The sequence below is a fragment of the Miscanthus floridulus genome, chromosome 16 (genome assembly GCF_019320115.1).
Source record: "Miscanthus floridulus cultivar M001 chromosome 16, ASM1932011v1, whole genome shotgun sequence".
In the NCBI taxonomy this organism is placed as follows: Eukaryota; Viridiplantae; Streptophyta; class Magnoliopsida; order Poales; family Poaceae; genus Miscanthus; species Miscanthus floridulus.
The window spans coordinates 14,264,870-14,336,958 of NC_089595.1; the positions used below are offsets into that span (position 1 = coordinate 14,264,870).

General features: G+C 43.2%; 3 protein-coding genes and 1 pseudogene across 3 annotated transcripts; 2 read left to right on the plus strand and 2 right to left on the minus strand.

The window, feature by feature from the left end:
• The first annotated feature begins 9,097 nt into the window (after positions 1 to 9,097).
• LOC136510312 (uncharacterized) lies at positions 9,098 to 12,506 on the plus strand (annotated as a pseudogene).
• A 23,714-nt stretch (positions 12,507 to 36,220) lies between these two features.
• LOC136514339 (zinc finger protein ZAT12-like) lies at positions 36,221 to 37,257 on the minus strand. The gene has a single exon (XM_066508318.1). It carries the CDS (start codon positions 37,172 to 37,174, stop codon positions 36,581 to 36,583), a length of 594 nt encoding a protein of 197 aa, XP_066364415.1. The 5' UTR covers positions 37,175 to 37,257; the 3' UTR covers positions 36,221 to 36,580.
• A 12,205-nt stretch (positions 37,258 to 49,462) lies between these two features.
• On the minus strand, positions 49,463 to 53,624 carry LOC136512519 (phragmoplastin interacting protein 1-like). The gene is made up of 6 exons (XM_066506484.1): positions 53,079 to 53,624; positions 52,646 to 52,720; positions 52,439 to 52,510; positions 51,566 to 51,728; positions 51,138 to 51,184; positions 49,463 to 51,061 (listed from the first exon to the last, which is right to left on the minus strand). The coding sequence occupies exons 1-6, from the start codon at positions 53,495 to 53,497 to the stop codon at positions 49,849 to 49,851; spliced, it is 1,989 nt and encodes a 662-aa protein (XP_066362581.1). The 5' UTR covers positions 53,498 to 53,624; the 3' UTR covers positions 49,463 to 49,848.
• Positions 53,625 to 53,677: 53 nt separating this feature from the next.
• Positions 53,678 to 56,221, plus strand: LOC136512521 (uncharacterized). Its single transcript, XM_066506485.1, has 3 exons — positions 53,678 to 54,034; positions 54,135 to 54,192; positions 55,876 to 56,221. The coding sequence occupies exons 1-3, from the start codon at positions 53,760 to 53,762 to the stop codon at positions 55,924 to 55,926; spliced, it is 384 nt and encodes a 127-aa protein (XP_066362582.1). The 5' UTR covers positions 53,678 to 53,759; the 3' UTR covers positions 55,927 to 56,221.
• The last annotated feature ends 15,868 nt before the right edge of the window (positions 56,222 to 72,089 follow it).

Below are 72,089 nucleotides of genomic sequence, written 5' to 3' on the forward strand. Positions count from 1 at the left end.
TGTTTATTTAGTTTAGTTGCATTTGCCTTTGGAGTTTGCTGTGTTTGGTAGCTGCACTCTCTCTCTCTCTCTGTGTCTTTTTCTCTGTATGTGTGTATGGGTGTGGGTTTTTTCCATGTCTTCCATGTCCATGTGAGCCATGCTGTTATTAAGAGCTCTAGTTGAACCACCCATGATGTTCCCCTGTTCGTTGTGGTGGAATAAACAATATATAAGTTGCTCTGCTTCAAGTAGAATTTGTCATTTCTTAGTTGACTTTCATTTGCATTCTCAGACTCTGAGGATGGTTATCCTGATTTTGGGCAATGTGCTGTGTATCTGGTCTTTTGTATGACTGAATCTATGTGTTTTTATTATTGTAGTGACTTTGTCCTTTTATCACATCAGTTGGGAATCCAGTGAGGTTTACAGCTGACCAACTGTTCCATTTAGCTTCAGCCTGTCGATGATCACTTTATAGACTGCTATATGAATCATGATTTTGCTTACATGTGTCTTTCGCATCATTATTCAGTTAAATTCATTTGACCCTTGTGTGGTTCTTCTGGACTAATATCCATATATGTTGTTCCCTCCATAGGAAGCTCCTGCTATGATTCAGTCATACTACAACAAAAGGATTGTTGGTTGCCCTGGTGGTGAAGGAAGTACACTACTGCTCTGCTAAATATACCTCCTAGTCTTTTCCAGAATTTGAATCCTTGCATGTATCTTTTGAAGAAAAACATATTCATTTCGTAAAAGCTATCTAACTTGTCCCATTGGCTTTCCTAGAAGATGAACATGATGTGGTGTGGTTTTGGTTGGAGAAAAGCAAGCCACATGAATGCCCCGTCTGTACTCAATATTTAATTTATCTTTGTTTTTTTGGCCTTTTTGAGTGCCTCAAACCAATTTTTTTTTGGATCTCCACTGATGCTTAGAGTTGATTTGTTAAGTTTTAGATTCGTTGATTTGTTTTTTTCTTTTTCTTTTGCCTTTAGCTGTAAATTTTAGAGTTTTGTTTTGTATATTTTAGTTGAGCTTTCTTTATATTTGTAGCTGCTCTTTGTTTTTTTTATATTTGATTATTTTTAGTTTTTCTGTTCAGAGGTTTTTTTGCTACCTTTGCTTTATTTGCTAGCTGCACTCTCTCTCTTTCTCTTTCTGTGTGTGTGTCTTTTGTGCTTTTTTTTTGTTTTTCACTGTTTTTTTTCAAAGTTGCTTTTGTTGTTTGTTTTTATTTTTTTTTGTTTTTAACTGGTTTTTATTTTTCAAAGTTACTTTTGTTGTTTGTGTTGAATATTTTTGGTTTTCTTTTGTTTTTCACTGGTTTTTACATTTGTTTTGTAGCTTTGGTTTGTTTGTGTGTCGTTGTTTCTGTGTGTTTTTAGGTGTTTGTGTGTGTGTCAGCGCGTGTGTCTCTCTGTTGTCGGCACGCGCGTAATACAGGCCCCGTTCGCTGGTCTGAAACTTGGCTGAAAACACTGTTCTGGTTGGATTGTTGTGAGAGAAAAATACTGTTTCGGCTAAAAAAATAAGCCGAACAAATCGAATATGGGGTAAGGCCGAACGGGCCTAATCCATGACGGTGGCATCAATGAAGCGTTTCCCCGTAATTGCATTGTTTGATGCATGGGTTTGTCCGTCACTTCAAAACTACCCCGATCCTAAGAATATGCACCGCCAGCTAGCTAGCCCGGCCAGCACACATTAAAAACTGTATGCTGCTGGCTTGGCGGCAGGCAGAGGTACAGTGTCATTTGCCAGCAGAGCAGAGCAGAGCAGGCCACCACCATCCACCAACCCGCCATAGGTGAGCTCGAGTTCACAGTGGTCGTGCCCTGCTGGCAACAGTCGCTAGTGCTTGCAGCTGCGGTCGTAGCGGCTGCTCAGCAGCGGCGATGGGGCTGGGGACTTGCAGGACCCAGTGCGGGGACGTGAGCGTGCCCTTCCCGTTCGGCCGCCGCGGCTGCTCCTCGGCAACGGCACCCTCGAGGTGACTGGCATCTCCCTCGACGACTCCCAGCCTGTTCGCTTGCTCGTAAACGATCATAAATTTCTAGTTAGGAACAGTGTTTTTCTCTCACATCAAACCAGCCAGCAGTAAATAATCCACGATACGATACGGTCTCCCGAACAGGCTATCCACCGTGCGCGTCCTGGGCCCGGACATGCCGCAAGGTAATACTATGCACGGTTTACGTCAGCTTCGGCTTCATCTATTTTACGTAAATCGAGGCACTATAGCGTGAAGCCGTTTTGTAAGCCCGGGTTAAAATGAACTAAAAGCCGAAAAAGCCAGTTTTTCTGGCTTCACCGGCTTTGGCTTCACCGGTGAAGCCGTTTTAGATGAGTCGTGCCAAAGAGGACTTAATACAGACATACAGTACGCGCGAAAGCATGTCTTCTTCTTTAATTTATATATGCATGCATTAGTATTGAAATTCTTGGAGAGCATTCTTCTTTTATATATATATATATATATATATATATATATATATATATATATATATATATATATATAGGGAGAGGCTATTCAGTAGCCGGCTACAAAATAAGTTATTCTGTAGCCACCTCCATTTACTATAATTTTATATACTAATTTACCATAATGTTAATACATATTTACGTTAGTTGGGTTACTATAACACATGGGGATATTTACCATAACGTTATATTAAACCACTTAGTAAGGAGTTACTATAATCTCGTAAATTAACATAGTAATTATCATAACTCAAAGTGGCTACAGAATAAGTTATTCTGTAGCCAGCTACAGGATAGTAGTTCTATATATAGGGAGAGGCTATTCAGTAGCCGGCTACAAAATAAGTTATTCCGTAGCCACCTCCATTTACTATAATTTTATATACTAATTTACGATAATGTCAATACATATTTACGATAGTTGGGTTACTATAACACATGGGGATATTTACCATAACGTTATATTAAACAACTTAGTAAGGAGTTACTATAATCTCGTAAATTAACATAGTAATTATCGTAACTCAAAGTGGCTACAAAATAAGTTATTCTGCAGCCAGCTACATGGTAGTAGTTCTATATATATATATATATATATATATATATATATATATATATATATATATATATATATATATATATATATATATATATAGAACTACTACCATGTAGCTGGCTATAAAATAACTTATTTTGTAGCCATTTTGAGTTATGATAATTACTTTGTTAATTTACGAGATTATAGTAACTCCTCGCTAAGTGGTTTACTATAACGTTATGGTAAATATTCCCATGTGTTATAGAAACCCAACTATCGTAAATACGTATTGACATTATCGTAAATTAGTATATAAAATTATCGTAAATGGAGGTGGCTACAGAATAACTTATTTTATAGCTGGCTACTGAATATACTCTCCATATATATATATATTGTTTTGCCATAATACATCTGGGTACATTCTGTATATAGAATGCACCCAGGCCGACGGGCGCACCAACTTGGAGCAACCAGCGCGGCCCAAGCGAATACATGCATGTATGGAATTTTTTGTTGGTTCAAATCTTTGAAACAAATTTTCTTCTAAACCGTAACCCTGAGTGACAAACCGTTTGTTGCATCTGACTCAATAAAATATTCTGAGCAAAACAAGATCTAATATGGATATATTTTTATCCTTTAAACTGAGTTGCATGTCAATGTACTACCGATTGCAACTCTGTCTACCACCTAGTTGCAACTAGTTATAACTCTGTGTATTATATGCATCTAGTCACTATAATCACGCCAAGTTGCAATTTTGAATTGCAATCATATCTGAGTAGCAACTGTATTTGAAAAAAAAACTTCAACAAATACAACCTTCATTGCAACCAGTGCTAAATATGTTACAGCTAAGTTGCAATTGTATTGTAGAAGTGCTTGCAACTCATAGTACAATATATTGCAATTACGTATTTGAAAAAAAAACTTTATCAAATACAGCCTTCATTGCAACTAGTGCTAAATACGCTACAGCAAAGTTGTAATTGTGTTGTAGAAGTGCTTGCAACTCATAGGACAACAATTGCAATTACGTATTTAAAAAAAAACTTCATCAAATACAGCCTTCATTGCAACCGGTGCTAAATACGCTACAGCCAAGTTGCAATTGTGTTGTAGAAGTGCTTACAACTAATAGTACGTACAACATATTGCAATTACGTATTTGAAAAAAAAAACTTCATCAAATACAGCCTTCATTACAACCAGTGCTAAATACGCTATAGCCAAGTTGCAATTATGTTGTAGAAGTGCTTGCAACTCATAGTACAACATATTGCAATTACGTATTTGAAAAAAAACTTCATCAAATACAGCCTTCATGGATCTCGTTTTGTTAAGCATATTTTTTCAACAACCTACTTCAAACAGAACTAAAATCAGATATATGATTTAGAAGATATCACATTTTTATGTTTTGAATCAACAAAAGATTCTCTGTATGCATGATTCCTTGTGGGTGGGTTGAGCAGTTAGGTGGCATCACGTAGTTGGTTGTCTCCATTTAGTTTTGCATGCAAGAGCGTGGACTTACCTCGCGCCGCGCTCCGCGCGTCTCGCTTCACAGAATACACCCAGGTGTATTTTAGCCTTATATATATATATATATATATATATATATACTTTTATTCTTACTAGATATCGATGAACGTGCACTTCAGGATAAGTGCTATGGTCGTTGTATTAATTTGCCTGGCACGTACATATGTTCATGCCCACCTGGAACCCGTGGTGATCCAACCATACCAAGGCCCTGTTCGGCTCGCAGAATTTTAGCTGAAACTAGCTAAAAAATACTATTTTAACTGAATTGTTGTGAGAGAAAAATATTATTCCGGCTGAAAAAAGAAGCTAAAAAAGCTAAATATGGGGTAAGCCGAATGGAGCCCAAATGGTTGTGCAAAATTACATACGGGTAATCCTAGCTAATTACTTGCTCTCTATATCCAATGAATTTATGCTCAAATCTCTTGTGCAAAACAACATTGCTAGAATCTGGTACACCTAGGCCTTGTTTAGTTGGCGAATTTTTTGGCGAAATGGTACTGTAGCACTTTCGTTGTTATTTGACAATTAGTGTCAAATCATAGTCTAATTAGGCTTAAAAGATTCGTCTCGTGAATTTCGTCTAAACTGTGTAATTAGTTTTATTTTTTTATTTATATTTAATGCTTCATGCATGCGTCCAAAGATTCGATGTGACGGGGAATCTTGAAAATTTTTGCAAAATGGAAGGGAACTAAACGGTACCCTAGTTATGCACGACAACTCTTAGATCTTTGAAAGAATATTGCGAGTATGACACATGCATGCTTGCACCTTATTAAGAATGATGTGGTCGAATAACGTGGAAACCCTAGATTGATAATGTTAAAGCAATCATGACAAGAGATTAGAATTTTAGCGAAGCCGGCCACAATTCTATAAGCATAACTCCAAAATAGTACAAGTAATTATCGCTCTCACAACCTTGCTTGATCCTCTAGGACCCTATGATTCTTGCTCTTTACAAGAATATAGTGCAACAGAACTTCTAGTCTAATCCTCTTGAGCACTCCTAATTGTTCGTTACAAGCCTTGGATGAGGCCCTTGTGTTGTCTTGGTTGATACCTATGGCCTCTACCGCCTTGTTTATATAGTCCTCTCTAAGACCCCCGTACATGCAAGTAGGAGTTTAGGAGAATTCTACACTCAAATCCTAACAGAACTAGAAGTCATAATAGCACACCTCTATTGAATCCTATTACAAGTATGATTTGAGTCACCATATAACAATCTCCACCTTGACTCTAGTCCTTTGAAGTCATCATTCTCCTTCAAGAATTCGCTCCAAATCGGTTCCTTTTTTTATTTATACTCCCACCTTGAGAGTACCTCCACCACATGGGCTCATGCACGCCACCACAATGTGTGTGTTAGAGTCTAGGCTGGAATACATGAACCTTACACCTAAGAGCTTCTTTGTTGTGTAGTTTCGTTAACCACACCACCTTCTCCTATGACCCTCCATACCATAGGTTTGTACTGCCTTCGAACTCCACCTGCTTGCTGGTGGTACTGCGTGGTTGGTCCTACAATGTCTTCCTTCTTCCAATAGCTTGCAGCTTTGCCTCTACAACCGTTAGATTTTGCAACCGTCTTTGCAACCTTACATTTGACTGCAATTGAGATTTGAGTACCCGTCGTTGACGAGACGACTTCCTTCTCCAGATCATGATTTTTACCAAATCTCCCCATGGTTAAGACAATCACCATTTGTCTATAAAGCTTCAGTTGACGCAACCCACACAAGTCAGTCATAGTCACTCTATGAGATCCAAAGACACAAAATTTTGTAATACTATAACCAAGATCTTTTATTGTGCTTTTATTTTCGTGTTTCTAAAGTTGACAATTCTTCTTGTATACATATTCTCAGGCCTAAGTATTGCCTTAGGAGTTGGCAGTGGTGCATTACTTCTCATTCTAGTCATAGGGATCATGTTTCTATTGCGTAAAATCAAGAAGCAAAGAAAGAGAAAAATAAGAGAAAGATTCTTCAAGCAAAATCATGGGCAGTTACTACAACAATTGGTATGCCAAAGGTCTGATATAGCTGAAAGAATGATTATTCCTTTGAAAGAGCTAGAAAAGGCTACTAACAACTTTGATAGTGCTCGTGTGCTTGGTGGAGGAGACCATGGCATAGTATACAAGGGAATTCTATCAAGTCTACAGTTGTGGCGATTAAGAAGTCAAAGATTGTGGTACAAAGAGAAATTGATGCATTCATAAATGAGGTTGCTATCCTTTCTCAAATAAATCATAGAAATATAGTGAAACTACTTGGATGTTGTCTTGAGACAGAAGTTCCACTACTTGTTTATGAGCTCATTACTAATGGCACCCTCTATGATCATCTTCATGTTGAATATCAAGCATCATCACTAACATGGAGAGATAGATTGAGGATTGCGGTTGAAACTACTAGGGCGCTAGCATATCTTCACTCACTGGTCTCAATGCCAATAATTCATAGGGATATCAAATCTCCTAATATACTTCTTGATGACAACTTAATTGTGAAATTGTCGGACTTTGGAGCTTCTAGACACATTCCAATTGAATAAACAGGGGTGGATACAGTTGTGCAAGGAACATTTGGATACTTGGACCCTATGTATTTTAGCATGGGGCATCTTACTGAAAAATAGTGATGTCTACAGTTTCAGTGTGATTCTTATAGAGTTGCTTACAAGAAAAAAGTCTGTTTCCTATAGATCTACTCAAGGTTATGGTCTTGTAAAGCATTTTGTGACTCTCATCTCTAAAAGCAACTTACTTCATATAATAGATCCGCAAGTCACTCGACAGGGAGGCAGTGAGGTTGTTGATGTCGCTCTATTGGCAGCAATATGTGTGAAGTCTAACGCCGAGGAACGACCGACAATGAGACAAGTGGAAATGACACTCGAAGCAATTCATGCAGCAAAAGAATATGTTGTGAGCCAGGCGACAGATAGTGAATCCGAGGACTGGACTTGGAATAATGACGGTTTCTCTCTTGGGCGAACAAACATTCATGAGACTTAAAAATCCTGAAATATTAGGAAAATCCAAGAAAAAAGAATAGTTCTGGAAATGATTTACATAATGTCTTCGCGTTAATTGGTGGTACTGAAGTTTGTTTAAAGGAGAGCTTGAGGAACATGAGCTTGTTGGCATCAATAATTTGGTGGTAGCTATGTTTTTAGTCTTTATGCCTACACTTTATGTTAGCCAAAGCTCAGGTCTTAGATTAGTAGAGTCTTCCTTTGAGTTTATTCTCGGTGTTTTGGATTTTCTTCTCTCATGTGGTTCCTGGTTAGTGCATCTTTAGTTTTTTTCATTCGCCGAAGGCTTGTAATTTGTGTCTATACTTTTTTTCCTACTCCTGCTAATATATTTTGGTAAAGCTTTTGCCGACCCTTCAAAAAAGATTATGCCACACTCCATAGTACTTCATCTATCCCTAAATAACTGTCATTCTCGCTCCAAAGAAATAACTTCGACTAATTTTATATAAAAATATTAATATTTATGGTACATAATTAATATCGTTAGATAGATCATTGAATCTATTTTTATAATAAATTTATTTGGAGATACAAATGTTGCATGTATTTTCTACAAATCTAGTCAAACTTACGGCACAGAAACAAAAAAAATAGTTATTTAGAGATGGAGGGAGTATCTCATATTCTTATACAAGTGCTGCTAGTGGGCTTTAAGAATGGACAGGCATACGCAGCACCAGCTGACAGTCATGCAGGAAAAGGAGTAAACACAACATCGTCTTCATATGCTATTTCATGCTATATGCACCATGCATGCTGTAATGAAAAAAGTGGGGATGCCGGGATGGGCAATTTGCTAGTTGGCCATGACAAAAGGAAAGAGGACGGGAGACAGGGGTAGCCTGCATAGAATTGGACCTGATGTTAACCAGAAACAATTTTTATTTCCAAGTTCTATTATCATCTAATAGATTTCTAGATGGATGTGTTCTATTAGATAAGATATTCATAAGGTGGATAGAAATCTAGTATTAGATGATAAGTATTTATCTACTCCTTCATCCTCTTTATATTTTTATATTATAGATAAGATATATAAAGATAGACAGAAGAGGGACCCATGCTTTGGCCAAACAAGCCGCAGCCACCAACTCACTGCGCCCTTTTCCCCTTGACGCCACTGCTGCCTAGCCCCCCTCTTCCTTCGTCTCTAACGAGTCCGTCGGTGGCAAGAAGAAGAGGGGACATATTTCTCATTTACAGTAGTTCTTTAGACCTTAGTTTGCTTAGGTTTTATCCAAATAAATCTACATTAGATTTCAGATGATTTATGGTCAGGATCTTATTACTTGTGAGGATTTCAATGGTTGCCATGAACAACGACGGAGCTTCCCTAGGGGCGGGGTGGGGCGGCCGCCCCAGCTACCGGCGCCGTAGCATCAGACCACCGGACCCCCTCTTCTGCGTTCTTCTCCATCTCCGACGTCCGGCGACCGGCTGTCGAGGACGCGAGGCAGAGCGGCGACGTACGACGCGAGGAGAGCGGCGATGAACGACGCGTTTCGGCTGCTTGCTTCCTTGCTGGGCCTTGTTTTTGGCAGTATAGGTAAGTTGTTTAGCCCACTAAGGGCCCAAATTTACTCCCCAATTCCCCAATCCCATTCTCCAGTTGGTGTTCTGCATCCACATCGAGCGAGCGCGGCCGCTGCACGCTGCACTTCCTCTCCGCCAGCCGCCCGCCGCACTTCTCTCCACCCGCCGCCTAGGCCAGCGCTAGGTGCACCCGCTGCCCGCCGAGGCTCCGAGCAGGAGCTGGCTGCGCCCGGCGATGGAGGGAGGAGGAGAGGAGGAGCAGGAGCTGGCGCCTGGGACTGGGGCCGGCCATGGCCGTAGATAGGTTAGCGGAGCAAGGGCAGCAGCTCCACCTCCACCAATATCTAGATTCGACCGAGGTCGAGGTTCAAGCAGAGGCCGAGGTTCAAGCATCGGCAAGAACAACAAGAAAAATGGTATTGTTTTATGATTTTTCAGTTCACGAATCATTACTTCATTAGCATCTTAAATTATTAGCAAGACAGTAATAGAGTATGCTAATTTGACAAGTAATTTTTGTGCAGACTTGAAGAATTATTTTACAACTTTGAGTGTTGGTTCAAGTTCAACTGGCAGCCGCCCAAGCACTAATGAAAGTGCCAACGCCACTACTTCAACGGCGGGAGAAGTTGTTCAAGAAAATGAAGCTATGCAGTTTGTAGCAACGGATTTAGCACACGTTGATATTGGTGTTGATGATGCACAACCACCAGAACCACAACAACGGCCACAGGAAGAAGAACAACAAGAAGATGAAGGTATCAGCCTTATCATAGAATTTGACCCGCATGTTCATATTGTAGCTGATCCAAATCCAGCTCTTAGAATGCCAATTGAAAGATTTCATCCTAATGTTCAATCAGATGTTAGAAGGGCTTATTTATTGAGAGGTCCGACACAACCCATTGGACATAATTTTCCTCGCAAGCGTGTTGGTAATGATTGGAGACAATTTCTCCCAAAATGGTTTAAGGAACATGATTGGCTAGAGTATAGTGTGTCCAAGGATGCATCATTTTGCTTCTATTGTTATCTTTTTAGGCAAGAAGCCGACCATGAGAAATTTGGTCATGTGGTTTTCACAAAGACATGGTTTAATGATTTTAAACATGGATATAGAGGATTTCCAGGTCATGTTGGAGGAGTTTCTAGTTGCCACAATAAAGCTAGATTATGTGCCGAAGATTTTAAGAATCAAAGAGCAAGTATTACCCATAAGATTGATGCTAATACCAAAACAGCAGAAATGCTCAATGAAGTTCGCTTGACTGCTGCTCTAGATGTTGCAAGCTTTCTCATTGCACAGGGTCATGCTTTTCGTGGCAATGACGAATCTGGCACCTCTCTAAACAAGGGCAATTTCCTAGAAATGATTGATTGGTACAAAAACAGAAATGATGATGTGAGGGTTGCATATGATGAGTTATGTCAAAATAATGCCCGCATGACTTCTCCTCAGATTCAGCAAGATATTACATGGAGTTATGATGAAGAGGTCACTGAAGTAATAAAAGAAGAAATTGGGGATGGCTATTTCTCGGTTCTAATTGATGAATTCCGTGATATCTCAATAGCAGAACAAATGGCTATGCTTGTGAGGTTAGTAATTTTTTTTGAAGTGCTTTATGTTTCTGGGTGACTTGTGAGGTTAGTAATTATTTTTTAAATGCATTATGCAGATTTGTGAACAAAAAGGGAATGGTTGTGGAAAGATTTTTGGGTCTGCAGCATGTCAAAGATACAACATCAAGTTCCCTAAAGAAAGCTTTGACTGAGATTCTTGCTACCCATGGTTTACCTATTTCTAGACTAAGAGGCCAAGGATATGATGGTGCTTCAAACATGAGAGGTGAATTCAATGGTTTGCAAAAACAGATCCGTGATGAGAACCCTTATGCATTCTTTGTTCATTGCTTTGCTCATCAATTACAGTTGGTTATTGTTTCCGTTGCAAGTTGTTGCTCCTCTTTTGATGATTTCTTCAACTATGTGGGTTTAATTGTCACCAGTACTAGTGCATCTTGTAAGAGGAAGGATAAATTACAAGCACAACATCGTGAAACCATTATAGCAAAGTTAGAGAGTGGTGAGATTCTAAGAGGGAGGGGAAGGAATCAAATGACAAACTTGCATAGACCAGGAGATACAAGATGGGGTTCTCATTATATAACATTACTTCATATTGAGTCAATGTGGGATTCTATAGTCAAGGTGTTAGCCATGATTCATGAAGATGAACGTAATCCTAGCTGAGCCAGTGGTTTGGTGCACAAAATGGAAAGCTTTTCCTTTGTTTTAAATATGAAGTTGATGTTGAAAGTGTTCCGTATTACAAATGAGTTGTCTCTTCTTTTTCAAAGAAAAGACCAAAACATTGTTGAGGCCATGTCATTGCTTATTGATGTGAAAGCACGCTTGATCAGTTTAAGAAATGAAGGCTGGGAGCAATTATTGGAAGAGGTCAAATCATTTTGTGTTGCAAAAGAAATTCCAATACCAAATATGGAAGAGGCAATACCAAGATGGGGCAGATCAAGGCGTGATGGCAACTTAATCACTCAAGAGCATCATTACCGTGTTGATACTTTCCTTGCTGCACTTGATGCTATAATCATGGAGATGGATCATCGCTTCAATGAGGTATCATCTGAGTTGCTTGTTTCATTTGCTTGTCTTGATCCAAGAGAGAACTTTGCTAGGTTTGATGTTGAAAAGATTGCTCGGATAACTGAGATCTATGATCAAGATTTCTCTATTCGTGATCGTGATAATATAAGGGAAGAACTTGAGACATTCCTTGTTCATGTGAGTAGAGTTGATGATTTCAAATCTTGTCATGACCTTGGAAGCTTGGCTACAACAATGATTGCAAATAAGAAACATATCCTTTTTCCATTGGTCTATCGCATCATTGAGTTAGCATTGATCCTACCTATGGCAACATCTTCAGTTGAAAGAGACTTCTCAGCTATGCACTTCATCAAGACAGCTTTGCGGAACAAGATGGGTGATGAATGGCTCAATAACTTGTTAGTGTGCTACATTGAGAAAGGGATCTTCAAGGAACTTGGTATTGATAAAGTTAAGAAGAGGTTTCAATCTATGAAAACTCGAAGAGTGAGCTTGCCAAAGAGCCCTCGACGTCATCAACATTCTTAGTCCTTCACCACTAGTAAGTATTTTCTCATGATGTCCATTATTGATTGAGGGCTACCATTATTTTATTGTTACTCGCTAAGACGCTAATTGATATTCATTCAATCTACAGGTTCATCCATTCTTAGTTATTTCACTTATTTGTAATTTGCAATGTATGGATCAACATCAACTAATCAAGAACTAGTTTATTCTTCAAATTTGAGGTAACATCTTTTGTTTCTCGTCTACTTTTCGTCGTCATGTGTGATCGTAGCGTTTTTGCCATGATTTGTGTGATTATAGTATGTGAATATGGTACATTGTGAATACGATATATTTTTGGTTCATTTTCTGGTTGAAATTCGCCCCACCTATAATTTTTTCCTGGCTCCGTCATTGGCCATGAACAAGGTCACCGCTGAAGGTGTCAATTTCATCAGCAGACAATCAATTTGTGGTCATTATATCTGCATGGGGAGCGATGCTAGGTCATCAATCTCGTCAATATAGTTGCGAAGAGAAAATCCAGGATTAGAGGTGATGAATCTGCAATCTATGTTATACCCAACTTATGCAATTGTTGATATTGTTTCGTCGATGCAGATGCATTTTGGACTGGTTCTAGAACGTTGTATCTTGCGACATGTCTTTTGGGTTGACAATGGATATATTCAACATAAGAGTTGCACTTTGACTTCAACAAGGCTCTGCTCATCTAGATCATCGACTGCATCGAGTAAAGCCTAGGAAAGAAGATAATGGAAGATTCTGGATATAATATTGTATTTTTTTTATTTTTGATTTTACTCATATATAATTTGGAGATGTACTTTACCAAATTTTAGTATAATACCTTCTTCACTTAAAAAAAGATGGAGAAAATGGATGGACAATCCGGTCTCCACATCTCCGTTGGGCCTCTTGTCACACTGTGGGCCGTCGGTTTTGCGCTGTGTTTTTGTATGTGGCGTGGACTCTGGTGGCCCACTTTGCAGTCCGTGCTGTTGAGGATGTAATAACCGCCTGTGGCTGGCTGCTGTTGTCTGGCCAGCCAACAAATTAGTGAAAGAAACGCCGTGCCACTCAGCTCGATCGAGCATCTCCATTGAGCAGTGAATTTTTTTTCTCTAGCTAGAACGAGCCATCACACCGAAAAAGTTTAGAACACAGCCCAGACCCTATAATTGGCTGTTAACAATATGCATGCTTGTTATGCTAGCTCTCTAGGGTATTTCTTACTTACTGTTTTTAACAGTAATATCAATCTTTTTTGCCAAATCTTAAAATGAGTCACCTAACTCTCAATTGACGATTTTTTCCCATTGATCAGTTCAATTAGGAAGATAGTTCGTTTCCTTGGATATCACACTGCAGAGTAGTTTCCACAAGCCTCTTTGTAGGGTGAAGAGTGTAGCACAAGCCAAAGCATCATCAAGAAGAATTCCCACTTTTCATAACCACACGTACGTAACGTCAGCAAAGAACGGCGACTGGAAACCAGCATATATCATATATGACCTTCGTCTGCTTCTGCTACATTTGCCTATATATGATTGTCACATATTATATACTTGAGAGGTTTCTCACGCAATTCAACCTCACACAAAAGTCCGAGAGCTAGCATTAATAAGGTATTGTGGATCCTCTTCAGTTGTGTCAAGCAACCAAAAAGACAAAAGTTCACACACGGCCACCGAAAAACTACTTAATTCATAGTTAATAAATAAATTAAATACCTCATCCGAAACCTCAGTTCCAAGAACACCGATTTATTACAACAATGATTTGCACCCTCAGCCTGAAGTGTCCCTCCGTCTCTGAATATAAATCAACTCCTAGCTAGAGTTGTGAAGTTAAACTGTTTTTTAAGTTTGACTGAATTAATTAAAAAATGTTTGACTTAAGATACATTTTTATAACGTGCTCATTTGATGCAATAACATTTATGCTCTTTTGTATAAATCCAGTCAAACGTACAATATTTGACTTAAGATAACTATAGACATTGGTTTATTTAGAGACGGAAGCAATATTTAGTTTTGTTGGTGTTCAAGTTTCATTCCATCGAGTCTTTAGTTGTACTGTGCCTTTTGTACATGTATCTGCTCCCTTTTAATTAATATAATAAGCCAGATCTCTTTCGAAAAACAAACTGCAACTTGGGGTTTCTCTGCACTCGTAGCAATGCGCCGGTATGATGGCTTCAGCAAACCAAGAACACATCACGCATGGATTAAACAGAGTTTGTGTCTCTCTGCTCGCTGATCGATGACTTGGCAAAGCAAAAAGAAAACAGCTGCAGTTCTCCGCATAATACATACGCACGTGGAGGCAGAAACGCGAAGACTAAGTAGCATCGCTTTGATGGTTCAAATATTACATAGTTTATCATAATATTACACAGTTTGTGTCTGGAAAAAGAGTAATCATTCAATGTGTGTAACTGCTGATCTAAGGTAAGTAGACAGGCACATTAAATCTGCAACTATATGAACATGCATCACCCAGACATGGTTGTAACCGGTCTCGATCTAGAGCCAATTACAGGCACCCTGGTATGAAAGAGAAGGGCATAAATAATCTGAGAATCAGATCTTGAGGTTTGGAAAGACTGTAGGATGTAATTATATAAAACCAAATAAATGTTGGAGTAAATGGTTTACAGGGAGTAGGAGAATTGACTTACGTCAAGAGTTAAATGGGAGTGAGCATGATGTATATATACCTGATCATTTAGAATCTGTTGGAGCTGAGATGATCTGACTTAAATAGGTAGGGATGGCCTATTTAGATGACATCATACCTCTAATGAAGAGAACCATGTGTTGAGCTGATGGATTGTGTGATTAGCCTGCAAAAAGCAGTCAAGCGATTAATATTTTTAAGATAAACGCGACAATTCAGAACAGGAATCAATATACAGTGTTAACTGGTTACAAGACGAGAAGTGAATACAGATGAAATTTTATATAATAGGGGAGCCTTATAATATTCTTAAACCATGGATGAAAAAAGAGTGGTCATTCAAACTGCCTAACTACTGTTATTACGTAAGCAGACAGCCAAATGAAATCTGCAAGTAAATGAACACGCATCACACACACATGGTTGTACCTGGTGGGTATAAAAGAAATACCTGTCAGGTTAAAAGTTTGCATGGAAAGCTGAATCGTTTAGCATGTATACATAACATGTACAGAATATACATTTATAGGATCCTTGATCTGTACATGTAGATAGTTCCATGTAAACACAGAGATAGAAGATAGATCTACGGGAAGCCAAAACCATGGAAACTGAGAGACGGGCAAGTCGCAAGAAGTGCAGCAAAAGCCAAAGCAAAATTGATCAAGAGCACTCCAATTTCAATTTGAAAATGCATTATATCACCATTCATGAGAGGCTGCTTGCACTCCCTGGCACATTTCGATTAGGAAAGGCCTCAGAATAAGTTCTTTTAACCGCAGAGCCCTATACGTAACAAAAAGACGATGCTTGTGCACAACTATTATGGAAACATGAAATTATCTTTATTTATAAAGAAGAAATTGTTAATTGTATAGTGTTCTTCACTCAACCTAATGCTATAATAAGTCTGTAAGGAAGGCATGTCTATTATTAGTTATAAAAATTACAGAATCAAAACTACTAAAATGGCAAGAGTAGAGCATGTAACTCATTAATCTGTTTGCACCGGGAATTTTGAAGCCCGATAAAATAGATTCAACTACAATTTTAAATAGTAGAGTATGTAAATGTAGCACTAACTTTACATGATCCTATCAAGTTTATCGTTTACTGCAAGCGGAAAAAGTTTTAGTAAACAACCATATCCAGTTTATAGACAGAGGCTGTGGGGGTATTAACCCCTATACCCTTACGACTAAGCTTGGGCCGGCCCGGATCGGTGAGTCCGGTCCACCAAAAGACGACGCGCGGCCCGGCCAACCTGTTCGGAGTCCCGCGCAAGGAGTCAAGGCAGATTTGACGATCAGGCAAGATCCTGGTCGGTTAGAATAGGAATCCTTATCCGGCCACATATGGCAATTGTAACTAGCTAGGATTAGTTTCCAGATCTGTAACCCTGCCCCCCGGACTATATAAGGCGGGCAGGGGACCCCTCTAGAAAATATCTCTCATTGACATACAACAATACAAATCAGACGCAGGACGTAGGTATTACGCCTTCTTGGCGGCCGAACCTGGATAAAACCTCGTGTCTGTCTTGCGTCACCGTCTTGTTTGTGGCTTGCGCATCTGTCTGCCGACAATCTACTACCTTGGGCATACCCCTCGGTAGACTGCCGACCATATTTCGTCGATAGTGGCGCGCCAGGTAGGGGGTGTGCGTACTGCTCTCCAAGCAAACAAGATGGTCATCATCTCCGGCTCCATGGCTACGCCGAACGGCCTCACGTTCACCGTTGGCCAGATCACCTGGACCACCGGCTCCGACGGCTTCATCGCCATGACCCCGGAGAAGGAGTGGATTCAGTCCGCGCCGACCACTGCTTCACCTGCATCGGCTACGGCTCCGACCACGGCAGAAACGGCTCCGACCACGGTGGATACGGCTCCGACCACGACGGATATGGCTCCGACCACGGTACATCTGGCTCTGACCACGCCTGCATCATTTTCAGCCACGCCAACAACTCGTCATCCGCTTCCCCGCTACAAAGGGAAACAGATCGACAACACCGACCTGCTCGACTCCATCAATCGGGTCGGCACTAAACTCGCTGAAACCCTAGCTCTGGTAAGTACGATTCAAAGTCAACCTAATGAGCAGGTAACCGCTCCCCACAACAGATCTACCCGACCAGCTCGGACCAGTCGCCCTGCATGACTTGGTATAAATCTCGTGGTCATATCTACTCCTGAAGGGCGCTCCGCTCGTCGTCGACCAGCCTCCGCGACGGGTATCCGGCTCTCCGAGTACGAAGCCTCGATGGAGAACCACCAGGTCCATCCCTACGGCCTGCGAAACGCTGCCTCCAGCTACGCGTATAACCTACAACGCCGTTTGGATCTGTGTTTTATGCACCAACCTCGGCCGAAGCCACGCAACTTCGTCAACATGATCCGGATTGAAGATTATCAAGAAGGATCCGTCCACACAGTCCAAGAGGGCGACTCCAGCTCCTCGTCTGGCATCGCATCTAATGCATCTGTCCACACTGAGCTTCAGCATCATGAAGATGAAGGCGTCAAGTACGATCTGGATATCCCAGACCACGCCCTGGGGTACTCACAATTCCCGTCTTTCCTGCCAAGACGAGGGGATTTGATCCATGTTGTCAGCAATGATGAACCGCCAGCGGTTGGCGAAACAGAACAAGAAAGGACTGCATGCGAAGCACGCAATATTGACCGGTTTAATCGCCGACAAATCAAAGCCAAAGCAGACCAGGAGGCACGGCGCATAAGGGTCCAGCCACGTGACCTCAACGATGCTTTCGACAGGGTGGGGGACAAACAGGTCTTCAGGACTCCAAGCGCCAACGTAGCCGTCGCCATGGCGATAATGCAACGGCTACCCAACACCCCGGAAACCCAAGCAGTTCATGATGAAATACAAGCCTATCTGACAGCTGCTATGGCCTAGACCGCAGAGATTGTAAACCAAGCCTAGGCTCCATCCATCTCAGTCGAGTCAAGCCACAGCCGCCAGCACCCAAGTCGCTCACAGCCACTCAACCAGCGTGGCTCACGCAACAACGACCCATCAGACAACCGTCAAGGCGGAAACGGTGGCCATGATGGTGGCTAGGATGACAACCGCCGTCGGGACGACAACCGCCGCGACGTCCGGGATGATAACCGCTGAGACAACCGCGACAATCGCCGTGATAACCACGGTCACAGGGCTAATCCAGATGGCAATCGAGATCGCCACGATGGCAATAACGATCTCCGCTATTACCTCGATGGACACGATCTATGCGCTCGCATCAACCAAAGAGCCGACGATCGAGCATCCCACGAAAGTTATCATCGTATGGAATATGACACTGCCCATGGCCCGCCGGGTTTGAAGCAGTTTACTCCACACCTTCGCCAAGTCATATGGCCCAAGAATTTCAAGCTCGAGAAACTTTAGAAGTACGACGGCAAGGAAAACCCCAAATTATGGGTCATGCTCTACGAGACTACGTGCAGATCAGCCATGGCTGACGAGCATGTCATGTCTAACTATTTCCCAGTCGCTGTTGGCCATGCAGGTCACCAATGGCTGGTTAGCTTGTCGGCGAACTACTTTGACTCTTGGCAGGAGCTCAAGCAAGCCTTCATCGACAACTTCATTGCAACTTGTGAACAACCGGGCAACAAATACGATCTGCAACGAATTCGAGATCGAAAAGATGAGCCACTGCACGAGTACGTTCGGCGTTTCTCGAAGATGCGCATCAAGGTCCCATCAATCTCCGACAATGAGGCAATCGAGGCTTTCATCACTGGCCTCCGCTTCCATGACGCCCTAAGGGACAAGCTCCTCCACAAGAGACCTAAATCGGTCACAGCGCTCCTAGCCACCGCTAAGAAATATGCGGACGCCGACGACGCTAAAAAGATAATTATTGAAGAAGCAGCAAGGGTTCCACGCTCCGACCACCCCCACACCGCGATGACTACCGCGGCAACCGTGGTCAGAACGACAATTTTGACCGCCGCAACCAGTGCAACGACTCCCGCGACCACCATGACTAACGTAATCAGCGACGTAACCGCCGTGACGATTATAGGAGCAAGCGTGCTTGGGAAGACGACGGCGAGGTCAACACCGTTAAAAAGGGTGGCAGACGTTGTAACTACGAAGGTGACTACGCCAAAGCATTGAAAGGGCCCTGCCAGCTCCATCCTAAGTCAAACCATACCATGGAGAATTGCCGCGTTCTCAAGTCTATCTACACGCGTCAACAGGCTCCGGATACGTCCGACAAGCCTAACGACGTAGGGGAACAGCGCAATGAGGATAACGATGACGACGATGCAGACCCTCGTCACAAGTACGTCAAGCCAACCGATCGCATACACACCATCATCGGAGGCAAAGTGTCCATCGAGACCAAACGAGAACGCAAGCTGCTCGCCCGTGCTTGCTTGAACGTTGCCAACACCGACAACCTCCTCACCGATCCACAGCTCCCTCTGTGGTCTCACCGCGAAATCTCCTTCAATAGAAAGGACCAGTGGGCTGTAATACCTGAGCCAGGGCATTTTCCCCTAGTCCTCGATCCTTGTATTAACAAGGTTCAGTTCGACAGAGTACTGATCGACGGCGGCAGCTCCATCGATATACTGTTCAAGAACAGTCTGCCCGCCCTAAAGATAGCTCATGCAGACCTTAAGCCATATGAGGCACAGTTCTGGGGTGTTCTCCCCGGACAGAGCTCTACACCTCTCGGGCAGATCACGCTACCTGTACAGTTTGGGACCCTGGACCACTTTCGCATCGACTACGTCAATTTCGTGGTCGTTGACTTCGACGGCACCCACCATGCTATTCTTGGTCGACCGTCGCTCACCAAGTTCATGGCCATACCTCATTACAGGTATCTGATGCTAAAGATGCCTACCGAGAAAGGAGTTCTAACCCTTCGAGGCAACGTGTACGCGGCTTATACCTGCGAAGACGATAGTTTCAAAATAGCAGAGGCTCACGACCTCTCTATTCGCATAGCCGAGACCATGCTCGATGCCAAGAAGACCTCGACCGACCACCTGGAGATCCTGGAGCTCGAGGCTCCATGCAAGAACATCAAGTCCAAGGAGCACAAGGTGATCCAGCTGGTCGACGGTGATCCCAGCAAAATAGCCCTTATCGGGGCCAACCTGGATCCCAAATAGGAAGACGCGCTCGTCGGGTTCTTGAGGAGCAACGTGGATGTGTTCGCATGGAAACCTGCTGACATGTCTGGTGTACCTCGGAACTTGATTGAGCACTCCTTGAATGTCAACGGCAAGGCCAAACCTATCAAGCAGAAGCTACAACAGTTCGCTCGGGCACAAAAAGGAGGCGATTAGGGTAGAAGTTACATGGCTTTTGGCAGCTGGATTTATCAAAGAGGTGTATCATCCAGAGTGGTTAGACAACCCAGTTCTTATATGCAAAAAGAATAATGAATGGAGAATGTGCGTTGATTACACTGATCTCAACAAACACTGCCCTAAGGACCCCTTCGGCTTACCTCGCATAAACGAGGTCGTAGATTCAACCGCCGGTTGCGAGCTGCTTTCCTTTCTCGATTGCTACTCTGGTTATCACTAGATCGCTCTCAAAAAGGACGACCAGATCAAGACATCTTTTATCACGCCCTTCGGCGCCTACTTCTACACGACTATGTCGTTCGGGCTCAAAAATGCCGGGGCTACCTACCAACGCGCTATACAAGCTTGCCTCAAAGACGACCTCGTCGAGGCTTATGTTGATGATATAGTTGTCAAAACCAAGAAAGCACATACCCTTGTTGACAACTTGGAATGCACCTTTGCAGCCCTTAACACATTCCAGTGGAAGTTAAACCCAAAGAAGTGCATCTTTGGTGTTCCTTCTGGCATACTACTCGGCAACGTCGTCAGTCATGACGGCATACACCCTAATCTGGAGAAAGTCAAAGCTATCTTGGATATAAAGCCGCCCAAAAAGGTGAAGGATGTTCAGAAGCTTACCGAATGCATGACCGCCCTCAACCGATTCATATCAAGATTAGGTGAAAAAGGATTACCGTTCTTTAAACTACTTAAAGCATCCAAAAAGTTTGAGTGGTCTGAGGAAGCAGACGCTTCCTTCACACAGCTGAAACAATACCTTACATCACCTCCAGTCCTCATTGCTCCCAGAGAAGACAAAACACTCCTGCTTTACATTGCGGCTACTAATCGAGTGGTCTCCACGGCTATGGTGGTCGAGTGAGACGAGCCCGGCCACGTCTACAAGGTACAGTGCCCAATCTATTTCATCAGTGAGGTACTTAATGAGTCCAAGACCAGGTGCCCACAGATTTAGAAGTTGATCTACGCCATACTGATAACATCCCGAAAGTTGAAACATTACTTCAACGGATACCGTGTGGTGGTCATAATTGAGTACCCTCAACGAGATATCATTAGCAACAAGGATGTGAATGGGCGCATCGTTAAATGGGCAATGGAGCTATGCCCCTTCTCCTTGGAATTTGCAAGCCATACTATAATCAAGTCTCAGGCACTCATCGATTTCATCGTCGAGTGGACAGACTTAAGCACGCCTGCCTCTCCGGGATCCGACGAGTATTGGACGATTTACTTCGATGGCTCTCTCAACATTGACAGTGTGGGAGCAGGAGTCCTTTTCATGTCACCATCTAAGGAGCAGCTCTAGTACGTCCTCAGGATTTATTTCCCAGCATCTAATAATGCCGCCGAGTACGAAGCATGCCTACATGGTTTGCGCATTGCGGTTGAGCTTGGCATCAAACGTCTCTACGTCTATGGAGACTCTGCTCTGGTCATCAACCAACTCAATAAGGACTGGGACACGACCAGCAAAAAGATGGATGCATACTGCAAATCAATCAGAAAGCTGGAAGGCATGTTCTATGGCATCGAGTACATACACGTGGTCCGGGATAAGAATCAAGCAGTGGATGCACTATCAAAGTTAGGATCATCCCGAGCCAAAATCCCACACGGCGTATTCGTCCAAGACCTGCTCACGCCTTCCATCGAAGAGGAAGATTCCACGGCAGACAAGCCTCCAGACCAGCAGTTGGTGGCTATGGTTCCAGCGTCAAGCACCGCCGAGCCTCCTCCGACCACTCATGAGCCCGACTGGAGAATACCTTTCGTCAAGTACCTAACAGATGACAGCGGTTACACTGATCGGACAGAAAATGAGCGCCTAATGCGTCGCAGTAAGCAGTACCTGCTAGTCGATGGCAAGCTATGGCGCAAAAACGCAAAGGAGGAAATCTTGATGAAGTGTATAACCCAGGAGGATGGCAAACATCTCCTGGACCAAATCCACTCTGGCTCCTGCGATAACCACGCGGCCTCAAGAACGCTGGTCGGTAAGGCTTTCCGAGCAGGGTTCTATTGGCCGTCAGCAGTAGCCGACACAGAGAAGCTAGTCCGCCACTGTGAGGGTTGTCAGTTCTTCACCAAGAGAATCCACATACCAGCACATGAGATCCAGACAATACCAGCCTCTTGGCCCTTTGCATGCTGGGGACTAGATACGATCGGGCCCTTCAAACTGGCTCCAGGGAAATTTACATGTGTCTTTGTGCTAATCGATAAATTTTCTAAGTGGATAGAATACATGCCTCTGGTATAGGCATCCTCAAAAAAGGCTGTCACATTCCTCGACCAGGTCATCCACCATTTTGACATACCCAACAGCATCATCACTGATCTGGGTACTCAGTTCACCAGGAACGCTTTTTGGGACTTCTGCGATGAAAGGAGCATAGTAGTAAAATACGTCTCGGTGGCGCACCCTAGAGCTAATGGACAAGTCGAGCGGGCCAATGGCATGATCTTAGACGCATTGAAGAAGAGGATGTACAGAGAAAATGACAAAGCTCCTAGAAGATGGCTCAAAGAGTTACCAACCGTGGTCTGGGGCCTCAGAACTCAGCCCAGTCGTAACACCGGCGTCTCACCGTACTTTATGGTTTATGGCGCTGAGGCAATCCTTCCAGCAGATATAGCTTTCAAATTAGCACGGGTAGAGAACTTTGATGAAGGAAGGGTCAATGAAGTACGGGAACTAGAAGTGAATAGCATAGATTAGAAGTGGCTCGATTCTTGTGTACGTACGGCCAAATACCTTGCTATTTTGCGTAGGTACTACAACAAGAACATTAAAGAGCGGTTCTTCATGGTCGAGGACCTGGTCCTGAAGTGGAAGACGAACCAGGCTAGTGTCCATAAACTTGCAACCCCATCGGAGGGTCCCTTCATGATCAAGGAAGTCACACGACCAATGTCTTACAGGTTAGCTCACCTAGACGGTACTGACGTACCAAACTCATGGCACATCGACAAGCTTAGACGTTTCTATGCTTAACTACTGAGATATGTACTCCTCTTGTACCTTCGATTTACTTCAATAAAGCTATTATGATTTCTCCGACCACTCTAAAGTGTCACTTCGAATTTTATGGTTATTGTAACTTAGCCAGTAAAAGCCGACCACCACTCCTTCTACGATTTTCAGAGCAGGCCCTGTCTCTGGTTCCTCCCAACACGTGCATGGGATCTGCTCTCTACGTTACGGGTGATCGACAGGTCCCCCTTGGTTTGACTTGTCCGCGTCTACGTGTGCATAGGTCACACACCTCACACTCCGACCACATGGCAAACTAGGGCCGCACAAACTTTTCGGGATGATGTGTCGAGCAAAATAGTACAACTAAACAGAACGTTAACATGTTCTCACTTAGTTACACCAACATAAGTTTCAAGCTTAAAAACATTTTATACAAAGCAAACAAGCTTATAATGATATATAGTTACGTTATTACAAGCTTGCCTGAAGAGGCCCAAGTTTACAATAACACAACTATGCCCTCCTTCTATAGCTCTAAGCCTATTACATTGGCTGGTCGGGGCGTGCGGCACCTACTGCTCGCTGCTTCTGATATCCTACTTGGGTCTCAAAGACTCTTGTGCTAGTCGAGCTGAAGGGGATGGCCCCGCCGATGCCTGGCTGGTCGAGACCGCAGGCTTCGTCGGTTGGCTTGCAACTGATGGCGTTTCCAGCTGACTTGTCGATGGCATCCCCTGTACAGGTGCTGTCCCACCTCCACATAGGTTAATGTCGCCAATTATCTTTGATGATAGGTCCAGCTGGGCCATCCGAAGCTCCTCCGCCTTGTCTGGGTCTACCTCATTCGGGTATCCAGCCTCCAGGCGCTTGAGATCGATCAGGGGGTAGTGGGCACGCACCATGCTTAGCACATGGGCACCCGTGTACTCACCCGCCTCCTTCACGAACTCTTGGAACCATCCCCATGCTTGTCTGCATCTTTCAACCAGTCCGAGCTAGGGCGTCCTTGGCTCTTCCTCTATGAGCGCCGGGTCGATAAGGTCGAGGACAGGTAAAATGCCAGTTGCCACTTCCTGGCACTGGTTCTTCCATGTGTCCCGATCCTCAGTGGCCTCGAGGCATCGTGCTTTCCAGCCGTCACACTCTTTGATCACAGCTTCTAGATGCCTCTTGGCATTGACTTTTAAAACTGCACACCGTACAAGACATCAAATGTAATGGCACGATAAGATAAGGCGAGCAACAGAATGAGAAAAGTGGTATGGAATACTTACTTTTTGGTTCCTCCTTCATTTTTGTGGTGTGGTCCTAGAGTTGAGACTAGTTGCGCGCCAGTTTCTCATTGTCCTCCTTCAGACGACCACACTCTGCGGTCACGCGGCTATTCTCCTCTTAGAGGTGGGTTACTTCAGCTTCTAAGCCTGCATTACAGCTGTCACTACCAACAACGCAACAAAATGTGTCATACACTTGCTGTGATAAAATGACAACTTACTTGTTTTTCCCACTCTTTGTTATTGAGTTGGTCGACTAGGTTCTGGTTCTATGCCTCTCACTCTATCCTCTCCTGGTCGGCGGCTTTAAGTTGGCGACGCAAGCGTTCCACCTCGGCCGCTAGTTCTTTATTGTTCGCCGTGATTCCCTCAATCTGGTCGAAGCACCTCTTTCAGTACTTTGCGGTCTTCATCAAGTCCTGCATATAAACAAGCTAAGTCAGACAGTTCGACTACATAACAGGGTCAAGTGGTCAAGCCAAACATACCTGGACTTCTGTCACCAGACGCTTTGCTGCTCGTTCAACTTTTAGGGTCTCTTCGACCTCTAGGATTTCTTTGTGCATAACCCACTTGTCATTCCACCAGCACGACACATATACATGTTGTCGTTTATCTTGGGGACGGCCTAGGATTTCTTCTACTTCATCCTCTTCGGCCTCTTGTTCAGGAGGCGGCGCTGGTCTGGAGTCTACAGTGTCTGTGACCACTATGGCTTTCCCATGAGCCGTAGCATCGGCAAGCGTGCTCTATGCCAACTCCGGTTGCTGCTCCTCGGCTTGGTCTGGTTCCCTTGGCGCCAAGGTATCTGCTTCAGTAGGGTTAGTGCTCGGAGCACTTGTACTTTGCTTGGCTGTCTTCTCGACCAGCTGCTCGAGGACTGACGTCTGGCCGCTCGTCTGCTGAGGTTCCAGTGGAATTTCTTCTACAGGTTCCTCCACAACTGGCTGCTGAGTAGTTCTTTCTGCCAGTACTGGTGAAGCCGTGCCACACCCGGCTAGCTAGTCGGGATTTTCGGTGGACACCGACCTGATATACCAGAGAAAAGTTTAGAAGACAATAGTATTCAATACAAATTATAAGCTTACATCAAAGTTACAGATACCTATAGCTTGGAAGCACGGAATGACGTGGCGAAGGAGCGTCTCTTCGATCACCCCTGCTCCACATGCTCGGCGGGATACACTGGGTCTTTTTCCATGACCGGTACTGGCGCCGGGGTTTGGTGCTCGACACTTCCCTCGCTTGTCCTTTGTGTTGCAGTGGTCGGTGATGCGATCACTGCTGGCACAGAGGAGCCACCCTGCTCCATCGACCCCATTTGTCTCCTCCTCTTTCAAGGGATGAGTTGAAAGATGTCCACATCCTCTGTTTTGTCGTTTGAAAGGGGGAAGATGGCCTTGCGACATTTGTTGGCAGCCGACCGCTTGCTAGTAGCTCTGGTCGATGCATCCTCCCCAACCCCGAGTACCGCCAGTCGACGTCTTCGGTCCTGGCACTGGTCTGGGCGGTTGGGATGGCAATTTGCGGCCAATCCACACCAGGGGGCGGAGACACGAACACTGCTGCCCGGTCACGACCATTACTCTAGGAAACATAAAGGAGACAATAGTCAATTTCTTGTTACAACATAATTCTACAGGTACAAGGAAGCATCATTTACCTTTGGGGGAGGTCGGGCCAGCTTGAAGGCGTGCTCTATGTCATTTAACCTAACATAATTGGGATCGGCTAGGTTGAATAGCTCCCTAATCCTGGCCTTTACTTCTATCTTATCGAGCGCCTCTTTTCTGGTCCTCGTCGGATCTGCACTCCCCTGGTACTCGAAGCCAGGATGTACCCTCTTCTGGCAGGGCTGGATCCTTCGGCTGATGAAGTTCCCGACCATGCTTGGACCATCTAGCTTTCCCCACAGGATCATCCCGAGCAGTTCTGCGATCTGCTCCAAGTGCTCGGGCTTCTCTGACTAGCTGTTCTTCTTCTCTGGAATCAACCCCACGTCGCACAGGGTGATTGTGTTTGGCTCTTCGCAGATGTAGAACCACTTCTTGTACCATTCATCCAGCGAGGTGTTCTAGGGGCAGTGCAAGTACTGGGCATTCATACCGTCACGCAGATTGAGGTAGACGCCTCCGGCTATCTTTGAGCCGCCGCTCCCTTTCTTCTGCAGACAAAATAGATGGCGAAAGAGGTCGAAATGGGGCTGGAAGCCACCATAGGCCTCGCAAAGATGGATGAAGGTGGAGACAAGAAGAATCGAGTTGGGATGTAGATTGCAAATCCCAATCTTGTAATATAAGCAGAGACCCTAAAGGAAAGGGTGCACTGAAACCCCAAAAGACCCTGAAGGAAAGGGTGCACTAGAACCCCAAAACCCCGCTTGAAGAAATCCTCGAAAACCATAATCTCACCTGGTTGTGGATCGGGGAAGCTTTCTCCATCCGGCGTACGCCATCCTGTGAGTGCCTTGTTGTGGAGCACTCCTATGGCGACGAGGTCTTCGATGGTCTGCTCATTGCTCCTTGACTTCCACCACTCCTTCGCCATGACTTCGCCTTTCTTCTGGGCGTCTCTCTTCGCCATTAATCTGTCCTTACTAAGGGGATGGATGCGGTGGGGGGGGATTGGTGATGATTTTCGAAGGAATAGGGTTCGGCAAGAGGAAGAAGAAGGTTGTGGCGGCGAATGACAATGGGGATCGGTAAAAAGTAACTTACCAGTTCTATATTATAAATAACCAAGAGCTATGTCATTTTGTCCGCCCGAGATTCTTGGGAGACGTGCGCACACGGCGCAGACGGTTGTTTTCACAACCTCGAGATCTATGCCAATAAACGCGCCCCTTCGTTACCAGTGTACGCGCCTCTTCGTTGATAATGTGAGAGGGCCCACACTGACGCACCTTCATACAGGTGCCAAGTGACTGTTTGCTAGAAAGAGCAAGAAGGCAGAGTGACGTGTTATATCCGTCTGCTTTTTTGACCAGACGTGGCAGATTGGACTTGATAGAGTAAGGAGATAAATAAATACACCAAATAATAATACAAGCGGTGTTCTTTTTTCTTTCGCTGCATGTCTTGTGCTCAATGATGGACCAGACCATTGCCCTACTCGGGGACTGCCTAGACCACTGCCCTGCTCGGAGACTGCCCAGACCACTACCATGCTCAGGGACTGCCCAGACCACTATCGTGCTCGGGGACCGCCCAGACCACTGCCGTGCTCGGGGACTGCTCCGACCGCTGCCGTGTTCGGGGACTGTCCTGACCACTGCTCGGAGATTGCTTTCCTCGGCTACATGTGATTTGTACTCACATACAGTTGAGAGACATTTATTTAGACCTTGCTACAAGGCACATACTTCACCTTCCAGCAAGCTCGGGGACTACATCGGTACGATGCACCTGCCGGTGCATCTCGTATTGCTTGTACGACAATTGGGTTCTCAACTTAACTAGGAATTCTTTTTAGACCCTGGCACCACGTGCCTACGTCACCTACTACCAGGCTCGGGGACTAAGTGGGCACACTTCACCTTGCGGTGAATGTGTTTATTTAATCGACCCTTATGCTTTGACTGATTGTAAGGATTACTATCGTGCTCGGGGACTGTCCCGACCACTGCTCGGAGATTGCTTTCCTCGGCTACATGTGATTTGTACTCACATACAGTTGAGATACATTTATTTAGACCTTGCTACAAGGCACATACTTCACCTTCCAGCAAGCTCGGGGACTACATCGGTACGATGCACCTGCCGGTGCATCTCGTATTGCTTGTACGACAATTGGGTTCTCAACTTAACTAGAAATTCTTTTTAGACCCTGGCACCACGTGCCTACGTCACCTACTACCAGGCTCGGAGACTAAGTGGGCACACTTCACCTTGCGGTGAATGTGTTTATTTAATCGACCCTTATGCTTTGACTGATTGTAAGGATTACTATCGTGCTCGGGGACTGTCCCGACCACTGCTCGGAGATTGCTTTCCTCGGCTACATGTGATTTGTACTCACATACAGTTGAGATACATTTATTTAGACCTTGCTACAAGGCTCATACTTCGCCTTCTAGCAAGCTCGGGGACTACATCGGTACGATGCACCTGCCGGTGCATCTCGTATTGCTTGTACGACAATTGGGTTCTCAACTTAACTAGGAATTCTTTTTAGACCCTAGCACCACGTGCCTACGTCACCTACTACCAGGCTCGGGGACTAAGTGGGCACACTTCACCTTGCGGTAAATGTGTTTGTTTTTTGACCCCTACGCCTCTGATGATCAAGGACGCTACGCTTCAAGACGCACTTACATTTCTGTTCAGAAATACAAGTGGGCACACTTCCCAGGACGGAAATCTTTTTCTTTTTTCTTAAGAGCACCATACATTCTTCGGACAACCTACTTCTCCGACGACAACGGTGGTCAGAGATGTCAAGGACTCAAGCCTTACTTGTCGGAGAAGGTTAAAATGGTGTGTCGTAGCATAATACATGGTGCTCGGGGACTAGCTGTGGGGGTATTAACCCCTATACCCTTACGGCTAAGCTTGGGCCGGCCCGGATCGGTGAGTCCAGTCCACCAAAAGACGACACGCGGCCGGGCCAACCTGTTCGGAGTCCCGCGCAAGGAGTCAAGGCAGATTTGGCGATCAGGCAAGATCCTGGTCGGTTAGAATAGGAATCCTTATCCGGCCACATATGGCAATTGTAACTGGCTAGGATTAGTTTTCAGATCTGTAACCCTGCCCCTGGACTATATAAGGCGGGCAGGGGACCCCTCTAGAAAACATCTCTCATTGACATACAGCAATACAAATCAGACGTAGGACGTAGGTATTACGCCTTCTTGGTGGCCGAACCTGGATAAAACCTCGTGTCTGTCTTGCGTCACCGTCTTGTTTGTGGCTTGCGCATCTGTCTGCCGACAATCTACTACCTTGGGCATACCCCTAGGTAGACTGCCGACCGTATTTTGTCGACAGAGGCTGATTTTTTTTGTCACACCACAGATACGTGGAATAGGTTAGCAAAGCACATTTAGGTTGACAACAACAGAATCCAGAGAATATATTCATGAATTGACATCTAGCGGACCTTGAGAAGCACCTACATTTGCTATGACTCCTAAATACTCACCAACAGAAGAAGATGTCCAGCAAGGCCAACCGGTTGCTTAGACACTGGCAGATAAAAATGAAGAGGTAGATGGCGAACTCACGCGAGGCTAGATGTCTATGTCTGTTAGGTACGAATTACAAATGAGAATTTGTAATGAGAAGGGAAACGAAGGCCATGCCATGCTATGCTCATAACCAACATGAGTACAAAGAAAGAAAAGTAGCATTAGCTGGCAAACAAATAATTTCGCAGGGAGGCAAGGCAACATCAGTTTGAAAAATAAAATAAACAACCATCTAACAAAGTACCTGAACACTTAAAATAGTACCAGTTTCATTACCATTCTGAAAATGATTTGGAATAATAACTAAGAATATTTGTAGAAACCCAAAAAAGCAACATACACAAAGAGAAGGGGGCCCCTTTATTCACATGAATTTGTACATATTGAGAACCATGGCCAGCTCATACATCCTCAGTGAAAAAGGGAACACCTAAATGAATTGGCAAACCATCTAGGCATCCAACAAAGGTCCTGAACATTTAAAATAGTACCAGTTTCATTACCCACTGCAACTTTCAGTAAGCAGTACTATTTATGGGTGTGGAGCATGAACCTTCAACAACAAATCTGTTCTACCATCGGCTAACTATCCTGCAAAAACATGGGCCCAAAAGTTTGAGCACTCGTACATCGTGTACATAATGTTGGTGTCTTCAGCAATGACAATAAAGGGTGTACCTAGCGCAAAGAGCTCCGGCTCTGTGCGGGGTTCTAGGAAAGGGTGATATATAAAATATATTGGTAAGTAAGGCTAGCAATTACCTACAGGCTTCAGTGGGAAAATGAATCATACATTTGATGGCTCAATCAACACTGCAGAGTATAATAATATGGGATGGCTGGTTCATATTACTTGAAAGTGTAGAAAAGCAATTCATCAGTAGTTGTGAGTTTTAAACATTTGGTACTAAACCAATGCATTGCTAACTCAGAAGACGTGATGATTATATATGGATTTGAAATAGAATTTGCAGTTAGGGAAAATATACCGGACCAATGCGTGGTAAGGGCAAGCTGCCTTCGTCAATATCCTGACTTTGATACGTAGTGCCATTCCTGCAAAAACATTTGTTACCTTCACTCCAAAATTATGAATCTTGAATTTGTGAGGATTCAGAGGCAGACCATGAAGCCCTTATTTATTTGATAGAGGTAGAAAAATGAAGTTAGCCTGAGGGTACTGGAGCGCAGGATAAGCACATATTTAATATACCCAGTCAAAATTGAATAGGTATGAAATTGAACCTGGACCCACTAATACAAAATACAAATTCACAGTTCGAACCATAAACTGACGATTTCGCAGGATCAGTACATTTCGAAATCGAACCTGAAGCCACCAAAATAAAATACGAACTCACAGATCAAACGATGAACTAACCGAATTGATCAACAATTAAATGAACCAATTAAATGAGCGCATCAATACATACCTGGTCAAAGTTATCATCCACCAACGCCGCACGTATCGCAGAATCAGTACATATCGAATACATCTAGGCACAATTGCACGGGTATGAAATAAGGTCTGAACCTAGGTAAACAGAATACAAACTCATAGAACAAACAATAAACTAATCAAATTGATCAACAATTGAACCGGTAGAATGAACGCATCAGTACACACCTGCTCGAAAACAGGCAGCTAAGGGTTTCCGGTAGCACCTGTAGCACACGAGCAGACGGAGCAGAGGGAGAAGGTGTTGACGAGCTCCGCGCGTAGGATGTGGGAGAGGGAGGGGGCAGCCGCCGCCTCGCAGCAACCGCCAGCTCGGGAGGGAAGGGGAGAGAGAGAGGAAGGGGAGGGAGAGACGGAGGTGAGAGGCAGGCGAGGGAGGGTTGGGGAGGAGGAGGAGGATGGTGGGCGCCACCGCCGCGGACACTCGCGCCCGCCGTCACCCCCTGCCCACGTCGGAGGGGGACAGCGAGAGAGAGCGAACACGAGAGAGAGGAGGAGGAGGAGGAGGAGGAGGGGAAGAGAAGCTTCGTCCTGTTCGCTTGGCTTATAAGTCGTATTTTTTCAGCCAACGAACAGTATTTTTCTCTCATAACAAATCAGCCAACAATAGTTTTAGCCATGGCTTATCAGCCAAGCGAACAGGGCAAACAAGCTGAGAAGCGGGAGAAGCGAGAAAGAAGCTGAGAAGAAGCCGGAGAAGTAAGGTGAAGCAGGAGAATCAGATTCCGGTAAAATCCGATCCAAGAGATCTAGGCCGTCGGTTGAGGAGATCGAATGGTCAAAGTAATTTTAGGTGATGTGGCATGTGTTTCCTTGCGAGGAGCCGACGATGAATATAGAGTTAATTTTTGTGTCGAGCCAATGGGAGGCTAACACGTAGAATGGCACACACTTAGTGAGCGGTGGATAAATCTGAAGCGTTAAAAGCAGATCAAATGATGTAAATTGTTTTTGCTAACGTGGAGGGGCTCAGTGGCTTGATAAGAGGAGATTAATAAAAGATGCATGCATGCATATTCTACACCTTCAACTACAAGAGTTGCACTGGGATTTTGCTTCCCTATATACTAGTTGTTTTATTTTAGCAAGAGGCGATAGCACACGGCATGATAACCACCATCTAAGCTATAGTACTCCAACAGGCCTCAAGATTCGCTGTAGTAGCGCGCGATGACACGGAGAGAGCTACACATGCATGAGTGAGGAATCTCTTTCTCAACTAGTGTAATTAAGTTTGTTTGAATTGACAAAAGCTGAAAGCTCTGAACTCACACTACTGTTGTATGTATTAGAAAACTAGCTAGGGATGCTTTGCATCTGTCAACAGATGTGCTCATCTTTACCTCACCAACACCTAGCGTAACAGTTACATGTAGCGTTTTCAACCATTTCACAGCGAATAAAAAATTGACGATGGTAACAAGAACCAAATCAATGCAAGGTTCAACCCTACTTTAAAAAAAAATTGCGAGCAGTAGTACTGTCAACTTTCGTAGGCAGCAGCATATAATATGATTATCCAAATTAGAGATTTTTTTTCTCGAATACGTAAAAGATTTGAGTATCATTGTAATTAAGAAGAAGAGTTTAATCATACAAACGACGCGTTTCTGACGAATGCCCTCAGAGGTCTTACGGCCGTAGACTGGACCGTCCTAGCAAACAACTCCAAGCTTCGATATTATATAAAAGGTCTACGACCGAGCTAAGAGCAGCACTGCAACCTACAAAGCTGGGCACCTCCGCTGTTGGTTGCGCGATCCTACTCTGGCGTTCGAGAAGAGCTTTTCTACCTGCCCTAGTGTTGATCGCTGGAAATAACTCGTCCGGAGTTTCAACTTGGCTCGACGTCAAGTTCCCAGTGAAAATAGCGTCGTATGCTCCCTTAGACGCGGAAGAAACCGGTGCCGCCGGCGGCGCGATGCCCATCCTTTTCATGAGTAGTACCTCGCCCCGCTTATAGGTCGGTACGTGCGACAACGGCTGAGCGGCAATCCGCCTGCTCCTGATTGGTAGGGAATACTTTGTTACTGCCTTCTGCCTTGGAGGACTGGCGATCAATGGCGACTTTCTCTTGCACTGCACCTCCTCGATGAACCTTGCAAGACACCGGACAGCCTCACATGGCGTGGGCGTCGCGTCGTTGGGGGTGCGCGTGGCCACCGTGATCTCATCCTCGATGTCGAGTTGTCCCACCCGAGACGGCGTGAGCTGCGGCAGCTCCTGCATAGGATTTATTATTTGGTCATATGTATATTTCTAGTGTGATAGCATTGTTTATTAGTATGTTTTCCTTTTTCCAGTATGTAGAAAACCAATTTAATGAAAGATAAACAAAATCTGAAGAGACGGACTAATAATACGTTATGTTGCTCAACGAAGAAGAGGAAAACCCACTCATTAAACCAGAAATTAACTGCAAATTAGGAGTAGAATATAATTAATATGATTCGCCATGTCGACATTGACACATTGTATTGCATTGCTGAATGCCGTCAGCTAAGCTAGCAGTTGCGTACGTGACCTGTCGGATACTCATCAGGTGAACTGTGAATCTCAATGCATTTTTTTATATACATAAGGAATGCATGCATTAAGGGTTAATTACAAGCTGCGTGGGCTGTGGGCAGTAGGGCACCATGCATGCTACAGCCACTACCGGACTCAGTGGCTTTGCCGGCAAAGCCCAATTTGTACTCGGCAAAGGCTTTGCCGAGTGCTGCACTCGGCAAAGGACACTCGGTAAAAAATGGGTCGGCAAAGATGTCTTTGCCGAGTGTTTTTTGTCAGGCACTCGGCAAAGCCTTTGCCGAGTACCCGACACTCGGCAAAGTTGGAACCGAAAAAAAAACCTGAAAAAAATGGAAAAAGAATGGAAAAAATGGGAATTTTTTTTAATCGGTGGAGGCCCCCACCGGCCAGCGCCCGCCCATATCTGGTATTTTTCGCGTAAATTTCAAAGCAACGCGGCCGACGGGATTCAAACCCGCGACCTCCCCTACGCGCGAACCTCCTCTACCACTACACTACACTATCACTTGTGTCTGGATTCCGTTTTAGTTCCCAATATATTATACTAAACCGAGTGTAAATTGCTTGTTTGAGGCCCTAAACGAATTCAAATAAAAAAGTTGTAAACTATAAAGTTTCACAACTTTTCGAGATCTACACTTTTAGTTTAGGAAGTTTTTCCATCTGAGGTCGTTTACAAAATTTGAATTTCAAAATTTTGAAATTCAAACGCAGTTTTGCATGATAAGATGATTTCAAATCAAAAAGTTGCCAACTACAACGTTTCATAACTTTTCGAGATCTACAGAGTTTATTTTGGTTGTTTTTCCATCCGAGGTTGTTTGAAAAGTTCGAATTATAAATTTTTGAAATTCAAACACAGTTTTGCATGACAAGATGATTTCAAATCAAAAAGTTGCCAACTACAATGTTTCATAACTTTTCGAGATCTATAGAGTTTATTTTGGTTGTTTTCCAGCCGAGGTCGTTTAAAAAGTTTGAATTTTAAAATTTTGAAATTCAAACACAGTTTTGCATGACAAGACGATTTCAAATTAAAAAGTTGCCAATTACAAAGTTTCATAACTTTTCGAGATATACAAAGTTTTTTTGGTTGTTTAGTCATCTGTTCATCCGACATGGTCGTTCTAACATTATTCACAAATCTTATATATCTCTCTTGTAGTTTCATAAACTACAAGAGAGATATGTTAGATTTGTGAACAAATTTACTTTCACTTTGTCATATGAAGAAAAGACCAAAACAAACATTGTACATCTTGATGAGTTATACAACTTTGTAGTTGAAAACTTTTTCATTTGAATTAATTTACTGCTTCAAAATGTGCTTTGAAATTTTCTTTGCCAAGTGTAAAAAAAACACTTGGCAAAGAGCTTCTTTGCCGAGTGTAAAAAAACACTCGGCAAAGAAGCTTCTTTGCCGAGTGTCAAAAAAAACACTCGGCAAAGAAGCTCTTTACCGAGTGTCAAAAAAACACTCGGCAAAGAGCTTCTTTGCCGAGTGTAAAAAAAAAACACTCGGCAAAGACGTCTTTGCCGAGTACCCGAAAAACAACACTCGGCAAACCACTTGACACTCGGCAAAGAGCCGGTCTCCGGTAGTGAGCTCTGTATCACACTACGTACTGCTAGCTGCTGCAAACTAAAGTGACAACCTTGAGTTTATATGAGATCACCCAAATTAAACCTCAAATGGTGATAATTAATAAAGAACTAGACCACAAATACAGCCTGCTTCCTTCAATCTTCTTGCAATGCCCTATGCATGCATAACTAGTGAGATGCATGGTTCTTGTTAGGCAACGTGCCCGGCCCTATCTTTCATTGCTGAGTCTTAATTATTCCCTCCATCCCAAAATATAAGTAGTTTTAGTTTTGTCTAACTTCTCTAACTTTAACCAATCTTATACGAAAAAAATACACCAATATTAAAAACTCGTATACTCCGACACCAGCTGGTTGCTCAAATGTAGAGCCTGGAGAAAATGCATCTCTTGGTTTGAAGAGTTCACTCTGAATATCCTTCTCGATCTTTTTTACTACCGTGAAAAAAAATATTCAGGATTTCAGGATAAAACTATACTTGAATATGTTAACTATATATATAGATAAGATATAAGAGGAACACTCATAGTCATAGATGTCACTCTGGGGCAGGTATACACTATCTAGAAGCAATATACTAATATAGTCGTTTTTTTCCTAACAGTGTATATATACAGAGTTCAGTCTCTTTCTGGAGAAACTAATCAGATCAACTTTCTTAACGATAATAATCACATTATAATATGCAGAGAAAATACTAGCCTCACAGATAAAAGCAAATTAAACAGAAGACCTTTGATCGATTTCGACGTCAAGTATCGCAGATTCAACTCATGTGTTATGTCAGCTAAGATACTAAAATTGGCAACTTGACATATATACAGGGTCAGGATTACCAACTGAAGAAAGCCACAAGCTTTATATATATTTATCTTACTCACATTAAATAATTACATCGATCAAAGGCATTTGACCAAAGGGTTTTTATCCATAATAACATGAAACCCAAGGTAGTAAATCAGCTAGCTTTGGTGGCAATTAGTCCTCCAAATTATCCACCAAGCAGCTCAAAGACACCCCAAAACCTTCATGCACATCATCCATGCATGCATTAGGCACCTTCATTCTACTACTGCTACAAAATGTGGATTTCTCCCCTCCACGCAGAAGCAAATGAAGAAGAAGATTCCAGCAAAGAAAAGAAAAGAAAAAAGAGGCCGGTGCACCAGTAGTACGTGGCAGGGAGAAGAATCATGGAGCTTGGTGGTATCTAGTAGCCAAGGCAGTCGACGGCCATGGTGGCAGTGTCGAGGAACTGATGGAACGTGATCCCGGAGGCGGCGGCGGCATTAATGTGGCCGCACTCCACCTCGGCGTCGAAGCCGTCGTCGTCGCACGGCGGGTGGTTGAGGTCGAGCCACAGCCCGCCGTGCTTGACGCCACCGTCCGGCTTCTTGTCGACGACGATCCTCGTCGTCGTCGCCGGCGGCACCACCGGCATGATGGGCATGCCGCCCGTCATGGCGCGGTGGCGCCTCATGTGGCCGCCGAGGGCCTGGCCGATGGTGAACTCGAGGCCGCAGATGGAGCAGCCGTGCAACTTGGGCTTGGCGAGCGAGGGGTCGCCGTCCCCGTCTAGCCGTGGCTTCTTGTGGCTGGCACGGTGGCCCCCCAGCGCCTGGAAAGACGGGAACACGCGGTTGCACGTCTTGCACACGAACACCCGCTCCGGCGCCTCCCGCTCGCCGTCGCGCCCACCGGCGACGACGACCGGCAGTGGCAACGCCTGGTCCTGGGCGTGCGAGTGCGACATGAGCATCAGCACGCGCGCCATCTCGCTCTCCTGCACTGCAAACCTCTTCATCTAAAAAAATGCTTGCACTTGTCGATCAGCTCGTTCTTGCCGGTGAATCAGCTGAGCTACTCGATCTCGATTCGAAGCTAGCAAGAAATATATATATCTGAATGAAGAAGAAGCAGATCACAGAGCAGGTGTATTTATAGGATGAGGATTGCAAATGCCAAGCATAAACTAATAGACCAACCACCAATGGGTGTCAGTTACTCAGTTCTATAGCTATTAGCTAGGCTGAAAGAAAGGATTAAAATAAACAAATCACAAGTTGGCTTTCGAAGGAGACGAAGAAACAGTTGGCTTTTGCTTAGTTTTATATGCCGATTCTCAGCTTTGACAGAAGATGAGCTGCTGCAGCTGCAGTAGCGACGATGATTGGGCACAGAGGCAAGTGTGTAGACGGCGTCGATTCTCGCCGAGTCGACGCCGTGCTTTGCAAGCTTTGATGCAGCGGCAGCATGGCTGATGAATACGTAATGTTTGTGTATATAGTAATTGCAGATTTATTTACAGGGGTAAACCAAAACAGCTTGGCGCTTGTGCTTAAAGCCTTAAACTGTTCATATAAAAAAAACAAGAAGATAATGCATGTGTGTGTGGGTAAATATAATTCAGTTGGAGGGACGGAACGGAATCTTTCGGCTGAGGGATCAGAGCAGGACTGTTACTGACTCAGCTGCTGACTTTTGCAGTTCAGTTCATGAGGGCTTGTAGATTCCGTCCGGTCAATGGCTTCGTCTCTGGAACCTGTCCTGTTCTTGTACAAACTAATCCTCTGAAATCTTTTGGACAAGATACTCTGATCGAAGGATCTCTCTTTCTATGTTCTATAACCAATAGCTTTCATATTTAGGGGGTGTTTGGTTCGAGCTACTAAACTTTAGTAACTACTAAACGGTTTAGTCACTTTTAGTAACTCCAGAGTTACTAGAGATGACTAAAGCTCTTTTAGTAGCTTTTAGTCATAGTGTTTGGTTAAAAAGTTACTAAAGTGACTAAAAGCTACTAAATTTAGTAGCTACTAGGCGAACCAAACAAGCCCTTAGTCTAAATCACCATTCAAAAATGCTAGAAATCAATCTAGTACAAGAGAAGTTGGTTCATGCTTTATACCAGATACATACAAGGCAACTAAGTATCAACAAGAAAGTTTCAATTCACATTTCAGACAGTAGAAACAGTGATGAGATGGTTATTTTCTTCTGAAGGTAGTGTTCTTAAGCCAGGGTTGGGACATCCAACACTTCTAGAAGCCTAGACTACGGAGCTGCTGAAACTGAACTTAGAGCCCTTGCTTGATCTCAGTCCAAATCTCAGAAAAGTGGCATGGATCTTTATGCCAACTAGGTTTTTTATCACTTACAATAACCCTGCAGACATCCTCTGTCAGTTCAGGTTTTTTAAGACAACTAGGCCAATAGGCCAAGAGAAAACACAAAAAGATTGCATCGCCATGCTTACAAAGGTACATATGTATCTGTGTATACATATATTTATCGTTTTTTTTTAATTTTAACACTTGTTGTAAACTAATTTTAAATTTAACAATGTTTTTTTTTCAAAACTAACACTTTTGGCCGTGTCTATTGCCATGGCGCGACGAAATGCGTGTGTCACGCCATGCATGGTGGCACGGCGGGTGGCTGACGTGGCGACGACCGGAAATGCTGACAGGTGACGTGGCAGGGCTTGCCGCGCCAACGATCTTGGCGTGGCTCTGCCGCGCCCTGATCGGTGGCGCAGCAGAGCCGAATAAAAGGCCCACCTGCCCGAGCAGCAAGCCCGCCTGCCCGAGCCCGCCCACGCCTAGCTGCCGCGCCCGCCGCCGTGCCAGCGCCAGCCCGCCTGCCCGCAGCCGCCTCCCTCCCTCCCTTCCCTTCCATTCCCCGGCCGCCTCCCTCCCTCCTCGGCATCGTTCAAGGTAATGACGCACTTTTTTTCGTTTGAATGGTGGATAAAAATATTATGAATGTGAGTTAATGTTAGGAGGAAAATTATGTTTGGAAATTATGGGCTATGGTTTGGAGGAAGATATTAGTTTGATTTTGTCAATGTTAAGGTTAATTATTTAGTTAGAAATGTGTTTACCATGTATATTTTTTTGCTATAAGTGTTGGTTATATTATTTTAGTTGCAATGCAAATGATTATATTTTACAATAATTTGCGTTGTTTTGATTGATGTTTAATTTGAACTGTTTTATTAGATGGAAGACATGTTTCGGGAGCAGTTGTGGCGAAAACGGGGTCGTCCTAGAGAATTATACCCCGACGAGTCTAGCAAAGATGCCCCCGTCCCTCTTGACCTCCCTGTCCCTAACTGTGACTGTGGTCGTCCGGCCGACGTGTTTCAATACAGCGGCTCATTGCTTCTACACATATAGTCGTTTTAATGTAAGTAATTGTTTCCGTATGTTTTTTTTTATAATTTGTATTACTAGGTTACTAATATTTTGTTGGAATTTTGTTGTGTAGGCCCATGAGAGGTGCTTTTTCTTTCAGTGGATCGATGGTGCAAGATTGACCCCAGATACCTTCTTTTCGATGATTGGTGGAGAGGGCGACATCCATGAGAGCACTTCGAGCGGTGGGTTTCACCTCTCCCTAACCCCCCTCCAATGACGGCTAAGGAGAAACACTTAGCCGCAGTTAGATGACTTGAGGAACCTCCTCTGTGCGATTACGGAGATCGAGCTGTGATAAACCCTGAGAATACGTTGAAGTTTGTGTGTCCAAACAAGCACGAAGTAAGTGCAAAGTGTATGTGTTGAAATGTTGAGCTATATGTGTTCATGTACTAATGTCAATTTATTTAGGTGTTTTCAATGGCCAAGTGTCATTTCAAGGAATGGTTGTATGATCCTAAGAACCAATGGCCGGAAGAACCTCCAAAGGCAAAGCAAAAGAAGAAAAAAAGGTTAATTTACAAAGCACCTCCAGTCAAGTGCGAATGTGGTGTTAAATCCAACTATGGTTCAGTCCCTTCGGAGCTTAGAATAGGCCATTATTGCGGCCATGTGGTTGACTATGATGAGGTTGGTTATTTTTGTGGTAATCATGAAATCGTATTTGGTTTCTTTTGCTAAGACATATAAGATATAATTTTTCGTTTGAACAGAGCACTAGGAAATGCAGGTGGGAATGCTATGATGGTCAAGCTAAGTTCTTGGATGAACTAAAGGGGGAGCAAGTAATTGCACAAAAGAGGGGATACGGACCTGACTACGTCAACCTATTCGTTAAACATCACAAAGACAAAGATGCATGAGTTTGCTACAAAGACAAAGATGCGTGAGTTTGCTAGACAGCGCTGTATTTGTAACCCGATCGATGTTGGGCTTGACAAATGGGTATTAGAGAGACGGATGATGTTAGAGGAGGAGAGGGCAAGGAAGGAGACAAGGGAGGAGACAAAAGTACAGATGCAGGTCTTGAACGAGTATATTGTTGCATTATGTACCAGTGAGTGCTTAAAAGCATTTTTTTCGTTGTCTGATTTTAAATATAATATAATTGCGTTGTTAATTGATTGCATTTTATACATGAAGGATTGGATGCAGTGAGGAACATGCTACAGAGGTGGCTCATGCAAGGTACGAGAAAAAGAAGTTAGATGAGCACAGAAAGCGAGCTGGTCGCACCGTTGAATTACCGATTGTGTTGTCTGATGAGGAGGACAAGGATGAGGACGACACTACCCGAATTAATGAGCTCATCGCTCTAGCAGAGACAGACTTATAGGCGGAGGAGGAAGAGAACGCGTTCTTGTCTCAGGCTACAAATGAAGCGGAGGCCGCTTACTACAGGTGAAAGGCAGATTAGGGCAATGCAGGTGAGCCTAGCCACAACAATAGGATGTGGTTGAGGATTGGTACTCAGACAACGAGTTGCTTACTCAGTATGTTTCTGACTGAGGGTTTTTTATTGATTCGTCTTATAATTCGATGCTTTATTAATGATCAATGTAGCTATGTACTAGAAATTTCATTGTGATGTCTTATTTTCCATTTGAACTATTGATATATTGTACCCATGTATCATGTACTCGGATTACCCATGGTCGATCTTAAGTGATCCCATCCGTTTGTATCATGCGTTGAGAATTTCTAAAATGAACATAATCGAGTGAAATTATTTTGAATACGATTTGGCATTGGTTCTGCTGCGCCATAGCCTAGGTTCTGCCGCACCATAGCCCATGGCACGGTAGTGACGCGCCATGCCTTACGGCACGGCAGCACCTGGACGCGGACAGAAACCGACCAGCCTTAATTGTAACTGAACGGGAGCTGTTGCCGGTGCTGTAAACAACTACAAGTGCTGCCGCGACCGTGTGTAAGTTGAAACAAATATGAAGCAGATAACTGGATGACAAGTTGCCACATAACATTTTCATCGGTTCATGAGTCCGCAAGTTTTGGACGACAATATTCGTTCGATATAAGTATGACATAACGAACTAAGTCCCAGGAATGTAAGGATCCCTCGAACGCCTCTTCGAAACCTTGTCATTCGGTGGAAGAAGGGGGTCGTCGTACTCCACCTCAAGAAGGGGTTACATCTGGTGCAGTGTGGGAGGGACCATCATGTTACAAATTGATATACAAAGGGTTAGAGTATTCAAATTAACATTATGTAGCATTGCAAAATTTGAACTACTTGTTATGCAATACGAACACAATATGAAAGCACCTGCTGCACTCGTCTTCTATGCCTGCTAGCCTTGTGACCAGATTCTTTACAAACAGAGCAAAGATTCCTGCCACGAGTCTCGTTGAAGTCTCCCCCTCCGTACATGTCTTCGTCATACCCTCTCATAGTGTCCATGTCCCCCTTGAGTCGTTTCTTCTTCCTCCTACCCTTCCCTTCCTTCATTAGATCCAAATACGGCACGTAGTCATAACCATTATAAGGTGGCCACTGTTTTAGGTCAGGGTATGGCTCGAAGCTCATCTCCCAAATACTAACGGTGTTCGAACAGAGATACAAGGGTGACATATATGGTAGATCCTTATAGTTGTATTCGCGAACCCTACAGGCTGTGATCATATGAGAGCAAGGGGCATGCATGATCTGAGGGACGTTGCAACTGCACTCTACCTTTTCAAGATCAACTCGGTAGTTTCGTCCACCATAACATTCGCCGCCCAAGCTTGTGCCACCTTTGCCCCATACACTGAAGATATGGCGGCGGGGTCCATACAGCTCGGCGGTGTGGTGCTTGGCTAATTCCTTGACCTCCTTCAAATGTTTAGCTCTGGCCTTTCCAAAACGTCCCTGCTCAGCTATATTCCTCTAGGCAAGTTCCCACCTCTTGATAAAATATTCATTGCACTTATGAAAGGAGAACTTAACAATTCTAGACACATGCAATGATCGAACTCCGGTGAATACATGGTTGAAGGACTCCGAGGAGTTAGTGGTCATGATGCCATACCTGAAACCCCCCTCGTCATATGCTAACGCCCACTGAGCCTTCTGTTCTATCTGCGCCTCTAACCAGGCCTTTCTCTCTTCATTTACCATCTTATCTAGTTCTCTCTTCGTCTCCTTGAACTGGTGCTTTGTACGTACACAACATAGAGCCTTTACCTTGTCACATACCTTCTGCTTCCGCTGACGCCACCAGAAATTAGCAGCAAAGTGTCTCATGCACCATCTATGCACTAGAGGCGAGAAACCATCTATATGCTCAGCTACAGCATTAAGAAGCCCTAGGTGACAGTCCGAGATCAAACATATAGTCCGAGATGGGCCAAGCACTTGTACACGTAGAAGCCGCATGAACCATGACCACGATTCATTGTTCTCTCCCTCTGCCAAAGCAAAAGCCATGTGTACTATCTGGTCCTCAGGATCAACAGCATTAGCCATCATCAAGGTGCCCCTGTACTTTCCTGTCAGGAAAGTGCCATCAACAAGTACGACTGGCCGACAAAACTGGAATGCATATTCCGTTTGCGCGAACGATCAGAACACACGATAGAGGACATGCCTCAATGAGTCCCAAAAACACATCCCTCCGGTGTCTACAAACCATTTCAAGCCAGGGTTGTAGTAATGCATTGCACATAAGATGCGGGGCACCCTCTTGTACGCTTTCTCCCAACTACCCCATCAAATCGCTAGGGCAATTTGCTTAGCACGCCAAGTCTTTCCGCACTTCACATCGTACTTAACGAATTCAGATATGGACTGTTGTAAAGAAGACACTGAAATGTCATTATTGTCATCAATGAGCCCCAATATACGATGGGCAAGGTAACGTGTAGTGAGCTGCTGATGATTTTCCTCCCCCCTATTTGATAGGCAAGTTGGGGTTCGACAACTTTACTTATCCTCCACCTGCCATCACTCTGTCTCTTTCGTGCATTTAACCTCCACATACAACTATTTTTGCATATCACATGGTACCTCAACTCCTGGTCCGAATGAGTGACGGTGTATGGCCTATGGTGATACACAGTATGGTCCTAAAGAAAGAGCTTCATCTCTGACATTGTATTGAATATCATCCCCTTCCTAAGAGTTTCTTTCTCATGGCCATACAATAATTTTCTACACATCTGGAGACCGGTGTCACAAACTATCATATCGGTCATGCTGACATCCCTATAGTTCGGAACACCCTTGAAAGGTACGTTCATCGACCTTAGTTGTTGAAGCTTAGTCGCTGTGTAAGGTGGTGGTGGAACGTACTGTGAAGCGCCTCCTATTCTACCCCATGAATCATAGGGGGTACCACCCTCAGGCAAACATGTGACTAGTCTACCCTGAGCCGGCATAGTATGAAGTACCTCAGTTGGTACTGGTAATGGCATAGCATGAACCGGTACTAGCATGGCATCAACCGGTGTTGGCATAGCATCTGTACCTCCTTGGCCATCATCAGAATCGTCTGAATCACTGCTAACTACATCACCGATCATGTCCTCCTCCTGCTCCTCCTCTTCCCGTTCGAACTCATTCACATCGAAGTCATTGCTTATACAGCCTAATGCAGTTGAATGAAACTGCTCCTGCGTCAACTGACCATCCAAATCCATGTTATCCTGAGTTGCTCCCCTTCGACCCCTAATTCTTGTTCATTGCCTCCAAAACCATCAATGGACGAGTCGTCCTGAACACCCTGCATCCTGTACCCATTCTCCATCACCACCTCAGTCATGGGCATATTGGAACCTTGGAGCACCTTAGTGTAGTGGGACCAGTGAGCAGGGTCGCGTAAGGGCATGAGGACATAGTGTGCCCTAGTCTTCTCAGTATTAAACATCTCCTTCAGTGTGAAATCACCGTCAAACTTTGCATTCAAACGGACACAAAGATCGCTGAAGCTAGGAGGTTCATTAAACCATTCCAATTCTTCTTCCATATCCTTAAACATACCATCTTCTCTCTTAACACTTCATCCATATAAAACTCTAACACAACAATCCATCTGTAAAAGCATTTTAAGAAACTCCATCGAGTCGTCGAAATCGTCGTACGTAATGTCCATAGTAATATTAATACCTATTCTAACTATAACTATACTAACTAATCTAATATTAACATCTATACAAGGCTAACTACAACAACTAATTAGACTAAATCCAATGTATAACTAGACTCACTAACTGTACGAACTAAACTACCTAACTTTATTATCTATACTAACTTACTATATTATCTATACCAACTAAACTAACTAACTTTACTAACTATACTTTACTAATTATACTAACTTTATTTATTTTACTAACTATACTAACAATGTCGATTCAATCAACAAATACACTAGGGGGTACCTCACGGCAGCAGTGCTCGTCCTCGGCGGCGGTGGCGCGCTAGACTGGGCCGGGAGGCGGAGGCGCGGGCGCTGGCCTCGGCGGGCGCGGCGGCCAGCCACCGTGCGTGGCCGGAGGCGGTGGCTCACCGACGTGCGGGCGCAGCGGGCGGCCGACGGCCGTGGCGTGCCGACATTCGTCTCGCGGCGGCCAGGCGCGGGAGGGCACGGCCAGGCGGGCTTGCTGCTCGGGCAGGTGGGCCTTTTATTCGGCTCTGCCGTGCCACCGATCAGGGCGCGGCAGAGCCACGCCAAGATCGGTGGCGCGGCAAGCCCTGCCACGTCACCGGTCAGTATTTCCGGTCGTCGCCACGTTAGCCACCCGCCGCGCCATCATGTATGGCGCGGCACAGGCATTTCGTCGCGTCATGGCAATAAGCGCGGCCAAAAGTGTTAGTTTAAAAAAAACAGTGTTAGATTTAAAATTAGTTTACAAAAAGTGTTAAAATTAAAAAAAATCTATTTATCCAGCTTGATCTATGACGAGATTGCTAAGCGTCTCATCGCTGCTCCAAATGACGCATTGCATCTGGTCGCTTGATCCCCTTTATTATGAGTTCGGACCTCATAACGCTGCTGCTGCTGGTACTAGACTACTAGTACTAGTGTACTACTACTACGACTGCTGTTGTGTAACAAGTATCAGAAAGAAATACGTCTCTTCCGATTTGCACCTACTTGATACTTCATCGTCTGAATGGCCACATAAACAACCATCTGAGTAGTGGGATCTGAGGCCAAAATCAAACGGAGCAGGTTCGCGATGATGATTGGTTCTTGCATTGGTTGTGTGCCGATGTTGCATTGCTTGATTGGACTGAGCACATCAATTATTGCCTGTTTGATGTAAGCAGAAAGGAACTTGGGTCTAGTTTATATATAGTTCACTTCTGCTTGTTGCAACTTGCAAACGTGAAAACATAAAAAGGTATCATATGGTGGTGCTAAAGCAGATGCATTTGTTGATGTTCAATGCATGGATTAGGAGTTTATGGCGTCTCCAACTGCGCCACACGGTGGCAGTGTTTGATGGGGATGAAATGGAATCTTCCTCCTATTCACATTTCAGAAAGAAGATATTAAACCAACCTTTTTATCAGTTGTATCACACTGCAGGTCAACCAATATAGGAAGTACAGTACTGAAGATCCCATCAGTACAGAAAGGAAAATAAAATTCATCGGGTCAAGTTTTTATCAGTTATGTCAGTAAGGCTGTATTTAGTTCCTAAAAAGTTTCCAAAAAAGTGCTACAGTCGCCATCACATCGAATCTTGCGATACGTGTATGGAGCATTAAATGTAAACGAAAAAAAACTAATTGCACAGTTTGGTTGGAAATCGCGAGACGAACGTTTTGAGCCTAATTAGTCCATGATTGAACATTAATTGCCAAATAAAAACAAAAATGCTACAGTAGCCAAATTCCTAAATTTCACGAACTAAACATAGCCTAAGTAGATATATGACCATGCATAACTTTTTGCCGCATCTCACAGTTCTCATCATGGTAGCAGCACATTCAAGGATAAAAAAAATTTGCGAACGACAGTTGGCAAGATGGTCCCTTGTGCTGCCTGAAGAAACATAACCCCCTCACCAGTTCACAACGATTCTTCTCTCAACTCAATATAAAACTGGAAATTGATGTCTTCATTTCCACAAGTTGTATAATAGATTAAAAAAACCTCGATGCGCACACATTGAGCGTGGCATGATGTTCATCTCAGCAGTGACAGATGCTACATTATTCTTTAGCGGTCGCTGATGATTGGTGCTCAAGAGTTCTACTTGCCCCTGCAACTTCACCTCATTAGCCTAGACCTAATCATGATGAACTTGCAACAGGAGACAGGCCATGGACACTGCATGGATAAAAGTGCCTCTTTTCCCCCTGTCCCTCTCAATTTGAGCTTGCATCTTGAATTGCGCCTGCCGTTCTCCGCATATAAGAGATATATAAGAGACCAAAAGAAGAATTTTGCTTCGTGATTTGCTTCATGATTCCGCAAGCGCCGCATCAGAAACCCAGGATCCATCTGTTTGTCAAACCTATGAGGGAATTATTTACACCGGCTCGGCTCGGCCTTCGGTGCCCAATGATTAAAATTTTCTTGTGTTGACTTGCTTGGTAGTTACTTGTATAGTTATTAAAACCAGAGTTCTTGGCTCTGCAGTATCAAAGAACAAATCTGGTTCCTTACTTCCTAGTGCAAAATAATTCTTTTTCCCACTTCTTGAAACTTGCTGATCATAACTCCTATAAATTAATAAATGGGATTAGAAAAATCAATGCATACTGCATCCATTGAGTCAACGAGTATAATTTCTGACAGAAAAGAAGGCAAAAAAGATAGAAATGACATGTTCTCTTAAAAAACCGACACGTAGTTGTCCTGCGTGTTCGTGAGAAAAACAAAGCAGGTGAAAAGAATGGAAGCTTGAGCTGTTTCTGTTTTCTGCATCTTCCTTCTCTGAATATTTTTTGTGGCAATGCAGTGTGCCGACCACTGTGTGCAGAAGAATCCTTCAACGAGCAGCACTACTTCAGCTAGCTACTGCTGATTCAAAAGGCTGATTGCATATATATAATCTAATATGATACTATGCGTGTTTCGTCATGGTCTTCAAAGTGCAATTTCAGACTGCGAAAGGCCAGAATATTTCTTGGGGATCAAGGGGCAGATTAGCATCCCCTGCTGCTTAAGAGCCAGCATGCTGATTTTTTTCTGAAGAAACGAGGAAGAATCAGGACCTGCGTGCAGTCTCAAATTAGGTACTGACATCTGATTTTCTGAAGATATAAGTTGTAAGAATGGATCAGAAAACAATGACCATGAGAGTCCAGCGTTTTCTTTAGGCCCTGAAGAAGATGCTGGTTTTGATTCAGTTTGTTCGCCATGTTTTGCCACTTCTCTCTTCCTGCGGTGCTTGTGCGGTTACAGGCCTCCCCAAACAGAAAATTAAGTGTGGACTTCAAAATCAAGTGTGAGTTGTATAGTTTATGCTACGAGGTGATGCTGCTCTGATGGTGCTACCCATCAACAGCAAATCTTTATCCATTGAGGGATATCTGTTCACTACTACTCCATGAGATAAGTGGTAGAACATGGCGGGTTTTCTTTGTTTGTGACCTCCCTTAACGTTGTTGAAAAAAGCTAGTCCATGAGAAATGTAATGGAGATGAAGTGATGAACTAACAAAGGACTTTCAGCAGAGACAGCAGTAGGCCATATGGCGGGTTTTCTTTGTTTGTAACCTCCCTTAACGACGACTTACTCTTTCATTTCATGCACAGTGGAACAGTATCTTCATACAATGGCATGGACAAAAGAGAAACAATTGTGGCATGATGAACATTGTGGTGTGATGAACTGCCAATTTGGTGTTCTTTCATGAATTGCCAATTGCTCTCCCACGCATGTCAAAGGAGAGGTGAGCTAAGAAAACCTTCTGCTGCCGCTTTTCAGAGGGAGTCGAGTCGCTGTCAGGTGACAGAACACAAACGAGTTTCTGCGTTCAAGGCTGGAGATCCACTGTCCCTGCCTCTTCTAGCTTCTTCTTCTTCTTGTTGGGGTCCAATGCTTGATATTGCTTGCGTCCCTCTGCACGCACCCAGCTCGTCCCAACCAAATATTGTATGGTTTTGGTCGGCGTCTCCACGTAGGTCTCCACTGTGATGATGCAGACTGCTCTGTTTTTCTGAACGGATCTTTCCGCGGATTGAATTGAAGTAGTATCTACTATGAATCAGACAGGGACAGCACAGGGGTTCGGAGAGAAGGGCCGGGGTTAGCATCTCGTAGTGCTTGCTACTATGGTTATGGTTAGGGCATCTTCAGGAGCCTTTCTATATCTCACTCTCTAAATTATCATTTAGAGAGCTATATGCATAAAAATCGTTTTCTATATTTTTTTCATTCTCCAACAGTTTTTCTATCTTATGCGCACTCTAAGGAGTCATCCTCGTCTTCTATTCTTTGCTAGCGAAAAATCCAGAATAGAAGATGGCTATATTTGGATGACTATTTGGAACTTCTATTTTTTGCTAGGGAAAAATCCGGAATAGAAGACCATTTGGAGAAGCTGCGGTAGTTTTGCATCAAAATCTCTATTCCTAGCATTTAGGAAGGACATGGAGAGTCTCTTGAAGATGCTCTTAGGGCACTAATCACGATACTTATGTCAAGGATCACTGCATTTGTATGTTTGGTGGAGGGGTATTTAATTCAAAATTCAGTGGATTAACCAAAAGTTTTCTTTATTTTAACCACGGTTGGTTGTCATGGTTTTGGGTAATCATTTCTTTCACCCTTAACCATGGCTGGTTGTCATGGTTTTAGGTATCATTTGGATCAATTTCTTCGTGCTTCTTTGCACCTCTCGAGGCACACAAGTAACCTTGATAAATCAAACAAGAAAGAAACTGACGCAGAAATAGCAGAAATAAGTTGCCTGCAGCAGAACTCGGGGAATTAGGGGACCAGCTCTTATAGTCCGCAGTGAAGGAGGCGTAGGACGCTGCCGCCCACAGTCCAGTTCATGAAGCCCATTACACAATTTTTTCAAACAAAAGAGTTGATATAGATGATACTAATGAATCTTTTCCAATGTAATAAATCTTGTGATATCATGCTATCAAAATTTGACAGGGAATGAGAAATCCTTGTCTAGTATGCCTACATTTCCTGCTACAGAACTTCATTTTTCCTCCAGAGATAACTTCACTGCTCATATCAAGGAACATACCATATAATACAATCAAACTAAGTCTTGGAGAATGGAAGAAAAAAAGAGATGCTACAATCATCTGGTTTGCTCAGGCCCTCCATCAAGAGATGACTGGTGACGCCAACTGTCATTAGACCTTAGCAGCTGGCTTGTTTGGGCACTCTGATGAGAGGTGGCCAGAGATGCCACACTCATAACATGTCCGTCTCTTCTTTTTCTTTGCAGGTGCAGATTTTGTGTCTTCACTGGCCTTCTTTTCATCAGCAATGACTGATAGTACAGTATTTGAATGATTGTCAGGCTTCTCCATATTGCAGACAGGCTCAGCAGCCTTTTTGTTGGGGCAAGCCGAGGAGAGATGACCAGAGATGCCACACAAATAGCATTTTCGCCTCTTCTTTGAAGCTGCTGGATTTGATTCATCGCCAACTTTTGTTTCCTCAGACATGATGGTAGTTGCAGGTTTTGCATCATCAACAGGCTCTCTGTTGTTCGGAACAGAGTCTGATGCCCTTTTGTTTGGGCAAGCCGATGAGAGATGGCCCGGAGTTCCACATTCATAACATGTCCGCCTCTTCTTCGATGACGCCGTGGCTGAGTCAACATTAGTCTTCTTCTCATCAGAAATAAATTCAGAATCCTTCTTATTTGGGCAAGAAGAAGAGAGGTGCCCAGGGATGCCACATTCATAACATGTTCGCCTCTTCTTTGAGGCTGCTATGACTGAGTTAGCATTAGCCTCCTTTTCATCAGAAATTACATCAGAATCCTTATTTGGGCAAGCAGAAGACACATGCCCAGAGGCGCCACATTCATAGCACTTCCTTACTTCAGAATCCTTCTTATTTGGGCAAGCGGAAGACACATGCCCAGGGGCGCCACATTCATAGCACTTCCTTGCTTCAGAATCCTTCTTATTTGGGCAAGAAGAAGAGAAGTGCCCAGGAGTTCCACATTCATAGCATGTCCGAATTTTACTTTTCAATTGATCTGAGTTCCCATTATCATTGACTTTTTGGTTATCCTTTTTCGGAACAGCACATCTGATTCTGACTGGGCGCCCCTTGAGCACCTTCTGGTCGAGCTTCAAAGCAACAGCAAGAGACGTGCCATCAGAAAAATCAACATGCGCGTAACCTTTGAACTCACCTGTCTCCTTGTCTGTTCCAAACCGGATGGACGAAATTTTGCACTCAGAAAAGAACTTTTTTAGATCATCATCTGTTATATCCCATGGCAGATTTCCAACATATATCCTATTATATCCCTCTATCAACTTTGGTGCAAAATCTTCCTTCTCACGGTTAAGTTTGTAAGGCTGGATTTTCAGATAAAATCCTCCCCTGAAATGGTTATCAAGAATGTCACTACCCATGATTAAAACAATGAGGGATTACACACAGAAGGCTGTATGCTTACATATCTGCACCATCCATAGCTAATGCCCTCTGTGCGGCAGCATCAGTCTGAAAAAAGAACAGTTAGTCAGATACCTCAGAATACAATTTCCAAAAAATAAAAAAGTGAAACACATTGTTATAGCAAGCTGTATGAAAAGAATTGCAGAGGCAGTCAATGCAGATATTCCAGTTGATTTCTATGATTCTGTGGAATTAACACGGAAGTTAAGATCATACAGTTGGAACCTGATGCATCTAAAGTATCTGCTGAACATACAGTTTCTAATTCCAGGTCAGTTAACAAGTCAAACTGACATTTGGATATAATTAAGGAATAAGAACTTTGAACATTATACAGACCAAACTTTGCATACGGGATAAGAATTTGATGTGCCAAACAAACAGGAATGCTAAACTAAAAGAAGCAAAACTGGCTCAGAAACTGACCTTAAAAGTGAGAATTGCAATACCCCTGAATTTCCCGCTCTCGGGAAAAGTCATGCAGTCAATCACTGTGATACTGCCACATCCTTCAAAGAAACTTCTTATGTCATCCTCAGATGAATAGAATGGGATGCCACCAACATATACCTTCTTTATACTTTGCTCCCTGAAATATAGACGCGACACATTACACAACATTCAAGAGAGGAAGCATCCTACTATGAGCGAAAGCAAGTTTACAGTCAAATAAGTTGGTGACTTAACTCTTTATGTGTTATATTATCGCAGCCAGAAATGGGTACGCTCTTTTTATCATATTATCACACTACTTTAGTAATATAATAGCAAAAACAGCACAGACCCAAGTACAAGTTAAACCCCTGGATTTGTCCATGACCTACACAGTAAGCAAACTCATTGTACTAGCATGCTCTACAAGAGTGTCTGATCTTATTGGTTCTCACAAAGACAGCATCTTAACAATGTTTCTCCTATTTCCATGCCCAGCCATGTTAATCAAACAAGAATGGGGCTTGGGACATATTCGGATATGAAGTTCTTTTTGAGTTTTGGGAAAATGCTAGGTTTAACAAAATAACTTGGTTTTCGGTACTAAGAGGTGTTTGGTACTAAGAGGTGTTTGAATGTAACAAATGATGAAGATTGAAAACCACAGTATTGCTACAATAGTCTCTTGTAAGTTTTTGAAAGTTCATCTACGACCTCTTTTATAAACGCAGATATTATATGGCCACAGTTTCTAAAACTATAATTTCTTGATATCATGTTTGTAGAAACTAAGATATCCAAACAGGTCCTGGACTCCTGGTTGTTTTCAAGAGCACAAAAGCACCAATCTATCAGGCCCTAACTCACCTATGCTCAGCGACTATAGGATTGTCGGACCCGACAACAGTTTTGGCCATTTCCACTTTGTGATTCTGCTGCCTGAAACAAAGATGTAAAGCATTACACAACTAGTTCCGACAAAGATCACACCGTACAAGCTTCGACTGCAGAATTGCTCCATCACCTACATTATTTCCAAGTACAAGAGCATCACTATATTGTACCCTGGCTTACCTATTATCTGCAACAATGTGATTGTTGGACCCAACAGCAGGTTTGGTCACTTCCACCTTGTTTATATTTTGCTCGCTGAAACAAGAGCATACAAGGCCAACAAAACGTTATACAACTACTAAAAGTAGCTTCAGCACACTAAAATATTTCAAAAGATGTTAACAACATCAAGCAACCTAATACAACTATAAGCTGACAGAAAAAATAGTGAATTCTTTTCTTTTAACAACAGTAACAATAATAATGTAATGGCACACAATTAGATCACAGTACAGTAAGATGGCTGACCCAAAGCCGAGTATTAACCCCTGTATTTGTTGATTTTATATCTTATACTGAGCTCACACTATGCGAGCATGCTATTGCTATGAAGATTTCACGAATTCAGTAATCCTTCTGGGCAAAAGAATCAACTTTCCAAGCCCAAACTCACCTATCCTCTGCCTCGACAGGCTGGTCAGACTCAGACCCAGCAGCAGAATCGGCCTCTTCCTTGCCCTCCATTTCCGCCCCCGTCTCCCCATCCACCTGCTGCGTCTCCGGCTCAGCGGCCGCCGCCGCCGCGGCCTCGGCCTCCATCAACCTCCTGATCCTCCTTTTCTCCTTCTTCTCCTTCCTCCTCTTCTCCCTCCTCCGCTCCATCTCCTCCCTAATCTCCTCCTCCGTCTGCCGCACCATCTCGGGAAGCGACTTCTTCTTGGGCTTCCGCTCCCTCTTGGGGCGCGGCCGCTTGGAGGATAAGAGCCGCTCCTTCACGGCCTCCACCTCCTCGCCATGCGCCTCCGCGGCGGCTTCGCCGGCTGGGAGGAGCGCGTGGAGCTTCTGCTTCAGCTTCTTGCGCGCGAGCACCATGGCTGCTGCTTCGAGTTCGGCGGCGGCTGCGAGGTTTTCGTGGGAGAAGAAAAGGAGAGGGAGGAAGAGGTTTTAGTGGGCCCGTTGGGCTTATAAAGACCAAACTTGGCCTGATCTCTCACTCGTCCACTTATGTGCCACTAAAGCCCAGTACATGAGCTTCAATGTGGCCCAGGCTAAAAAGGCCCATTAGGTGGCCACTCGACTACCCAAAGCCGCAGCGTGAACCCTAACTGATCCAGAGCGATCGAAGCTGACGACGATGGCCGGGAAGGCAGCGGCCGCGACGGCGGCGAGGTGGGCAGAGGGGTACCCGTGGAGGGAGAAGCTGGCCAAGTACAAGGGGGAGCTCGGGAAGGGGGTGTGGGGGTACTGGGAGCTCGGCGCGTGGAAGCCGCTCGGCATCAGCGCCCGCAAGCGCGCCCGCGTCCGCAAGGAGGTGCTCCTCGCCGGCGAGGACTGGACCTATGACCCGCCCCGCGGGGAGATGCGCACCAAGCGCAAGGGCCACAAGTGCGACCGCATCTCCGCCGAGAAGTAAGCGCGCGCATCCCCTGCATCCCTCCCCTCCATCTGTGTGTTCGGTTTGCTCACTGGGTCAGTTGATTGATGTTACGTTTCTGTTTCCGTTTCTCAGGCGAGCAAATACTGTTGAGCTGATGAAAAAGATGCCCCAGATGCTGCTCGACTACAAGGTTTGCCTCTGCAGTTTATCTTCTAATACGTGTTGTGCGTTTACATTGCAATCCAGTGTGCGCATACATCCTGCACTAGTGCACTGATGTTAGCGACTCTTGCTTAAAATCATGCCAATTTGAAGCCATTATGGTTTAGATGTATCTTTTAGCTGGTAGTTTTCGATTGCTCAGAATCTAGCAAACTTCCTGATGTTTAGCTGGGTTGAAGACTACTTAGCCTAACATAATAGCCTCTCACATTAAGTTTCTGTTGTGCTGAACTGCTGAACAATACTTACCCTATAGGTTTGCGTCTGCCTCATCTTAGTTTATCTTCTGCTACCTGTTGCACATTTACATTGCAATCCAGTGTGCACATACATCCTGCACTGATGTTAGCGATCCTTGTGTGAAAGTGAAACCATGCCAATTTGAAGCCGGGATGGTTTAGATGTATTGTTTAGCTGGTACTTTTGGATTGCTCCGAATCTAGCAAACTTCCTGATACTTAACATGAGTTTTTTGTTGAAGACTACTTATCCTAACATCAGTTGTTTTAGGCTTTTAGCTTCGTAGCAGCTAGCCAGAAGGCTATCTTGGTATTTCCCCTGGAAAATTCCTTCAGCTGCTATATTTTGGCTGGAATGCTAGCTTATGCAGGATTGCAGGTAGAGGTGTAGTTGGGCTTGGGCAACAATTAGATTTGGGATTGTCGTCACGGCGTTAGCATTAGCATAATTTGGTTGTCCCGTATTGTACACCAAATATATTTGGGACCTAGACTGGACCAAATATATTTTGGGATCTAGATTTAAGTCTAATCTTTATTTTAAAGAGAAGCTTGTGTTTGTGGGCTGGTTCAGTGATACCATAATTTAACAACAGATAAGCATTTGCGTTTGAAAATAATTGGATCCTATGTATAATGATATTCTGCATCAAGCTACTGGTTTCAATCGGATCAGCAGCTAACGTATCATTATGAAATCAGTGAAACCAAAGTCTTACTGCTGCACCTGTAATTGAGCCCTATCAGTCTTTAGAATCCTAACACCTACAGCCGGTCGTCAACCAATTAAATTTAGCTTGTCTCATGCCATCAAGGGTAAATCAACTTTCTAGTTCAAAGCACTCAAACGAATGTTCTTTGTGAGTCAAAACAAAAGGCTGAGATGAAACATTGGAGTATTTTCTAAAAAAGTTAAGATCCCAATTCGAACATACCATCTGCCAATGGTCCGCTAGGTATATGTTTAAATTTAATGCAAGATTTCCATAAAGTCTACAATCCAGCTTATAAAATAAACATAAATAAAATACCTAAAGCAGTAAAGCAGACCCATAGATTCTGTTGGTGCACTGATATAAGGGTCGGCAATTCTACTGCACTGATGGCAAGATTTCCTGATGGTTGCTCGCCATTATCTACTTTGCTAGTCTAGTAATAATATTCACATAATTTTGGAAAATATTTTCTAAAACTGTGGTACTAGTTTCGTCTAGCGGCCACTCAAATAGTTAAATATCTGTTGTCGGTGATCCAGCTTTTTATCCTGCATTGACCTTGGTGCACAAAGATGCTATGTTTGTGTTTTTAGACCAAATGTAATGATAGCTATGATAGTGACCGAACGAAGGCATCCCTTGAAAAAGATCTGACTGGCTCATCTGTCTGTTTGGCTTGAAACTTTTTTCCACCAGAAACGTAGGTGGGAGAAAAAGATGAAAGAGGAGGAGAGCGGCAAGAGTTGATATCAAACAGCTCATCCATGGTGCTGCTCTTCCTAAATAAGGTTCAAACTTTATTCAGGAGGTTTACAAGATGGCTAGATTCTGACGCATCATTTCTTTGGTGGATTCCTTCTCTCCTGTGATGCAACTTTGGATGCGCAATCCTGATTGTAATACTTTCCAACACTTGTGCCACTGGATCATGATTTTAGTGAGCCCCAACTTCTGCAGAACTAGTATTTTGTTGAGACAAATCAGCTATAAGCATACCTTTGTGTGCAATAAATTTGTTCATAATGTAAGATCATTGCTGTTAGTCTTTTTTGAGTTTGTGTTTGCATTTGTTTACCCTTACCGGCAGAAGAATGGTTGTTCGATAAGCTTGTCCTTGTGTATGATCATTTGCTTTAGCTACTTTCGGCTGCCGCCGCAGCTTCAAAACTGCAAACTGCTGTAGCACAGCCAGCTGTATTTTTTATTTACCGACCGAAGAATGGAAGATCCTTTTCTGAAGATAAGATTGAAAGTATGTGGAGAATGGTTAGTACCGCCCCCAGTTGTTGCCGGAAATCTGAAAACTTTCCTGCACAAATTTTGCTCCACTCAGTTAGTGGCAACTTGCTCTATCTTTCCGCTGATATGCTATATGCTATATGCTAATGCTTGTGCTGCTTGAAAGCACAACACGTTTTTGGCAGGATGTGGCACAGGCCTCTCTGCGGGTCGGCCTGGCTTTCCAGGGACCAGAAGGACGGCCGTCTCACTGCTACGGAGTACCTCAGCTCCTCCACTCGCCAAAAGCTCACGCATGGATCTCGTGACTTCTCTAGAATTTCAATCTTTGAAAAGTTGCTCTTTTTTCCATGCTGAATCTGAGATGAATCGTGCTGCTATTGCTTGAAATTCACGTGGAATTGCTTGACCAATTGTTGTTTCAGGTGAAATTCGTACTGTCCTTTTATGATAAGTGTGAGACAAGTTCTTTCTGGGACAACCTCTGCTTGTCCACCATTTACCATGTTCTTTTCTGGGATACCGCGTGCCTGACCACCATTTACCAAGCATTGCAAATCTTGCAAGAAAAGCGACAGAGGATTCGCACTCGGGCGAAAACCAATCCGAGGCTTGCCGCTGGAATGACGAATAACGCGGATTGAATGACAATGTACGGGATAAGGAGGAGGATGAGAAGAAGATATGGATTTTGATAAAAAGAGAAGGCAGGATAAAGGGGCTGGAGGTAGATGACTATACTCCAAGTGGGGTTATCCTCCTCCAATCCAACATGGTGCTGTCCACGTCACCTTTCCATGCTTTCATGTCGGCAGAAATTCTATCTCCAGATGCTTGCTGGTTTAGCTTCCTCTCTAAGTAAAACCCTCCTTCCTGTTCTCTTCACAGCAGTGCTAATCAGATGATTGTTGTGCTAATCCCAGGCTCTCAGCTGACTAAACATGAACTTTTCATGCTCTTGTTCAGATTTACTGGCTTCATCATTTGTTTACTAGTGATGCATGGTGGTGCAGCAATGTCCAGTAACAGCAAGCTTACTAGTGGAATTGTAAAATTGACGTTCACTAACTGCTGGTGCTGGGCAAGATGGACTGGACTAGTTGAATTTGCTGCTCTCTTTCTTTGTAAATAAATAAATATATAAATATAGGAGTACATATCATGGTGACGTGCACTGTTGTGCAATCTGAGCCGTAGGTTGCACGACGTTTTGGTGCACTGCCACATCACCTATCTTATCGCTTATCAACTTACCTTTCTTTACTGGAGGAATGATGGGAAAGGCACAACACGAACAGTGACACACACTAACACATGACCCCACCCCCCCCCCCCCCCACCAATAGCTGACAAACGAAACATTTTAGCCCAACCTACAGCCCTTTGCCCCCCCCCCCAAAGCTGAGGCTTTTTCTCTAACAAGAGCTGTTTAGCGCATCACCTAGAGCTTTTGTCTTATAATCCGTATTTTTTAGCTCGTTTTTTTTTGTCGGAATAGTATTTTTCTTTCGCAACAAATCAGCGGAACAGTGTTTTCGGTTTTTTTTCCAGCGAAACGAACGTGACCCTGATCTTTAAAAGAGTTAGGGAGTCAGTGTTGGATCCCAGCTACTAAATTTTAGGAGATGTGTCGGGAGGATGTTTGCAGTGGGGTGTTCGGATACTAATATAAAAAGCAAATTACATATCTCCATGGTACCAGTACTCCCACGAGACGAATTTTTAAGCCTAATGTAATCCCGTTCATTAGCATACTGTTACTGTCGCAACATTGTCAAATCATGGACTAATTAGGCTCAAAAGATTTGTCTCATAAATTAGTCGCAAACTATGTAATTAGTTTCGTAATTAGTCTATATTTAAAACTCTATGCATGTGTCCAAACATCCGATGGGACATCGATTAAAATTTAGGAGGGGCAACCAAACACCCCCTTAGGCTATCTCCAACAATAACACCCAAAATACAAGACCCATTCGTCCTTTGGGTAGCGCTACAGGCAAAAAGTTCAATACATATTCGACATCTTCTCCAAACAAGATCCAAAAGAGAATCATTTCTGCAAATGGATTTCCATGAGAGAGGATACTTATATTTGGGTTGTATCTCTCAGGCAACCCAAAATAGGTCTCTCGTATAGATAGTCTGTTGGAGGCTAATTTTAGATCTCTCGCTACCTATTTTGGGTTTGGATGTCCTTATTGGAGGCGGTCTTAGTGCAGCTCAGCATTACTACTATATGTCAGAGATGGACATAGTTAATGAATCACCCCTGACGGACATCATTTGTTTTTCTTTGGGTCATCACGTAATACCCTCTTTATTTTGAGCACTCTATGGAACAGATAAAGATCCATAGAAATTCATTGGAAAAGTTGTAGATTTTCACCCCTTTTTTTCAGAATTCATACAGCAGTTGAACAAGTTCTATGTATATGAAACTTACTACTTGTTCTAGCAAACAGAAGATAAAACCATTGGATTTCCTGCATGCGTTTGAGAAAGCCAGGTGTAGCGAATTTGTAAATATGATAGTGGACTCTGCCTTTTTGTTTGATATAATTTGGTGGATACCACTAGTAGCAATGTTTACTGGTGGTGGACCACTTCCACAAATAGCAGGTATGACCTCATACTGCACATCTCTCGTAAAAAAACTCACCCCTGACGGACCAATTCAACCTAAATTCCATTTTTTTGAACGTATCAACCTAAATTCCATTTTATTTGGTTTTTGCAAGATTTTTCAGAAGAATCGTATAAGCATCATCCTTAATACACTGACCATTAGTTTCATTGCGCACGAGATAAATCAATTTCTCTGGTGATTATGACCTCAGAAATTACCGCTTTCACAGAGTTGTGTGCTAAATATGATGACTTGAGAAACAGGAGATCACAATAAGTAGTGAGTGGAATAATCCGTTTCTTTTGCTCTTGATTATCTTGTCAATCCGGCCATCTTGGATATGACGCAAGCATTTATGCAAATGCAGCTTGCATTACTTTTGCTTGTCATTTGAGAACATATTCCCTCATTATTTTTCTTTAGGAAGATAGCAAAGGATATGCTTAAGAACTGCAACATGGCGCTTAATATAAGCCTAGAAAGAACCGTATCGGCTAGAAGGCCAGAAGAGTATCAGATCAACAATTATGACACCATGTGGTCAAACAAGCTAAAGTAGAAGATATTTTTTCACTTCAGCTAAAACCTATACTCAACAGTTAAGCGATACATATTATGTCGTTAAACATCCTATATGTTGTGTAGAGACAATCTAACACCATGATATACATAGAAATTACTTTGATCCACTATTGAAATTTTTAGTCGCTAATCCATGAGGAACTGATTGTACGTTCTATGTAGAAAGTTCATGGCCTCCAAACTCAGGGTTAAATCCAAAACTTGCTTGCAGTTATCTGGTTATGCTTCTTGTAGTAGGACTTGACCATCTAAATTTAAGTCCTAGATCTAGTGGCATATGCTCGTATTTTTCTAAATTTCTTTAAGGAAAAAACAACGATATTCATTCAATAGTGCGCGATAACTCAGCCTCTTGAAGGTTCAGAGAGAGTGTACACGTGTGCAAGGTAAAAATGTACATGCATATAGGCATGCCCCTCTAGATTGTGTTTCAAAAAGATAAGACAAAGAAATCCATTCCAATTTTGGCCACTCGAAAACTAGATATCTTTTGACCGTTAAACTATGGAAACTGAACAAATCCGGTCCTCTAGTTGGTTTCAAAGGTGAATTTGCTTATATATATATATCTTTGTCTTATCTTTTTGAAACACAATATATATATACATATATATATATATATATATATATATATATATATATATATATATATATATATATATATATTCCAAAAACAATAAAACCTAGATTAATCTCTAAAATTTCACAGTTAATTCTTTGTAAATAAAAAAATATATGATAATCAATAATCTTATTTTCTCAAAATGTAATCTTTTTTCAATGCCCTTTTTAGAGTCATTTGGATCTTTATTTGTTCAGTTGCTAGTCTTTTAATTGCTCATAGCCGTGATTGTTATTTATTTAAATTACCGTTTTATTTGCACTTTACTTTATGTTGATCACAAAATTAGTTGATTGCATGATGCTTGAGCTCTTGCCTTTTTTGAAACCTATTAGCTACTCAAGCAATCAAAATAAAGTAAAACACTAGTTATGCAATGTCTAAATAGGATTTGTATGTGGTGGATCATGGCATTCACGAGGTTGGTATCATCTATGAGATCTCCATGCACTCGAGTCTATTGGCCTTTTAGTCAAGCTCAAGATCTAATATAGCAACAAAACAATATAATTTAAATAAATAACAAGCACAACATTGAGCAAGAAAACACGAGAGAAATTGAAGGAACAAATAAGGTTCAAATAATTATAAATAGAGCATCAATTAATAGTTTTTTAAAAAAAAAGTGGGTACATGTTTCGTATTTATCTAGTTTAAATAAGGATTTTAAAAGATAAACCAATTTTTATTATTTGTAGAAGGCATATATAGAAGCAAAAATCACCTTTAAAATTGTCTTAATGTCTTAGTTTGTCCGATTTCAATAGTTCGATGATCAAAGACTAGCACTACCGGAATCTAGAGATTTCGTGAGAGTGTAAAACACGTCACGAAATATGGTTTTACTCTCATGAAAATAATGCGTGAGGGTACACCGTCACGCATCAACTCTCATGATAATGGACACACGAAAAACCCATTTCATGAGAGTTCACCGCCACGCATTATTTTCATGAGAGTTCACTGTGACGGCCACCCTCATGAAAATAACGTTGCCACCAGGTTTGCATCGGTATTTTCATGGCGGTTTTTTGTGGTATTTCGTGAGAGGTTACCGTCATGAAATTATTTCGTGAGAGTTTGGTATTTCGTGAGAGTCACAATCATGAAATGGATTTCATGAGAGTCACCGTCATGAAATTATTTCATGAGAGTCACAATCATGAAATTATTTCGTGAGAGTTTAAAAAATTCACAGGAAATATAGTATTTCATCATAGCACACCACCACGAAAAATATGTTCAGACCATCACAAAAGTATGTTTTTCTGAGAGTCGAAACCTCCATGAAAATTACACAACAGGAGCACCTCAAACCAAATTTCAAATGCACACATGATCCAAATGCCAATCCAACACACATACAATAAAATCCAATACATGCATATATATTATGCAACTGATTCCAATTGCAATACATTCTAACTCCATCCAAGTGTCCAACCATTACACTAAAAGACTTACTAGCTCATAGTCCTAGACATCCAACCTGATAAGTTCCAGCACATAGTCCTAACCATCCAATATAACAAGTTAGGATAATGTCATGTGTACCAAAATACACCTACACTAAGTCACAAGTGCTAGCTGGGCATCAACTGAAGTTGTGAACAATGCCTTGGATAAACAACTAGTGCACATAAACCTACATGTAATTTCCAGTTCAGGATGGCAGCTGCAAATTCAGTCTCGGCAATTTTCCCAAGGCCTTCAACCTGCAACAGTTGCTGAGGATTAACAAATCAAGGCATGAGAATGATCACATAAATACATTTGTATGACTTGTAATATGAAATGGACATATATGTGTATACATGGGCAAGCCTTTGTCATACCGGGCTGTATGGTTTCTTCCTATCAGTCCATACATTTCTATTGAACAATGGATGGCTCTAGATTCAGATTACATTTTGATTCAAGAATATTAAACTTGCAATACTTGTAGTTAAGCAACAACTTGCTGATTTTGGAAATAAAGAACTAAATTTTTTTGTGCAATGTGCACATGTTTTTTTTGGGAACTACATTCTTCTATTCGAATCATGTACAGAAGACTGTAGTTAGGTTCATAGTTTCAGGTTCAGCAGCAAGTATAGAAGTAGGGAAAATATTCACAGGAACACCATGGCAATCTGTTAGAGCTATTGCCTACAAAGTCAAACTACTTCAGCTAGAAAAAAAAACAGAACTTTTTCTTTGCAGGCTGGGCATATAAGATGGAAGAAATACTAAACTTGTATAGATAAGGAACAGTTATTGTACGGGCTATGAGATTAATTTTTTGGAACATATCCATGTGTAGTAGCAGTTTAGTAAAGAAAGGAACTCTTGATGCCACTGTAAATCATAGAAGGACCAGCTCAAAAGGATGCATTTTCCTAAACCCACAGTTTCAGACTGTTGATCGTTGCCACCACATTCTATTAATTAAAAGCAGAAAACACAGAAGTTAGGTTATAAAAATAATGAAAGGATGATTACCTTTATATCTTTTATCTTTTTTCCAGGATAGTGTTCTTCAGGTTTCCGTTGTCTTGTAGCTTCTTTTCTCTATAAGCAAATCGAATTATCATTACCAATGAAATTGAAAAGGAAAGCGTCATATGATGAACAAACTCCCTCAGAAAATATAACTAATCATTATTAACAACAAGAATGAAAAATAAAACACTACTATTACGCATTCCAGTTGAAAGCATCAAGTAGGATACAACTAATTATTACTCAAGGTAAAATGGTGGACCAACAGACCAACATTTCGCTTGCCATCTACAACAAACTAAAAATATCTCCTACTTTCTTGACACTAAAAATATTTCATACCAGAGTGGATGTAGCCGCCGGAGGAGGAGGAGCTCCCTGGCTGCCGAGGTCACCACACCCGGCATCGATTCGGTCTCTAGGCCCCATGCCGCCACCAGACTTCGTTACAACATATGTGTTCAAAGCGCTAGCCTTCTCGGAGCCAAACTTATATGAAAAGACATCCATAGTTAAATAGCCATTACATATTACGACACTACACCTGATTTCTCCTTTGAGAGAATTCCTTATTTGACATCAGACAAATGACTCGTTCCTTTTTTGGCCCTCAAAAAATTTTTGTTCCCTATTTGACACCGAGTTCAACTTTCATTCCTTATACGACACTCCATTAGATTTTCCATCCGGGAACCGTTAACTGCCCTGTGAAAAGACGATTTTGCCCATATGGTGTTGGAGATGACAGTTAAAAAAAAAACTTTAGGTTTTCTAACTGTCATCTCCAACACCATATGGGCAAAATCGTCTTTTCACAGGGCAGTTAACGGTTCCTGGATGGAAAATCTAACGGAGTGTCGTATAAGGAATGAAAGTTGAACTCGATGTCAAATAGGGAACGGAAATTTTTTGAGGGCCAAAAAAGGAACGGGTCATTTGTCTGATGTCAAATAAGGAATTCTCCCTTCTCCTTTCTTAAGGTGATAACATGCATAGTTAATAGAATAGCAAATCAGCAAGCTACAAAGAATACCACTTTTGTATCACTAAGCTATTGCTTGAGCAGTATTTGGCAAAACAAAAGACATGATAAACCATGACCAAGATATAAGAAAGATATCTAAGTTTGACAGCATTAACAAGCATTCAAAATTCTTGCAAAACTGGAGTGTAGCGATCTATTTTTTTCTTCTTCAAAATATGGCGGACATGCATACTCTGCAGTACTAAATCTTTGCACGCCCTACTACTGCAGTAAAAAAATGAAATTTTTACTTTTCCTCTGAAATACTTCAATCCATTACTTGCTTAGGCTATTAGTCATGTCTGTGTTTATACACTTTCAACATTTCATGGAAGATAGCATTGCATCACCTATTGAGCTCCAACAAGTGATGTATGTCCTCACAAATTTTGTTTATATATATTAATACAAGCAAACATAATGAATCCCTGTACTTAACTGTAAAATAAATTCTGCCGCTATGCTTTCCAAGCCAGTTCCTTGAGATTTGTTTTCCTTTTCCTATTGTATTATTTGTAAACATATCCATGCATTAACCCCTAAAGGAAGTTGGCAGGGGTGTGTGAGTACATGTACCTGTGAGATCGAGTTTTGCCGGATGGGTGCAGCTGCGGCCATGGAATGAAGTACCTTGTGCAGGGGAGGAACGGTCGAGCGCCCTCTGCCGCTGCTGACTCCCGGGCTCGCGCTCGTCGCCGCTACAGCTGCCTCCTCCTGACTGCGTCCTCCCTCACCGGATCCGACACGCTCTAAGGTCGAGATGACGGACTAGAGAGGAGTGAGTAGTCCTTTCTAAATTTAATCGCGCCGGCTAACCAAAATAAATGCGAAAATTAAAACAATCGGTTTAGCCAAGACTATACCCCTCTATCTAAGTTCACAAGCACCTTAAAAAATCCTAATTAAGTAACTAAGTTGTCGGACTAGTTAGAGCTCACCTAATCAATTTTAGAGCAAGGTCATACAAACCTATGCACGAGTACTTCACACAACCGGGGGAGCTCCTACACAACTGGTGATGCAAAAGCACAAAGCCACCTAAGCTCACTAGCAATGCTCAATAACAAGGCTACACAAGCCAAATTAGAGAGCTCAAATTACTTAGCTACACAAACTAAGCAATGTAACTAACAAGGTTACTAAAACTAAATTAGCCACGCAAGGGAGCTACTTCTATGCTACATAGACAAGAAGGTAATTAGCAAGCTACACAAGCAAACTAATTACAAGAGCAACTACACAAGCACAATATATGAAATATAAATACAAGCTTGTGTTTCGCGGAATGCAAACCATCGAGAAGATGATGAAGATAATGTTGACACGGTGATTTCCTCCCGAGGTTCACTTGGTTGCCACCAAGCTACGTCCAAGTTGTGTCGATCGCTCACTTGGTGGTTCGGCGGCTAATTGGCATCACCCGCCAAACCCGCACATCGGGCACCGCAAGAACCTACCCTGAAAGTGAGGGTAGCTCAATGACACGCTCAACTAGAGTTGCTCTTCGCGATCCCCGTGGGGTGAGCATAATCCCCATCACAGATCCTCCTCCGGAGCACCGCACAATCTTCTCACGTGCTTCAACGGAGTCATAAGCCACCAAGCCATCTAGGAGGTGGCAACCTCTAAGAGTAACAAGCACCACCGACTTGCAACTCGATCACCTAGTGCCACTCGATGCAACCTCACGATGCAATTACACTAGAATCGCTCACTCACTCGATTGGATGGTCACTATTAAGCTCAAGTGAGTTAGAGGGCTCCCAAGCACCACCACACAAGCCACCAATGCTCTAGTGTGCTCAGCAACCAACCCAAGGCCGGCCAAGGGGGTATTTATAAGCCCCCACACAAAATAGAGCCGTTGCTCTAAAGATTCCCTTTTCTATGAGGGCACCGAACATGTCGGTATGGCACCGGACATGGGGTGTCGGTGCCCCTCCAACTGTCATCCATCGGGGCACCGGACAGGTGGCGGCGGCACCAGACAGGGGACAGTGGTGCCACCCTGACTAACAACCCAAAATCACCCCCACTCTAGATAAAAGGGGCGGAGCACCGGACATGGCACGGCGGTGCCCATGGCAGTGCCCCCTTTCCTTTTCCTGCTCTCAGGAAAAAACATGGTAGTGCCACCGGACAACACCTAGCGATGCACCGCCCTGCATATGGCGGTGTACACCGTCACGTCCGGTGACAGCCCTTCTACTGCTGCTCAAAACCAAGTCTAGGTGGGCACCCCCCTAGGGGTGGCGGTGCCACCGGACAACCAGTGGCGGTGCCCTTAGGGCAACACGCTGCTCTCGGCCTCCCAGCCGGTCACCTCCACGGGGGTGGCGGTGCCACCCAGGCAGCACGTCGAGCCCGATTTTGCCTCCATTTCTTCACCAACTTCTTCACATTTGCAAATGTGCTAACACCACCAAGTGAACAACACTTTGTGCACATGTGTTAGCTTTTCACAAATATTTTTCCAAAGGATTAGCACTCAATTCACCACGCCACTCGATCCTAACATGTATGCAAAGTTAGATCACTCAAGTGGCACTAGATGACCGATATGCAAATAAGTTTGCCCCTCTTAATAGTACAGTCATCTATCCTAAACCCGGTCATGCACTTCTCTACATAATCTTTGACTGGTGAAATGAAATGCCCTATAAATATACCTTTGCCTTGCGCATTCCATTCTATCTCCTTCATCGTTGATGCAACACATGCACCAACCAATCACCAAATGATATGATCCACTTCATATCATCACGTGATCATATTGGTTCATCGATCTTGACTTCACTTGCTCTTCACCATTGCTTTGGTCCATCGGTGCCAAGTCATCACTCAACTTGCCTTTCACACTTGCAACTAGTCCATCGAGCCAAGTCTTGTCTTGATCTTCTCCACCTTAATCACATGACTACATGTTATGTCTCATATGCAATGAGCTCCTTCATCACATGGGTGAGCCTTGCAATATATCTAAGCCATTTCACCTCCATGGCATAGGTTGCTCACATGTGATGTACTTGTGGACTAATCACCTATGTACCTCACATTAAACATAATTAGTCCACCTAGGTTGTCACTCAATTACCAAAACCAAACAAGGACCTTTCACATGCCTTGGGGAATAGATGGCCAGATCCATGCCTCCCTCATTGGATCCACGCCGTGAGCGCCACAGCCTCATCCTCCTTAGATTTGTAGGACTGCCGCCGCCTGGATCGATGGAGGGGGCACGGTCACCGCTGCCTGGATCGATGGAGGGGGCACGGCCACGCCTTGCAGGTTGCATGCTGGAACATAGAGCGAAGGCGCGAGGGTTGGGAGGGCCGAGCGAGTGGTGCGGGGTGAGCGGTGAGCCCTGCAGGTCGAGCTCTATAGCGAGGGGAGAGGGCGTGGCCTAGAGCGGGAGGAGGGAGTGGCGGCTGAGGTTGGAGAGGCACGAGGGTTGAGAAGGCTAGGGTTTCGACTCTTTCTATGCTTTCGATCCAACGGCTCTGATTCATCAGGGGTTCATCCAACAGCTAAAATACACCGGACCTCATAGTGCCGGCCCAAAAATCGTTGAATAGGCTGAATTACACTCTTTTTCCAAAAAAATTGAACTCTAAATTGAATAAGACATAATTTTTAAACTATAAATGAATTCAAATAAAAAAATCTTCAACTACAAAGTTTTAGAAATCATCGAGATCTACAACTTTTGTTTTGATTTTTTCTCCATCCGACTTTGTTTGAACAATTCAAAATTTGAATTTCAAAATACAAAAACTTCAAACAATATTATGAGAAAGTAAATGATTTCAAATAAAAAAGTTATCAAGAACAAAGTTGTAGAAAAAGTTGTTAACTACAAAGTTCTATAACTTTTCTGGATCTACAACTTTTATTTTGGTTGTTTCTCTGTCCGAGGTCGTTTGAAAAATTCAAATTTTAAATTTGAGAAATTCAAACGTAGTTTTCCATGACAAAATGATTTTAAATGAAAAAGTTGTCAACTACAAATTCTATAACTTTTCCAAATCTACAACTTTCATTTTGGTCATCTTTTCATGTGACTTTGTTTGATCAATTCAAAATTTGAATTTCAAAAAATATCAACTTGAAACAACATTTTCAAAGAGTAAATAATTTCCGTTGAAAAAGTCATGAACATACAAGTTATAAAACTCATCAAGATCTACAACTTTTATTTTGGTTATTTGTTCATCCGACAAAGTGATAGTAACATTGTTCATAAAATTCACATATCTCTCATATAGTTTCATAAACCATAAGAGAGAGATGTAAAATTTATGAACAATGTTACTATTACTTTATCGAATGAATAAATAACCAAAATAAAAGTTGTAGATCTTGATCAATTTTACAACTTGTATGTTCATGACTTTTTCAACTGAAATCATTTACTGCTTCAAAATGTTGTTTAAAGTTGCTAATTTTTGTGTAAGAAAAATGGACCCTAGACCCATTTACTTTGGATTTTGGTGTTTGATGACCAACACAACTAAATTGGACTAATGAATTTGCAAATGAATGTTTTGTAGTTCAATAGAGTGTAAGATGTGACATGGACAAAGGCGACATGATGATCCGATGATCAACACCTCAAGCAAGACCTTAGGAGCACAAGAGAAGACTCAAGATATCAAGCAAAGTCCAAACATGAAGATAGGAACCAAGCCGTACGCAAGATCGCGAAGAAACGAGCTCACAGAGGTGACCGGACGCTCCGAACAGTGGCTCGGCAACAGAAGGCGTCAGCAGCAACGACCGAACGCTAAACAAGTGAATTGATCGGACGCACCGATGGCATTGTTCATCAGTCCAGCAACACTCAGCAAGTGACCGAACGCTGGCGGTAAACCGACCGGATGCAGGACAACAGCGTCCGATTGAGTACAGAAAGGTTCCAGAGCGGCAATGCGACCGAACGCGTCCGGTGGTAGGTGATCGGACACTGGCAGCGTCCGATCAGTCTATTGTAGCTCTAACAATCGGGACGACCGGACGCGTTCGGTCAGGATGTGATCAGCGTCCAGTCAGTAGCAGAAAAGTGGGATTTCATCCCCAACGGCTACTTTCTCAGTGGAGCTTATAAATACAACCCCTAACTGGCTAAATGAGTAGAGTGGAGCTGAGGAAACATATCAAGGGTGTTGATACCCATTTTAGTGATCTCCACTTGCATAGTGCTTAGTGTTTTATTAGGTGATTAGAGTAGGTGCTTTACGAAGTGCTTAGGGTTGATTAGACCACCGCTTATGCGCTTGCTCTAGGTTTAGGCCTAGTGTTTAGTGAGGTTTGCATACCTCTTACCACTCGGTGCTTGCGCGCATCATTGTTGTACATCGGAGGGGCTTGTAGTCTTGTGAGATCACACCAACCGCGTTTGTGGTGTGGCAGCCACCGTGTACCGAAAGGAACAAGGCCCGCGGCGTTTCGATCAGAAGCTTGATAGTGAAGATAGCGGGAAGCATCCGGGAGAGGCTTGTTGGAAGGTACGTCGGAGACCCACTTGTGCGTGGGAAAGGCCCGAGGCTATCCATGGAGTTACATGACCGGGAGCTTGGCCCTTGCGAGGGGCTCCAACGAGGACTAGGGGGAAGCTTGCGCGCTTCTTGATACCTTGGTAAAAAATACTAGAGTCATCAATAGGAATTTGCATATCTCTACTTTGCTCTTTAGCTTCCGCATTTACATTGATTGTATTACTCTTTTAGTGGTAGAGATAGCAATATACTAGCAAAACCATAGTTGCACATTTAGATAGTTTATCTATTGCATAGGTTTTTGCTAGGATTAGAAAAAGAGGCCATAGTTTAAGAAGTAAATTTTTAAGTTGCCTAATTCACCCCCCTCTTAGGCGTCACGGTCCTCTTCAATTGGTATCAGAGCTGGTTGGCTTAATTTAGACCTTTGGCTTAATCACCGTTGAGCCGACGCTATTTAGAGTGGTTGGGATGGATACCTCTAGGCCTCCGCACTTTGACGGCACTAACTTCCCTTATTATAGAGCTAGAATGGCTTGCTACCTTGAGGCGGTTGATTTAGGAATTTGAAGAGTCACTCGTGATGGGATGAAACCCATTAAGAATCCCGATAAACCCATAAAGAGTGATGAAAAGTAAATTCATTTCAATGCTAGAGCTAAGAATTGCTTGTTTGAATCTTTTAGCATGGATATATTTAACCAAGTCTTCACTTTAAATACGGCACATAAAATATGGTTAAAACTCCAAGAGCTCCATGACAGCACATCAAATGTCCATGAGCAAAAACATTATCTAGCTAAACAAAATTATGATTCCTTTACAATGAATAATGATGAGCTTGTTCGTGATATGTATTCTCGATTGAATCTAATTATCAATGAGATCCATTCAATAGGACTAACAAAGCTAGATGATGCGGACATCGTGAGGAAGATCATCTCCGTGCTACCACAAAAGAAATATGCAAGTATCATCACCATCCTTCACAACATGGAGGACTTAAGCACCATGATCCCGGCCATAGTCATTGGCAAGATAGTGGCATTTGAAATGACATGCAAGACGGGTCAAGAAGAAGCCTCTTCATCAAGCAAAGGCAAAGCTCTCGCATGTAGCGAGAAAAAGAAGATAAAGGGCAAGCAAGTTGAGACAAGCTCAAGCTCCTCAAGTGAAGATGAAGAAGAAGATGAGGATGATGATGATGATGAAGAAGATTCAAGTGATGATGATCAATCTTCCTCCTCCACCTCCGACCTTGATGAAGAATCAATTAAACTAATCAACAAGGTGGAGAAGATGATCTAAAAGCTCAATGTCAAGGGTGTGCCCATCCAAATTCAAGATCTCATTTTCACCAATCAAAGAAATAAGCAAAGAAAGAGATGATACTATGGATGTGGCGAGTTGGGGCACTTTGTGGAAGTTTGTCTAAATAAGCCCACACTCAAGACAAAGAAGAAGGCATGCAAGAAATAAGCCCTCACATCAATAAGGACATGGGATGATCCTTCAAGTGAAGAAGAACACCATCACAAGAGACGAGGGCACAAGCACTCATCATCAAGCTCCTCTTGTGTGTGCCTTATGGCACGAGGTAACGAAAGCTCATCCTCTAGTGAGAGTGATAGTGATGATAAAATGCCTTCTTATGAAGAAATTATACAACAAAATCTTAATTATGCTAAAGTTTGCACTAGTCAACAAAAGAAGCTCAGAAAAATAAAAGAAAAGCTAGATAGTTCACAAGAAGCATACAAAACTTTGCTTGAAAAATATGAGAACTTTGCTAATCTAAATGTTGAACTATCTACTAAAATTGAGCGACTTGAGGCTAGTGCAACAACAAATGCATGCACAATCAATGATGAGCAACTTGTAAAGAAAAATGAAAAATTAAAAGAAAAGTTAGCTAGTTCACAAGATGCTTATAAAAGTTTGCTTGCTAAAATGGAAACCATGTGCAAACATTGTGATGAGCTAACTAATAAAGTTGTTAATCTTGAAGCCATTAGTACAACCCTCACCAAGGCTTCTAAAAAGAAAAGTTCTAACATGTCTAAAAAGAATGCCTCTACTTCTTGTAATGATTTATGTTTAGACTCATCCTTGTGCAACCAAGTTTGTGTTGAGAAAGTTGTTGCAGATACATGCACACAAGAGGTTGCAAAGGAGAATAAGCAACTCAAGCAAGAAGTAGCTCGCCTCACTAAGGACTTGACTCAAGTGAAAGGCAAGGCGAAGCAAGCCCAACTTTATCAAGATAACACCGTCAAGGGAGTGAAGAAGCTTGATGAAGGACAAACCGTGGTTTGCTATGAGTGCCACAAGGAGGGTCACAAGTCCTATAGTGCAAGGTGAAGAATGGGGGAGGAGCAAAGAAGAATGAGAAAAAGCAAACAAGCAAGCTCTCCAACACCTACACCAACAAGGTGGACAAGAAGGCCTCCACACCTTATCTTTTGAAGAAGAAGAAAAATGACAAGGTGGTGGCTATCAAGGTGAACAAGCAAGCCAACAATGGGGTCAAACGCTTTTGGGTGCCAAAGGAAATCATCTCCAACATGAAGAGCACCAAGAAGATTTGAATCCCAAAAGGGAAGTGAGAAGTCCAATAGACTTCGGGGAATTTGGAGACTTGGCAAAGTATGGGTGCATTTCATGGGGTGCATCATGATGGACAAAGACATTGCCAAGTGGGTTAGTGAATACTATGGACCCAAATTCCCCTTCCCATGTTAGGTAACTAGATTATATTTGCTTCAATTGGTATTAGATTTAACTTTCTTACAAATTGGTATCTTTAAGCATTTAGTTACTCTTCATGCCTAGGTTTGC

Excerpts from the sequence above, each read along its gene's own strand:
- LOC136512521 (XM_066506485.1), top strand. The coding sequence starts at position 53,760 with ATGGCCGGGAAGGCAGCGGCCGCGACGGCGGCGAGGTGGGCAGAGGGG. Across the intron at positions 54,035-54,134 it reads GACCGCATCTCCGCCGAGAA|GCGAGCAAATACTGTTGAGC; the intron begins GTAAGCGCGCGC and ends TCCGTTTCTCAG. Across the intron at positions 54,193-55,875 it reads AGATGCTGCTCGACTACAAG|AAACGTAGGTGGGAGAAAAA; the intron begins GTTTGCCTCTGC and ends TTTTTCCACCAG.
- LOC136512519 (XM_066506484.1), bottom strand. The coding sequence starts at position 53,497 with ATGGTGCTCGCGCGCAAGAAGCTGAAGCAGAAGCTCCACGCGCTCCTC. Across the intron at positions 52,511-52,645 it reads CACATTGTTGCAGATAATAG|GCAGCAGAATCACAAAGTGG; the intron begins GTAAGCCAGGGT and ends TCTTTGTTTCAG. Across the intron at positions 51,185-51,565 it reads TTGCAATTCTCACTTTTAAG|ACTGATGCTGCCGCACAGAG; the intron begins GTCAGTTTCTGA and ends TTCTTTTTTCAG.
- LOC136514339 (XM_066508318.1), bottom strand. The coding sequence starts at position 37,174 with ATGAAGAGGTTTGCAGTGCAGGAGAGCGAGATGGCGCGCGTGCTGATG.